General features: G+C 33.0%; 8 protein-coding genes across 18 annotated transcripts; 5 read left to right on the top strand and 3 right to left on the bottom strand.

The window, feature by feature from the left end:
- Positions 1-3,983: 3,983 nt before the first annotated feature.
- LOC137834320 (uncharacterized) lies at positions 3,984-4,367 on the top strand. The gene has a single exon (XM_068642379.1). The coding sequence runs from the start codon at positions 3,984-3,986 to the stop codon at positions 4,365-4,367; it is 384 nt and encodes a 127-aa protein (XP_068498480.1).
- Positions 4,368-14,076: 9,709 nt separating this feature from the next.
- On the top strand, positions 14,077-15,539 carry LOC137835441 (uncharacterized protein At4g28440). Its single transcript, XM_068643955.1, has 2 exons — positions 14,077-14,435; positions 15,193-15,539. The coding sequence occupies exons 1-2, from the start codon at positions 14,189-14,191 to the stop codon at positions 15,381-15,383; spliced, it is 438 nt and encodes a 145-aa protein (XP_068500056.1). The 5' UTR covers positions 14,077-14,188; the 3' UTR covers positions 15,384-15,539.
- Positions 15,540-17,953: 2,414 nt separating this feature from the next.
- On the bottom strand, positions 17,954-20,812 carry LOC137835443 (protein NUCLEAR FUSION DEFECTIVE 6, mitochondrial). Of its 10 annotated transcripts, none has more exons than XR_011085087.2 (5): positions 20,554-20,784; positions 20,099-20,220; positions 19,666-19,718; positions 19,363-19,397; positions 17,954-18,814 (listed from the first exon to the last, which is right to left on the bottom strand). XR_011085087.2 is itself a non-coding variant. In XM_068643958.1 (4 exons), exons 1-3 carry the CDS (start codon positions 20,799-20,801, stop codon positions 19,378-19,380), a joined length of 390 nt encoding a protein of 129 aa, XP_068500059.1. In that variant the 5' UTR covers positions 20,802-20,812; the 3' UTR covers positions 17,954-18,230; positions 19,363-19,377. The 10 variants fall into 10 exon arrangements, 8 of the variants coding, with proteins under 8 accessions (XP_068500059.1, XP_090158122.1, XP_090158120.1 ...); XR_011085086.1 differs by having other exon boundaries at positions 17,954-18,230; XM_068643958.1 differs by lacking the exon at positions 19,666-19,718 and having other exon boundaries at positions 17,954-18,230; positions 20,554-20,812.
- Positions 20,813-23,678: 2,866 nt separating this feature from the next.
- CBP20 (CAP-binding protein 20) lies at positions 23,679-27,337 on the top strand. Its single transcript, XM_068643962.1, has 8 exons — positions 23,679-23,839; positions 23,939-24,162; positions 24,255-24,393; positions 24,483-24,516; positions 25,120-25,230; positions 26,594-26,659; positions 26,801-26,907; positions 27,026-27,337. Exons 1-8 carry the CDS (start codon positions 23,822-23,824, stop codon positions 27,098-27,100), a joined length of 774 nt encoding a protein of 257 aa, XP_068500063.1. The 5' UTR covers positions 23,679-23,821; the 3' UTR covers positions 27,101-27,337.
- Positions 27,338-35,541: 8,204 nt separating this feature from the next.
- Positions 35,542-37,070, bottom strand: LOC137835440 (uncharacterized). Its single transcript, XM_068643954.2, has one exon. It carries the CDS (start codon positions 36,944-36,946, stop codon positions 35,867-35,869), a length of 1,080 nt encoding a protein of 359 aa, XP_068500055.1. The 5' UTR covers positions 36,947-37,070; the 3' UTR covers positions 35,542-35,866.
- A 5,754-nt stretch (positions 37,071-42,824) lies between these two features.
- Positions 42,825-43,444, top strand: LOC137834319 (uncharacterized). Its single transcript, XM_068642378.1, has 2 exons — positions 42,825-42,950; positions 43,088-43,444. Exons 1-2 carry the CDS (start codon positions 42,825-42,827, stop codon positions 43,442-43,444), a joined length of 483 nt encoding a protein of 160 aa, XP_068498479.1.
- Positions 43,445-44,681: 1,237 nt separating this feature from the next.
- Positions 44,682-48,612, bottom strand: GLK2 (GOLDEN2-like 2). 2 transcript variants are annotated; one of them, XM_068643952.1, is made up of 6 exons: positions 47,720-48,612; positions 47,300-47,440; positions 46,326-46,661; positions 46,022-46,078; positions 45,766-45,888; positions 44,682-45,091 (listed from the first exon to the last, which is right to left on the bottom strand). In XM_068643952.1, exons 1-6 carry the CDS (start codon positions 48,218-48,220, stop codon positions 44,942-44,944), a joined length of 1,308 nt encoding a protein of 435 aa, XP_068500053.1. In that variant the 5' UTR covers positions 48,221-48,612; the 3' UTR covers positions 44,682-44,941. The 2 variants fall into 2 exon arrangements, with proteins under 2 accessions (XP_068500053.1, XP_068500054.1); XM_068643953.1 differs by having other exon boundaries at positions 47,726-48,529.
- A 10,065-nt stretch (positions 48,613-58,677) lies between these two features.
- On the top strand, positions 58,678-59,315 carry LOC137835438 (taximin). The gene is made up of 2 exons (XM_068643951.2): positions 58,678-58,911; positions 59,074-59,315. The coding sequence occupies exons 1-2, from the start codon at positions 58,802-58,804 to the stop codon at positions 59,195-59,197; spliced, it is 234 nt and encodes a 77-aa protein (XP_068500052.1). The 5' UTR covers positions 58,678-58,801; the 3' UTR covers positions 59,198-59,315.
- The last annotated feature ends 12,137 nt before the right edge of the window (positions 59,316-71,452 follow it).

Below are 71,452 nucleotides of genomic sequence, written 5' to 3'. Positions count from 1 at the left end.
TAATGAAACCTTTTCAGACTCCGCCGCACAGTCCTTGCCTTCTTAGGGTTCAACGTTTTCGCGCTACCTCTCAAGCTTCTTCTCTTTTCTCACTGCACCTCTCAATAGGAATTTTTCAAAACAAAATCCCGTGCTATTTCATTTGACAAAAATGCCCCTTGCCATGTCAGCTTTACAGCCACCTCAGCAAGGTGTAATCTGGAGCAAAGAGGGAACGAGTGTTGAAAAATCATTTTCCTTCAAAAAGCGACCACAAAAAACCAAAAAAAAAATCAACCCTACATACCTTTTTGTCAAACGAAAACTGTGGGCACAACTTTTATAAACCCGCAACCTCTTCGCACTCCTGAGGAAACCTCTTCGGACTCCGCTACACTTCTCCTCACTCCTTCGCACTCCACCTACAATCCTCGCCTTCTTAGGGTTCAACGTCTTCGCGATTTTGCCAAACGAGAACTCCGGGCTCAAGTAAGCACCCGCAACCTCTTCGCACTCCTAATGAAACATTTTCGGACTTCACGGCACAATCCTCGCCTTCTTAGGGTTCAACGTTTTCGCTACCTCTCAAGCTTCTTCTCTCTTCTCACTCCACCTCTCAATAGGGATTTTTCAAAACAAAATCCCTTATTATTTCATTTGACAAAAGTGTCCCTTGTCATGTCAGCTTGAGAACCACTTCAGCCAAGTGTAATATGGAGTGAAGAGGGAACGGGTGTTGAAAAATCATTTTCCATCTTAAATATACACCATTACACCTTTTCTATAAATTTATAGGTAGAAACCAAATTAAATTTGATCCGGTCGGTCATCGGTTTAGGATAACGTCAGTGACTGATGGCCATGTGAGTCGGTCTTAGCGAAACATGTGGGCCAGGGAAGCTGATGTGGCTTGAAGAGGGTGATCAGGCGGAGATCGGTGGTCAGGCGGAGATCGGAGAGGTTGTGCGTTCTACGCTACCATGCATGAGAGTGGTCTAAGGGAGCTAGCAGTCGGGGGGGCACCAGCTCGCGGAGCTGGTGAAGAGTGGCTTTTTGAACTATTACTTGTGGGAGACGCAAGGTAATCGAACATCAGGGGCACCAGCGGAGGATCCGCAGCACGAAGTGCCGGTGCACGGGGAGGTGCACACGATCGCGGGAGGTTTCTCTGGAGGAGGATGTATGGCCTCTCAGAGAAAGAAGTACGCGCGATCGGTGATGGCAGTTGGCTCGATGGAGGAAGATCACTCCCCTGAAGTTGACATTGTTTTCACCAAGGCAGATCTCCAAGACGTTGTGCCCCACGACAACGATTCAATAGTGATCTCCCTCGTCACGGCAAGGAGGAGGGTGCACAGGGTCCTAGTGGACAAAGGAAGCTCAGCAGACGTAATGTTCTGGCCGACGTTCAGCAAGCTGCAGTTGTCTCCTGACCATCTGAAGCCGTACCCGGGGTGCTTGTATGGTTTCGCAGGGGACCAGGTGGAGGTGCGAGGCTACATAGAGCTGAGGACTACTTTCACGGATGGTGTCGTGGCCCGCACCGAAAAGATCAAGTACTTGGTGGTCAATGCTCCATCCGCTTACAACATACTGTTGGGAAGGCTGACGCTTAACAGGTTGGGGGCCGTACCATCGACGAGGCACATGAAGCTAAAGCTGCCATCGATGGAGGGGGTGGTGATCACCATTAAATCAGACCAAAAGGAAGCCCGACGCTGCTACGAGAACAGCCTCAAGCAGCGGAGAAATGTATGCCATGTTACCTCGACGCCGCCGTCGGGAGAGGACGAAAGACGAGCGGAGGTCGCAACGTGGGTAAGGGGCACGCAGGGCGACGTGGAGATGGAGGAAGCGGTGCTCGGGGGCTCGAGAGATGCCCAAGATAAAGCTGAGGTAGAAAGCGCGATCGCGCCTCACGAGTCTGGGATCGCGAGGGCGGTCATCGCCAGTGAAAAAAGACCCCACCCGACTGAGGGGTGGGTGGAGACGGAGATCGGGGGAAAAAAGTTCAAGCTGGGCGGACCACTCAGCGAGGACGCGCGACAGCAGATATCCGGGGTGATTGAGAAGAACATGGACGCTTTCGCTTGGTTAACCGCAGACATGCCAGGCATTGACCCGGACTTCCTCTGTCTTCGCCTGGCGATGGACCCTCAGGTCCGACCGGTGCGCCAAAGGAGGAGGAAGTTCAATGAGGAAAGGAGGCAGGTGATCCACGAGGAAACCCACAAGCTCTTGGATGCGGGACATATCAGAGAAATCCAGTACCCAGAATGGCTGGTCAATGTGGTGCTGGTGAAAAAGTCAAACGGCAAGTGGAGAGTGTGCGTGGATTTCACCGACCTCAACAAAGCATGCCCCAAGGACTCCTATCCCCTACCCAGCATTGACGCCCTGGAGGATAGCGCGTCAGGAGGTCAGCTTATGAGTTTCTTGGATGCATTTTCGCGTTACAACCAAATCAGGATGCACCCGTTGGACGAGTGCAAGACCGCGTTCATGACCGAGCGGTCTTGTTACTGTTATAAGGTAATACCGTTCGGATTGAAGAATGCGGGAGCCACCTATCAGAGGTTGATGGATAGGGTGCTCTCGCCGATGCTGGGGAGGAACGTCCAGGCTTACGTCGATGACATGGTGGTGACCTCACGGGGGAAGGAGCAACATGTCACTGATCTGGAGGAATTATTTACAACAATCGCCAAGTACGGGTTGAAACTCAACCCAGAGAAATGTATTTTTGGTGTGGAAGCGGGGAAGTTTCTAGGTTTCCTCTTAACAGAGCGGGGAATCGAGGCGAATCCCGAGAAATGTGCGGCGATCATGGCAATGAGGAGCCCAACGTCGGTGAAGGAGGTGCAACAACTCACCGGTCGGCTGACAGCATTGTCACGATTCATGTCCGCCGGAGGGGAGAAGGGCCATCCTTACTTCCAATGTCTCAAGTGGAATAGCAGGTTCGTTTGGACTGAAGAATGCGAGGAGGCATTCGTTAAGCTTAAGCAATATTTGGCAAGCCCGCCAGTGCTGTGCAAGCCACAGGTGGGCGCCCCTCTTCGTTTGTACTTTGCTGTAACGGAGAGGGCGGTCAATTCAGTTCTGGTCCAAGAGCAAGACCAGACACAGAGACCTATTTATTTTGTAAGTAAGGTGTTGCAAGGTCCTGAAGTAAGGTATCAGGCCCTGGAGAAGGCAGCCCTGGCGGTGGTGTTCTCGGCGAGGAAGCTACGCCACTACTTCCACAGCTTCACGGTCGTAGTGATGACTGATCTCCCCATCCAGAAGGTGCTGAAGAAGCCAGACGTAGCCGGGAGAATGGTGAAATGGGTCGTAGAGCTGTCCGAGTTCGATATCAGGTACGAGCCCCAAGGACCGATCAAGGGGCAGGTCTTTGCGGACTTCGTCGACGAGTTGTCGTCGAGCGCTGCGCCATCGGAGGGCTCGACTTTCCGATGGGTCTTGTCGGTGGATGGATCCTCCAACCAACAGGGGAGTGGCGCGGGGGTTATCTTGGAAGGCCCAAACGAAGTGTTGATCGAGCAGTCTCTGCGTTTCGCCTTCAAAGCCAGCAACAACCAGGCGGAGTACGAGGCCCTGATCGCCGGTATGTTATTGGCAAGAGAGATGGGAGCGAGAAGATTAATGGCCAAAACCGATTCCCTGTTGGTCACTGGGCAGGTAACGGGAGAGTTCCAGGCCAAAGACCCACAGATGGCGGCATACCTGGAGTATGTGCACACCTTGAAGGTGTCATTTGCAGAGTTTGAGTTGACCCACGTGCCGAGAGAACAAAATGCCAGAGCCGACTTGCTCGCCAAGCTAGCCAGCTCGAGCAAAGGGGGAAGGCAGAGGACCGTTATTCAGGAGACGTTGAAGGTGCCTCGAACGTTCACACGGACAACCAGGTGCTGCAGGTGTGCAAGTCGTATGAGCGTGTAGCGATTGGTCATCGGTCTCTCACTCAAGAAACCTTGAGAGCACCGAGAGTAAGAGCGCGATAGATGACATCCGACGAGGTGATGGAGGTTGACGCCGCTGGAAGGGCTGACACGTGGATAACGCCGTACCAGCGATATTTGGCAGATGGGGTGCTCCCGCTGGAGCCTACGGAGGCAAAGAGGATAAAGAAAAGCTCGAGCAAATTCACTCTCATCGATGGGGATCTCTTCAGGTTCGGGTTCACCCATCCGGTGTTAGTGTGCGTGCACGGGGAGCAGTGCACGAGGCTTATGTCAGAGCTCCACGAAGGAATATGTGGGAGCCACGTCGGTGGTCGCGCCTTGGTGGGTAGAGTTCTCCGTGCGGGGTACTACTGGCCAACGCTGAGGGAAGATTGTGCGGGCTATGCTCTGCGTTGCAAGCAGTGTCAGCAACACGCAGATTAGCACAAGGCGCCCCCTGAAGAGCTGAGGTCGATTCGTAGCCCCTGGCCGTTCCACACTTGGGGAATCGACATCTTGGGACCTTTTCCCCTGGCGATCAGGCAGATGAAGTTTCTGATCGTCGCCATTGAATATTTCACGAAGTGGGTGGAGGCAGCGCCGGTCGCGCAGATCACCGCTCACAAGGTTCAACAGTTTGTGTGGAAAAATGTCGTGTGCCGTTTCGGAGTGCCCAAGCGTTTGGTTTCCGACAATGACACCCAGTTTACGAGTCACCAACTGAGGAACCTATGCGAGGAGGTGGGGATACAGCAGGTGTTCGCCTCGGTAGAACACCCTCAAAAGAACGAGCAGGTAGAGTCGGCCAACCGAGTACTGCTCAGAGGGCTGAAGAGAAGGTTAGAAAAGGCCAAGGGAACGTGGGCGGAAGAAGTTCCCAGGATCGTGTGGGCCTATCACACCACCCCGCAATCTAGCACCCATGAGACACCTTTCAGCTTGGTCTATGGGTCAGACGCTATGATCCCTGTGGAGATACAAGAAAATTCACCAAGATTTCTGAATTTCGCGGTCGAGGAGTCCAACGAGGAGAGAAAGGTGAACTTAGATCTTTTTGGACGAGGTACGAGAAGAAGCCAGAGTCAGTGTTGAAGCTGTGAGGAGAAGGGTGGAACGAAGGCACAACTCCAAGGTGAGGCTAAGGCAGTTCTAGGAGGGAAATCTGGTGATGAGAAAGGCGCATCAGCACGAGATAGAAAACAAGTTATCCCCAAAGTGGACCGGCCCGTTCAGAATAGTGGAGACGTTGGAGAACGACGTTTATCGGCTGGAGACCTTGGATGGAGGGGCGATCCCCAGAACGTGGAACGCCACACACTTAAAACTCTATTTTAGTTAAAAAATTGTAGAGTGGCCGCGCTTTCGCGCCAATACAAACAATTTGAACAAGCTCAAGGGGGCACTCTTTCCCCAGAAATAAAAAGAGGTTATCAGTATAAAGTTTGCAAAGTTTTAAATTTAAAATCCTCCTCGCCCCAGGCGCGAGTGTAGGCAACCGGTTCAAAATCCTCCTCACCCCAGGTGTGAGTGCAGGCAACTAAGGTTCGAAATGCCAGGGGCGCTAGTAAGCCCAAGAAGGGAAAGGAAGGATTCGAGAAACGCCTTTACCCAAGTGGCATAGCGTCAATATTGGCCCAGTAGAACTCTTAGTCAAACCCCTTCTCACCCCAGGAGTGAGAAGGTGGGAACACCACCCGAGGTTCTAAAGATCGATGGTCTTGGGGTAGGCAAGAGGGGTTGTCGAGAAACACTCTTCCTCCAGATAGGGCATCATCCTGAACCGATCGGCGTGAAAGTCCTCTATGCACTTAGTGCTGGAGCGACAAGAAATCTAGAAAGGTATGAGGAGAAAAGCAGAGGCGCGATGACTGATGAGTGGTTGGTTTTGGTACCCTGGTCGGTCATCGACGGATAGAGCGTCGTTTAAAAGGTTTTAGACAAGTTCTTACGCGATAGACTGAAGCAGGCAAAGCCACGCCAAGAACGGTCGTCGAGCGTTGTTAGAAGCGATCAAACGGCAGAAATAGAAAGTGCGAGGGAGGTTCGCGCTAAGTCCAAATAGGTAAGCAGCTATAAACATACATAGCGAGAGATGAAAGAGATACACGACAGTAAGAAGAAAGAAGGCACTAAATATATGCAGTAAAAAGTTCTTATGTTCAAAAATTTATACAAAGGAAAGAAAAAGCGAAAGTTGTAGACGATCAAGGACGAACGACCTTGCCGTCCACCACCTCAAACTCTATAGATAGCTGGGAGCGGTTGACCTCTGGGAAAGCGCACTTGAGTTGCTCGAGGGCAAAGTCAAAACCCTCAGCAAAAGTATCAGCCGCCTCTTCCCAGAGCTTAGCCTTCTCCGCCTCGAACCCAGCTTTATCGGTCTCAAGCACGACCTTCTCGGTGGTCAGGGTGGCGATGGCCAACTCGGCTTCTTTAAGCTTCTGATCGCTCGCAACAAGAGCCTCCGCCAAGTTTGCATTTTGTTGGCGCATGTAGGCGTTCTCAGCCTCAAGTTGGAGGGCCTTACCAGTGGTCTCCAACAGTTCGAAATCAAGGGCAGCAACAGCATCCCCCATCAGCATTTCAGTTTTGATAGTCTCTTGGACTTGTTGGGCGCGCGCCAGTTTGGTTTCCTCCAACATGTCCTTCAACATGTCGTTGGTGTCTTGCAAGGCCTCATAGTCATTTTGAAGCGACTCCTGTTGGCTGAGCAGCTCCTTCACCTTACCCTCCAGCTTCTCAAGGCGGCGATGTTGCGTGGAGAATTCCAGAGAGAGCACCATCTGACGAGCTAACTGGAGGTCCACCTTGCTGGCACTCCACTGGACTAACTCGCGATTCTGGATCAGTTGTTTAGTCAGTCGGAGAACCCTGATAAGACCCTCAGAAGTGGAACCCGCTGCTTGGAAAGAACTCTTGCCACCACCCTTGGTTGTGGTGGCAGAGTCTTGAAGGCACGGTGATGGTAGGGGGCGAGGAGTTCCCTCCGATCGAGCAACCCCGCTCCCCGCTGCTTGAGTCGGTGGGGGTGACTTTGCTGGGGGCGGGGAGGGAAGGGGGGCTGGTGAAGGAGGGCGCTCAGGGGAGGCCTGCGCTTGAGGGATCGGATTATCATCTCCCTCAAGGCTTTCAACTCCCCTCTTCCTTCGTTGGACCAGGGGGGGACCCAGAGCTTTCCTCCTCGATAGATATAACGGTGGTGGGAGCCTTCACCAACCGTTTTCTCTTCTTGTCACCCCTGGTCTCACGCCCTTCAGCTGGCGCGACCGAGATGGGGGAAGCGGGAATGGGCTCGGCGATCGCCTCCACTTCAGAAGACGCCTCGGCGGCTCATCGACTCCTGGCTAGAGCGAGCAGCCTCTGTCGTCTTTCCTTATCAGAAGTCATCTCTGCATCAGTCCAACATGGCAAAGGGTTAGCATGCAAAGGCTCAAGAAAGCAGAAAGACAGTTAGCAAATGCATGTATAAGGGGTATGTTGGACAAGCGCAAGGTCGCGTGCCCATAGAAGTGGCAGGTAAAAGGGAGGAAGAGGAGACAAACCAATATATTTTTCGAGCTTTTCAGCATCGAACTCATGCTTGATAAGGGTGGAAGAGCCAAATTTGGCGCCCAAGCTCGAGAGGAGGCCGCACAGCTCGCGCTCGTATGGGGCCATGACCTCTAAGCCTCGGGGTTTCCTAAACTCCACTTTAGGGACCCAGTAGAGGGGAAAGCCCTCGAGAAGGGCGGGGCTGTGCTCGTTAGAGGTGATCATGTAGAATCTGCCTTTCCAATCCTTGAAGGACTGCTGGTACAAACCCAAGATCACCCTCCCTGTCACGCCATTTAAGCTGACCCACGACCTATCGCCCGGGTTCTTGGCCTCAAAGAAGTAGAGGAAGACGTCGGTCGATGGAGGGTGCTCAAAGTGGTTGCATAAGAATTTGAACGCCCGGATGAAGCCCCAAGCGTTCGGATGGAGTTGGCAAGGGGCGACGTTTAGCTCAGTGAGGAGTTCCTTCTCGAAGAAGGTAAAGGGAAGGCGGAGGCGCAGCCTCTTGAAGATGGCTGAGTAGATAAAGGTGAAGGGCACCCCATTGGTGGCCCTATCATCTACGCATATGGGCATGCCTCGGGGGGGAATGCGCACGCCCAAGTTTCGGTCGTCCTCCCTGTCGATAGCACATGAAGGCTCATCCGCAACGCCCTTCAGCAAAGTAGCGAGATGATCGGCGGGAAGCTGGTTAGAGGTTTCGGCAAGCAAATGGAGGGGTGCCCACTCGTACGCCTGCACGTAGCCTTGGGGAGGAAGCGTCGCCCTGGGTTGCGTACTCGCCGAGGGTGATGAAGGTGCACTGGCGGAAGGCTGTGCACCAGAAGATGAGGCAAGGCGCGTGGTGGTTTTTGTGCGAGCCATTGTCAGTAGCTACAATGGAGAAAGAAAGAAAAAGGGTGAGGAATCAATGAAAAACAAGAAAAAGACGAAGGGAGCGAATGCTATGGTTCGAAGGGATAGAGGAATGAAAACGACGAAGAGGAAGAAGAAACGGAACACAGCAAAACCATAAGAGGTCTTGGTACAGTGCAAAAAGGGGAAAAACGACCCATGATGTATGCCCAATACAGTTTTAAGCAATGCAATCGGTAGAAGGTTTCCAAATATGCTGTAGATGAAGAAAGGGAGTACCTTTTTGTGATCGCGAACGGTTCCTGGTAGCCTGGGAATGGAGAAGATGAATCGCAGAAGGAAGGTTCGAGAGTCGCAGAGAAACGTGTTGGGGAAGATAATGGAACAGTATAGGCGCGTAAGTTTTTTAATAAGGGAACTGCAAACGACGTTTCACGCTAGCCATTGATGTGCACACGTGTCGCTAGATTAGGGAAGGAAAGGCGTAACGTCACTTAAGGCACAGCATGTGAGGTGGCACGTGACGTGGCGTCACTTGCCACGTGGCCACCGAGAACGAGCACTTAGTCTCTTCGCTGAGAACAAGTACGCAGCTCGAGACTGGGGGGCTTGTGATCCGGTCGGTCATCAGTTTAGGATAACGTCAGCGACTGATGGCCACGTGGGCCGGTCTTAGCGAAACATGTGGGCCAGGGAAGCTGATGTGGCTTGAAGAGGGTGATCAGGCGGAGATCGGAGATCGGAGAGGTTGTGCGTTCTACGCTACCATGCATGAGAATGGTCTAAGGGAGCTAGCAGTCGGTCGGTGATTGAACCTCTCTTGGCCCATAACATGCATGGGGCAGAACAAAGGTGATCGTTCATGCGTTAGGTAATGCCTAGTATGCGCGCTTGTCCAAGTCGCACCTGGTACTTACGCAGAGGTTGCACGAGACATCCAATGAAAGAAACACGCTAAGTTACCTCGTACGCGAATAACTTGGGCGCGCGGCAGGGTATATAAAGGCATTTCACGCTCATTGCGAAGGTACGTTTTTCATACTGACAAGTGACTAGTTTTGCATAGAGAGAGGGGGGGGGGGGGGGGGGGGGGGAATCACAGAGTGCACGAGTCTCACCAAGATTCTGAGTACACGATTCTTTGGTGGTCTTGTTTACTGACTTGAGCGTCAGAGTGCAATCGGCCGCTAGAGGCGCCGTTTGTGGTGTTTTCGCAGGTTCGCTTGGAGCTAGTTGGAACGTACTTGCGGGAGACGAGGTTTGACGTGGCGAGACCTTCAACGATCAAGTCATCTGCAAGATCAAAATTTATAGGTAGAACGAATTTAGGTACATTATTTTTCCTTTTAATAATAAATAATATAATAATATTTAAATAATTGATTTTCAATTTTATTGATGTTGGACTGGTTTTAAAGTTGTTAATAATAGAAAAATTAAAAACATTCAATTTCGATCGATTATCAGTTTTTAGATAAATTTTATTTACCCGCTCGAATTTAAACCCCGTTGATCATTAAAAATATGTTGAACGAAGAAAGTTAAAAATAAGAAAAAAAATAACTGGAACCAAAAATAGGCTCAATTCCCTATCTAGCACCATTTACATCTTTATTTCCCTATCTAGCACCCTTTTGTTTTTATTTCCCTATCTAGCACTCTTTTATTTTTTATTTCCCTATCTAGCACCATTTTAAAAATAAATAAATAAATAATAAATTATTATTTTTTTAATAATTTTAATTTTGAATGCATTAAAAAATAAATATTTTTAATGTTTAAAATAATTAGAAATATAATTAATGAATAAATAAATGAGTTTTTACAAAATAAAAATAAAAAAGTAATAAATTAAAAATGTTTAGGTTAAAATTATTTTTTTTTAAAATGAAGAAAATAAAAAATTAAACTAAGTTGAATCTATAAACATAAATTAGTATTTATTTTTATTATTATTGATGATGTAATCATGTTAATTTCAAGTAAAAAATACAGGACATATTTATAAAAAAAACCAAAGTCAATTAGTATTAATTAATAGTGGACACATAAATAATATTGAAGTGTTTACCTAAATGCAAAATTCTAAAAAAAACTAATACAAATGTTACACTTAATGCTTAAAAATGAGACAAAAAAATAAGTATAGAAAATAAAAATAGCAACAATAAAATAAAAACAAAAAATAGATATAAATAAAGAATGACAGAAAAAAAAAATAACAACTAAAAACATAAAATATATAAAATAAAGGCAAAACAAAATAAGATAAAGATAAAATATATAAAAAAAATTCAAACAAAATAAAGATAAGAAATATAAGGCGATATTGAATAAGTATATGTTGATCATAAAAAGGAAAATAAATAAAAGATGATCATTCATTTGATATTTTCTTCAGTGGTACATTAAATAGCTTGTGCAAAATGAAACATAATTAATGACGAGAATTGTACAATCCAGTAATTTTTTTTATAATTTTAATTTTGAATGCATTAAAAAAAATATTTTTAGTATTTAAAATTGTTAGAAATATAATTAATGAATAAAAACATAAATAGAAATAAATAAAGAATGGCAGAAAAAATAATAATAACTAGAAACATATTAAATGAATGATCATCTCTCATTTATTTTCCTTTTTATGATCAACATATACTTATTTAGTATCGTCTTATATCTCTTATATTTATCTTGTTTTGATTTATTTGATTTTTTTATATCTTTTATCTTTATCTTATTTTGTTTTTCCTTTATTTTATACCTTTTATGTTTTTAGATATTATTATTTTTTCTGCAATCTTTATTTATTTATTTATGGTTTTTGTTTTTATTTTATTGTTGTTGTTTTTATTTTCTAGACTTATTTATTTTTGCATTTTTTTCTTCTCATTTTTAAGCATTAAGTGTAACATTTGTATTAGTTTTTTTTAGAATTTTGCATTTAGGTACACACTTCAATATTATTTATGTGTCCACTATTAATTAATACTAATTGACTTTGGTTTTTTTTATAAATATGTCCTGTATTTTTTACTTGAAATTAACATGATTACATTATCAATAATAATAAAAATAAATACTAATTTATGTTTATAGATTCAACTTTTATGTTGTTGTAGAGTTTAATTTTTTATTTTCTTCATTTTAAAAAAAAAATTTAAACTAAACATTTTTAATTTATTACTTTTTTATTTTTATTTTGTAAAAACTTATTTATTTATTCATTAATTATATTTCTAATTATTTTAAACATTAAAAATATTTATTTTTTAATGCATTCAGTGTAGCATTAAGTGTAGCATTTGCATTAGCTTTTTTTTTAGAATTTTGCATTTAGGGTAGACACTTCAATATTATTTATGTGTTCACTATTAATTAATACTAATTGACTTTGGTTTTTTAATAATTATGTCCTGTATTTTTTACTTGAAATTAACATGATTATATCATCCATAATAATAAAAATAAATACTAATTTATGTTTATAGATTCAACTTTTATGTTGTTGTATAGTTTAATTTTTTATTTTCTTCATTTTAAAAAAAAATAATTTTAAAGTAAACATTTTTAATTTATTACTTTTTTATTTTTATTTTGTAAAAATTCATTTATTTATTCATTAATTATATTTCTAATTATTTTAAACATTAAACATATTTATTTTTTAATGCATTCAAAATTAAAATTATTAAAAAAATAATAATTTATTATTTATTTATTTATTTTTAAAATAGTGCTAGATAGGGAAATAAAAAATAAAAGAGTGCTAGATAGGGAAATAAAAACAAAAAGGTGCTAGATAGGAAAATAAAAACAAAATGGTGCAAGATAGGGAAATAAAGATGTAAATGGTACTAGATAGGGAATTGAGCCCAAAAATACCTTATATTATGTTATATGCACTAAATTTTTTAATTAAGCTAACATAATAACCAAAACCTAATTTGTTATAAGTAAAAATATATATACTTTAATTATACTAAATATTTATTCGCATAATAATTACCAGTGAATATAAAGAAAATGATTAAAAATTATTTCTTCAAATTTTGATAAAAAAAAGTTAAAATTAAAAGTAGTAGAGAATAAGTAAGAAGGTCCGTCCTTCAAACTTTTCTTTTAATATCTTTACGAGATTTGAAAAACAGTATTATAAAAGGAAATTGTTGGTAAATAAAAATTAATTAATATCACGCACCAAATTACACTTTAGCCAAATAAACATTCCACTCACCAAAAATTTAACAGCACCATTCATCTTCCAATGTTTAAATAAATATAATAAGATATATTTAAAAGAGTCATGATATTTTCATTACACTGAATTTTTTCAGATTACAACGATTAAAAACATTATAAACCAATGCGTAGATGCCATAATAACACGTATATTTTTACAATTATATCTCTATCCTCATCTTAAATGAATTTTTAAGAGTGATACCAAAAAATGATAGGACAAAGTGGGAATTTTCCTTTAACAGCACTGATGTAACCATTGTGCTGATTAAGTCATTAGAGTTCACTGATTTTATATTGTGAGTGATTTCTTAATAATTAAAAAATATTTTTTTTATATTATATACTATCTCATAAACTAATGTAAATTATAATAAAAGTAAGAAAAAAATCAACATAAAAAGATTATATTATTGTATGTTATATAAGAAAAATAGTAATTATAAAAAGTTAAATAATAGCAAATCACATTTAATCTTTATATATGAGTTTTATAGTATAACACCCCTTTCATCATACCAAGCCCAATGATAAAGTTAAACACCATTTATTCAAGTGATTTAAATCTGTGGAGAGTTCACAAGAAATGTTTTGGTGGTGCAAGGAATAACCCCAGAAATATAATAGACAAAAACAATGGATTGATTAAATATAAAAAAAATAAAGAAAAAGATATTGTACTTTAAAGAAAATTAAAAAATTTAATTAACTGAGAATGTTAGTGTTTTACTTTTTCCACTGTATCTCTCCTTATTACAAGATATTTTGTTTAGCAACTCAGCATTATATAATATTGAGTCAAGAGAACTTTAACCAAATATTTTACTTTTTTATTTTTCGGTTGAAATTAAAAAGCATTCTTTGGGCCAACACACGGGCTATCCCACCCAGCCCGTAACCAAGGGCTTCATTCTTCTGGAAGGCAATTTGTTTTTGCACTTGCATTTTTCTTCCTGCATCTCCACAATTTTATAAATCTGAAAACTGACCTTCACCTTTTATTTGAAATTGGGATCTGGGAGTATGCTACAGATTTATCAATCCGGAAGTGAATGTTGCTTTCCGGATGAAGGGGGTGTTCCAGAAGCAAAGTTTGTATAAATTGTTAATTTTCAAATTGTTGAATCTGGAAATCCAATTTCTATTACAGATTGGTAGGTTTGGAATGATTTTTTTCAATTATAGATTTCTGAATCCAGAACGCATATTTTGAATTATGGATTGACGGATCTGAAATGGTTTATTTAATTATGGATGTTCTGCATTTTTTTTCTTTTGGATTGACACTGTCATTCATGTACAACCGGAGCCACCAATCTAGGAGTTTACCGGACGTGCCAATCCAAAATTTTACTGGAAGGGTCAATCAAAAAGTTTACCGGATTATCTGGAATGGAAAAAAAACAAATGTACAGTTTGTTTTTTATAGGGATAATTTTGTCTCTGCACAACACTGTGGGGGCGCAGGAAGAAAAATGTATGGGTGCAGGAGGAATAAAGTGTCATTCTGGAATTAGGCCCAAGGCTTATTGAATCCCCAAATCCGAAATCAAAACCAGAGAGAAACTAGAGTTAGGGTTTAACTTGGAATTGCTTTGGATTGGTTCTCTTCTCTCTCACGCAAAAGAAGAAAAATGAACTCAGAATCCATGGCCACAACGACGACGAAACGAAAACCTGTGTTTGTGAAGGTCGATCAACTAAAACCTGGCACCAATGGCCACACACTGACGGTCAAGGTGGTGAGCTCTAAGCCGGTGAAGACGGTGAGCAACCGAGGCGGTCGATCATCGGTGCTCACGGCGCGACCGTCGCGCATCGCCGAGTGCGTCGTTGGTGACGAAACTGGAACCATAATCTTCACCGCTCGCAACGAACAGGGTACGGTTATGTATGCATTTGTAAGATGATGTTTCTTTTTGTGGGTTGCGTGGTGATGGGTGTTTGAATTTCAATCTTTTTGGTTTGTTGAATTTATAGTGTCGAAGGCTATGCTTTAAAGTTGTTGAGCTCCTTATAGTACTTTGTGTGCTTAGAATACCAAGCACTTGAGACGTGAAGATTTAAGGTTTTAATAATGCTTTTCTCCGTTATACGTGTGAGTAGTGACAAGCCCGTGTTTAATAGTGTTTTTGTCGGGGGTGAAAATAAAATTGTTTCTACAGTGTAAAAGTTTTCTTGTTCAATGACGTTAGAATTAGATTAATTTAAATATTGTTGATTTGGTCTGGTTTGAGGGTATTTCAGGTTGAAACATGGAAGCCCATTTCCCTGTCTATGTAGGTTATTCATTTAAAGATATCTATTGTATTAATGCATCCATGTATTGTGGAACAATGCACCCAATCTTGGTTGCATACCACTGAGTTTGTTGTCGTTGGCCATTTTTTAATACCTTTTGCTAGGTTTTTTTGTTTGTCTTTGATCTTGTTTTAAGTGAAATCCAAGCACATCGATAATGTTTTTTTTTGTGGTAGTACTCATTATCTTTTTTCTCCCAAGCAAATGTTTTTGCATGTATATTTTGTTAGCACATCTTTATAGTCTTTGCTACATGTCTAAGTGTTGCTATTCTTGTTTGTTTGGGAGTAAGGTTTGCTTGTATTATATGGTCACTAATTCATTTACTTTTGTGCAGTGGACCTCATGAATGCTGGTGCTAGTTTAACTCTGCGTAATGCAAAGATTGACATGTTCAAGGGATCTATGAGGCTTGCAGTTGATAGATGGGGGCGTATTGAGGCGACGGAACCTGCAAATTTTGAAGTTAAAGAGGATAACAATCTTTCATTAGTTGAATATGAATTAGTTAATGTTGTTGAAGAGTGATTTTATCTTCAGGGTGAATCTTTGGGTTTACCAAAGATTTTAGTTTTTATTTTGACCATTGAACAGTTGACTGCGTTGCAGTTTTCTTATGGTACAGTCTTGCTTATTTAGTCTTAAGATTGCTGTGGTGAATGCAAGGAATTATATTTCAGGTCAGTTTTGAAACGTGATAATGCTTACGCCTTTAGTGCAGAAGTAAATATTATTTGTTTCTCCAATTTAATAATGTATCCCAACTTCTTTGAACAAATAAGTTTGCCCAGGCATTATCATACAAATGTATTTTTAAGCCCTTAGTAACCTCTACACTCCTGTTAAACCTCTTTTAAGCTAAGCAGCAGATGAACTATGTGGATTCAAATGACATTTTGTTGTTGGCGTTAAGGGTGGCCAAAAAAATCTAATTAAAACAAACTGCTCTATTTTTAAACTGTTCCAATTCATTTCAAAATTTATTTGTTTAAGGTTGTGTTTGGATTGGGGAGAGAATTTGAAGGAGTGGATTTGGAGTGATTTAAGAGAAAAATTTAAAAAAACTGATATTTTTTGGATTATAATATATTATAGAATAATTTATTGAAATTTGTGATTGATATAATGATTTTTTTTTAATGGAATAAAATTTCAGTTTATAAATTTATTTTTTACTTAAAAATATTTAAATAATAAAATATGAGATATTTTTGTATAAATATAAAAAAAATATCTTTATAAAATCAAATCAAATAAAAATTAATTTTAATTATTATTAAGTATATAATTTATATTTATATTTATTTTTATTATTATTATTATTATTTTAGTTATTATTATTTATTATTTTATTATTTTTAATATATAATATTTTTATTTTAAATTTTAAATATATTATTATTATTTTATAATATTTACATGTATATAAAAATTAATAGTTAAGGATAGTTTTGATTTTTCATAAATTTTTTAATTGAGAATTTTTTTTGTTTTTCAATGCAAGTGAACATGGTCACCCGGAAATAAATCGAGCCTAAATCGGATTTTGATCATAATTTAAAATTTTTTCAAATGAGAGTTACATTTTATTTATACAAATTTTGGAAAATGGATAATTCAAATATCCAATTGAGATTCATTACATGATCACCATGTGAAATGTACAATAAGATTTCACTTCCTTACGCTACAAATTATTTTAAACCATAGTTAGTTATTGGAAATGCTGCCACATAAATTATTTCAAACCATGTGAGCCACGAATAAATTTTAACAATTTTTTTTTATTTTACAAAAATATAGAGAGAAAAAAATACATGAAATAAAAATATTAAATTTTTGTTTTTCATCAAAAAGAGGGTATTCATTTTAGAATTTTGAAAAATAAACTTTTTCTACATGAAATAATTCCTTTTATACAATTTATTTTAATATTTTAAAAATTAAATAATTTTTATGAAAAAAAATAAAAAAATAGAGAATGTTTTACCTTAATAAAAAATAACGGAGTAGTTTTTTATTAAGTTTTTTTATTCAAAATTAAAATATGCATAATACAAAAATTTTAAATTAAACATATTAAAAATTATTTAATTTATATTTTATCTGAATAGATATAATTGAAAATGAAATCAGGATAAAATATTTCTCCTAAAATCAAACTTACTTATTTAAATATATATTAAATAAATAATAAATGCGTAAATATAAAAATGTTAATCTACTATAAAATATTGAAATTAATGACTAATTAAAAACATAAGCTTAACATTAAAAAAATTAATAATTAATCTTTATCATAAAAAAAATTAAATTACATTATACTAATAATTTTTTGATATTATATAAATTTATAAAAAATATGGATTTAAATTTAAGATCCAATCTAAATATTTAGATTTGAATTTATAAAAATCCAAATTGTTTTTAAAAAATATGGATTTGGATTTTAAATGTGATGGAAATATTTAGATTTGAATTGGAAGTGGATTGAAACTTGTGCCTTGGTGATGGGTTGATAATAAACATGCTTAAGTATTCATTTCATACCTTCGCAAAATACAGAACATTTAGGTTTCAGGATATGCTATTTTACATTAAATTTGATATCTTGATTGTCAAAGCCGTTGTATAAGATTTAGTTCAATAAATTCAATGCCTAAAATTGACCTGCCAGATTGGACGGGATCACACTGAGCTTCACTTTAACACCTATTTTCCTGCCTAATTGCTGTATGGTTCAGCTTCAAAACCGACTTAGTTTGATGGCCTAACAATTAACTTATCAGCTTAATTAGACTTATTTCCAAAACTAAATTGGTAAAATAATCTAAGAATTGAGTACTTTTTAGTTCTAGTTCAGTTTCGAAGCTGATATACAGGGAAACCTTCCGGTTCACCCAATTGACCTAACTAATCGTAAAATTATGTAAATAACTTTTGTTGCTTTATCAAAAACCAAATTAATGTGTCCCAATCGGTTAATTTTAATTTAGATACTTTATTGTTTAATTTTATATTCAATTTAAGATCATAATATTCATCTCGTGACCTTTACAAACTCAACGTGGGTAAATTGGTAGATTTTGCACGCTAAATTGAAACAAAACGCGTGAATTTTTCAGTACGGACACAACTTTTGGAAAATTGCGAGCCCAAAGACGAAGTTGATTGAGGTCACAGACCAAGGTATGCAACACAAAATCAGAACTTAAAAAGAATAAGAAAGAAGCTACTTATAGAAGTTCAAATATCTCCAGGGCACAAATTCTAGTAGTGACTACAAAAACAGTCCAACTTTGACACGTTCACATGTAAATTTTGAGCATAATCTGTATTGCATTCTGTTGTTATCACATCATGACCCCTCTCCTTCTGAAAGTTAAAAAATATGAAGTAAATGAGAAAACAAAACATCAACGACCACTTCTATATGCATAAAGATATAACAATATAGAGGACGACAAAAAAAGTGAACCACCTTTAATATAAGTCCAAAAATATAAGTATGTGTATGGGATAAACGATGTACGCCATCCAGGAGCACATTATATTTTTAGGCATGATAAGTAACTGATAGACAGAAAGCATGGATTTAAACTAGTCACAAACAGACATATAGAACTTTCACTAAATAAAGCAATTCGGTATTAGTTGATTCAATAAGAAATTTTCAAATAACGAGGACAAACAGGATAAAACTTAATCCAACATGTACCATTACAATTTCAACTTATTTGCCTTTAGACTCAACATCCCGGGAATAAAATGGCAGCCTTAAAGGCATGTGAACCAGAAAGAACAGAAGTGCAGGCGATCTAGGTTTTTAAAGTTCCTTTCAGCCTTTGGGACTCAAATTGTCCCTCCAATGGCTCAGTCAAAACAGTCTCACGAACCAGATTTGTACATAAAAGATTGCTTCAACCTTCAGAACATTTATCACACATCATCATTGCAATCTGATTAAACAGAAGAGATCAGTAAACGCCTCCACTATCAATTGACCCTTTAGAGTATGATGCGAAATAAAATTGCACCAATTAAGGTTTTTAATGACAAAATTTTAGCAGCAGACTCCCACAAAAGAAAAGTATATAATATTTCATATTTCAAACAATTAAACATAAAAGGTACCTAGAACAATCTATATTCTAGAGAAATCCTCACAAAATGTTGTATGGTATTGATCTTTTTCTGTTTAGGTATGAAAAAGCCAATACAGTTTTATATAAACTTGGAACCCACCAAAAATTATGCCAGCAAGGCAATTCTACTCATTATGCATGAACTTTGAACAATATGATTCACAAATAGGTGACAGATATTATTATCTAGAATAGAACACAAAGTAAACTAAAAAAATCCAGGTTAATGACAGTCATCCTGTCAACTTAAAAGAATTCAAGGGCAACAAGCTTTTTTTGTGACAGAAATCTAGCAGTTCTTCCTAATAAGAATGATTTTTTGTTTAAAGCCCAACATCAAAAGAGGTCCATGTCATCCCAACCTTGCTTCTTGATCTTCAAATAGTCTTCTCTTGGCCTACAAACAAAATGAGTACGTACGGCTTCACTAAAAGATTTAGTTGCAGTGGGGAAAGCAGAAGATTCAGGGAATAACTTTTCCATCAATCTTAGGTACAGGACTAATATTTACACAATGATAAGATCAAAGATCATGTAGATGGACTGCCTTTTTTTTATTAATATGAAGAATGATATGCCATACATTTTTCCAAAGCATTACACATCAAATCTAACAAGACTCTATCATGTTTTAACCCAAAAACTGAAAAGAAACACTAACTTACCCGAAAATTAAATTGAAGAAAGAACACAAGGGATCCTACAGATGTTTAGCTACCTAATTCAAAAGTAAAATCCAACTGTCAGGCAATTAAAATGATCACAGACTAGGCCACCCAAAGTGTGGGACCACATCACATAATACTCTAAGAGGCTCCAATTTTATTTTTTTTCTCAGCATGAGCTGTAAAATATCTCCAACGTCCCCCCTCTCCTTTAACAACAACACTAGGTAAACTCCCATGTCAAAGCCAACATACGGGAGAAAAAGAAGATAGTTTTGAACATTAAGAATGCTAGACAAATCATATAATGCTGCAGGCAGAAATCTTCAAAAACATTTTCACTTACCAATACTATTAAGTAAACACATGCAAATAAACCAAATCTTTCATTCCAAAATGATACATTAAAATGCAGTAGAAGCAGAGACTATACCTTCAGGAAGCCAGCCGTAGCTACGGCGAGACACCGAGAGCATTGAAGTCAACAAAGCAGAAGCAGTTGCCGTGTGATACGGTAGCATGGATTCCACACAAAAACTCAATTCAACGGGACGCCTTCTCACACAAAATCACATCAATCCATTATTTCATTTCCAGCATTAACGTATCAATCCAAATAACAATAAATTCATCACTGATACACAAAAAATAAATCGAGATAACACTACAATCCAGTTAGTTCAAACTTACACATAGTCTCTGAAAATCATCTAAAATGTGGCGTATTACAAACTTTAATTCCTAAATAAATTTAACATAACTTGTTAACATATTTCCATAGAGATTTGAAGCGAAAAAATAAATTAGGAAAAATCCTGTAAAAACTAAATTCACAACAGTTAAACGAGTAACTCAACTGAAGTACCTAATAATAAGCACATAAATTACCTCAGTGTTGATTGGGAGAGAGGTTTATTGGAAGCAACGCGGAACGGAGAGCCACCCGCTTTAGCTTCCGAGCCGAGACGGAACGCAGCGCGACGACCAGAACATGATCGGAGTATCGATCTCGCGGCGGCGCCGGCGGTCGATGCCATTTCGTTGTCGGAAAATTTTAGGGTTAGCGTTCGATCCACACACTCTCCACTGGTGTAGGGTTCTACAACACTAAAACCCCGCTTAGCTCTTCTGCTCATGAAACCCCAAAAACTCAACGGGCTTTTTAAAATTTGGGCTTTATTAAGTCCAGATATCGAAAGTTGTTATTTCCACCCCTTGTTTCTACAAATTCAATTTTTTGAGTTAATAAATATAAACGTATATAATATAAAGATACAAAATGTCTATTCTTTTACAATATATGACATTATTTACAAATAATTATACCGTGTTTGTGAATATACGTATATTTTTATATACTGATATAAATAAGAGATAGCCACTAAAATTAATATATATCAAATTTTAGTTTTTTGTTTTCTATATATTTTCTCTAACTTGTTTGTACTAAATTTTAGTAATAAATCGTTAAAATTTAGCCTTTTGATTGTTATTAACAATTTTTTCAAAATTATTTGAAAGGTAAGTGAAAACTTAAAAAATGCTTTTTTAAAAGGACATAATCCAACGCGAGATACCCACTTTATTAATCTGTTACTTGCCAGATTTAGAAATTCATAAAGATAAGAAATTTAGAAAATTAATTGAGTCACAACATATTATTATTTTTGGTGGATTCCCTTTTTTTTCCTTTTTTTTGTTATATATAAAAGAAAACACACATAGGTAACATCTATTCAAAACAATAAAACATATTTTAATTTCAAATAGTTGCCACAAAATCTCATATTTGCTTTGTAGTATAATATTACATTACATAAGAAACAATTGGGAATCTATAAAAAGTGAAAATATGATTACAGGGGATATTTTACTGTTAAAATAGGAAAAAGATAACACTGTGATTGGATAACAATTATTTTTTAGTATAAAAAATTGAAATATTTAATGATAAAATGTTATTTGGATATAATATTTTGTAAAAGAAATAAACTTTATAAATTTATGAAAGTAATCTTAAAATTAAAGAATTTTTAATCTTATTTTTAAAAATAAAAATTTAAAATTTTTCATCCTTTATCCTCTTTCAAATTTATACATCTTATTTTTTTATTTTTTTTTTAAGTTAGATTTAGATTAAACATTTTTTTTATTTAACTACCACTAAATGTGTATAAGTTAGTTGAGATTGGAGTGTTTTTTAATAATTAGTATCAAAACATAATTTCGTTTAAATTTTTAGTTGATTTTATTTGAAATTATTTTTTAACTAATATCAATAGAATAAATTAAATGATTATTTTTCAACTAAAATTAATAAGAATATTTTGAAATAAATATTAAAAATATTTTTTTTCGATGTTAATCATATTTTATGTTTAACTTTCTTGTTATTTTAAGTTAAAGTATGTAATGATTAATTTTTAAAATTGGAATATGAGGCACTTATACACGTTAGATTTGGCCCATCAGATATATGGCCCATAACAACCATAACAATGTTATAAATATGCAATAAGGTTTATCAGTTTTCTGTGTACACTCTCAACAGTGGGTAGAAATTAAGAAGAAAGAATCTTTGAAGTTTGAAGGAGAGAAATCTTGAAATTTGAAGTAGTGAACTGCCGACGAAGGTACTATCAATGTTAACTTTATCTATAAAAGTACAGAATAATTTATTCAAAGAGAAATAAAGTTTAATAAATTTAATTTATATTATCGAAAATAAAATATTTGAAGAATTTATACTATTTGAATTAGTGCTCTGTTTGGATTGAGGAGAGGATTTGTGGGGAGGGGAGAAAGTAGATTTGTGAGGATTAGAGAGGATGTAAGATACGTTAGATTGTTTGGATTGAGAGATGATAGAGTAGATTTGTGAGTATGGTTTATTGTAAATTTACGAATTTATCCTTGTTATTAAAAAATATTTGAATAATGAATTATGAATTTTTGTGTGTGTAGGTTTGAATTAATTAATTTTTTTTAATATATAATATTTATAATTACTTATATTTTTTAATAAAAATTAAAAATATAATAGAAAATATTTTTGTGTTAAATTGAAATAAAATTATTAAATATATTAAAATTTATAAAAGTAATATTTATTATCATATTCATTTATTATTTTATATACTATATATATTTTGTTAATATTATACTTTTTATTTTATTTTATTATTTTCATTATTTATAATTGTATGTTGTCATTAATAATACAATTAAATATTTTTTAAATTATAAATAAATTTATGTGATATTTAATTTTGTACATTGTCATAAAATATATGCATAAGGGTATTTTAGTAAAATACAACCATTCTACATAAATCCCCACAAATCTCTTCATTTTGTGAAGAATGAAAAAACTCTTCAACCTCTCCCCCACTCTTAAAACCATAGAAATAAACACAAAAAACACCCGCTCCCTCCTTATACTGGGAAGCAAACACATCCTAGGGGAAACACAGGTGGAGTAGAGTCTCCATTCACATTTTTTAATTTTAATTTTTATTACTATATATATTTAAATATAAATTCATGTGTATTTTTATGTATGAGATATATGTTATTGGATTTCAAGAGATTTGAGTAAGGAGAGAGACAAAATAAGAGAAAAAAAATTAAAAAGTTATTTTGCATTCAAAACTATTTCTGATTAACTGTTTTAAATGGGAAAATCAATTTCTCCATTCTATTGAGAGCTAAGTAACCACAAGTAAAATAAAATTAAACAAATCTCTCTACTGTCACTTAATTGAGAACAAATAAAATAAAATTTTAAAATTAAAAAACTACTTATTTAATAAAGAAGAATATCAATTTAAAACAAAATATTGCTTTATTAACTTTTAAAACTATAAAATTTCTAAATAATTAAAATAAATAAATAAAATAAAATATTAAATAAAAATAATAATAATAATTTATAACAGTTAAAGTAGAGAATCCTAAAAATATAGATTTGAAGAAAAGAAAATTATATATTTCTAAATCCAAGTGACAATAATAACGAACCCAAACTGTAAAAGCAAACCGGATCCAACATATCGGGTCAAACCGATTCGGATAAATCTTGGTTGTTTGGGCTTTTCTTCTCTGCCCTAACACTGTCTGGTTTTTTTGCTTCAGAAATTTCTTGCAGGATAATCGCATGGCGTTGTTATTCAAGGTATGTCTTATGCTACACCGACAATTGCGTAATCTGATTAAAGAATTTTGTGTTTTTTTTTTTCTATTCGCTAATTTTCTACACTGGTGAGTGTTGTAGGATCCGTCGAAGCTTTCGGCGTATCGAGATAGAAGATTCCCCGGAACGCAAGAGGATTTTGAGCATGCGCTTCTGACTTCAACCACCGTTTACGTTGGGAACATGTCGTTTTACACGACGGAGGAGCAAGTCTACGAGCTCTTTACTCGCGCTGGGGAAATCAAAAAGATAATTATGGGTTTGGACAAGAACACGAAAACGCCCTGTGGCTTCTGTTTCGTATTGTGAGTATCCATTGCACTTTCAATTGCAGCTATTCTGTATTAGTTGATGGTTCTGTCTGTGAGTGTGTTTGCATGAATGTATTATTTGACAGATATTATTCTCGTGAAGATACCGAGGATGCTTGCAAATACATAAGTGGGACGATACTGGATGATCGTCTCATTCGTGTTGATTTTGATTGGGGGTTCCAGGATGGAAGACAATGGGGTCGAGGGAGGAGTGGTGGCCAGGTGAACATCTCGTGTGTTGTGTCTGTGTTTCTGGGGCTGCCTTTTTTTGTTTCTTGGCTAATTGTAAATGCTTCTGTTGATTTGTGCAGGTCCGGGACGAGTATCGTACTGATTATGATCCTGATATCCTTTTAGTTGTTTAGTATTGATTTATTTGCAGTTTGCTTTCTTGTGTGATTTGTTGTTTGGTTGATTTTCTGTACTACATAAATGTGGTAATTCTTGATGGTCAAAATGCTGTAATAATACCAACATGGGTGTGGAAATATAAAAAGTAACTGTCTTGAAGCATGTGATAAAGGGTGCGTATAGAAGAGTATCTGTTGGGAGATTTTAGTCCCTTAGATGAATTTTAGCATCTTGAAAGATTAGTCTTTGGCTGTCATCCATTATACATCCCCAGTTCAACATAAAAAAAGATCTAATAGTTTGCGTAGTTCATGATTAATATGCAGAATAGGTGTATATAATCTAGTTTGCCTTAGCTATTATAATCTTCTCTAGTTTTTCATGCTCACATAATAGAGAATGCATTAATTCTGCTATGTTTTCAGTGGATTCTAATACTCTCGTACCTTCAGTTGCTCTTGAACTTGAAATTTTAGTTCAAAATTATTCCTGAAGAATGTGATATAGTAGTTTTTATACTGTCTTTCATCGTTTTGATTGGTGGAGTTAGAGATAAGTTAATAGTAGTCTGCTTTTAGTTTCCTTAATTCTACATACGTAGAGGAGGTTATGGGAAGCTGGTCCAGAAAGAGTTAGAAGTACAAAGGCAGCTTGTAGATTATGGCACTGGTTCTTTGGGTTCTTTTCCACCAGTTATTCCTAGTTCTTGTAAGTGACTCCAAACTATACTTTGCACAGGTCCTCATCCATTAGGACTATGTCTGCTTCAACATTTCACTTGTTTTGAGATCACTAAAAATTTAATTCAAATATATATTTTTCATTTAGTTGGTTTTCGGATTGCTAAATTGTACAGGACTTTAAACCTAATTGTTTTCAAAGATATAACTAGAATGCTACTATGCACTCTGCTTGGAAAATGAAAATCATTCAAAATTGCCCCTCGTTTGCATATGATAACCAAAATACCATTGATTAGGAGGGTAAAAAACTTAATCAGTAGTGGACACATGGCAGACATATTGGGCAGTTTGTATGTGTGTATAGACATAGTTGTCAATAGCACCAAATGGCAGCACTTTGCACAATCACGCTGCAGAGTGGCTGGAGCATGCTACAAGAGTTGAATAGTGTCACACTTTGATGTAGCTGCCATGCGGCTGCAATAACTGACAAACTAGTGGAAAAACTAGCTGGAGTGGGTCACAGAAACCTATTTAAACTATGAAACAACATTATTTACAACATTTCCAGCATGTCCAAGAATTTTTTGGCCAGCTGTGACAGTCGACCATCCCCACTCCCCAGCCTCTGCTGTACATTGTTTCTGACCCCTTAAACCTCTGGCCATTTCCTAGCAAAATTAATTGTTTTCACCTCAATAACTTGTTTTTGAGGGTTGGTTCTTCAAGTGTTTTGGCACTTATCAATACATAGATAAGGAATAAGTAATTCTAACTGGAATGCGTGTCCTTTTATGGTTTAATGTTTTTACTCATTGGCCATGCTTCTTTTTTCATTGCTATTTGGGCCTAACATTGTAAAGATCTGTTAATATTCAATATGAAGAAATTACAAAAATTGATACTTCAATAGCCAATATCATCCGCATTCTATTTCTCTTCTGATGATTAATGTCCAGTTCAGTTTATATAATTCAGAAATTCAAATTCATTGTGGAGAACTAAGTTGGGTAGTAACATAATGGCTTGCCTGTTGAGTATGCTATGAATTAAAGAGATATCAATGATTTTTTTGCCAAGTTTTGGTGCTTTTTTATTGGAATATACTTCTTTTTTATCTTAGTGGTCCTTGGCGTATTTTCGTTCAACATGCAATTAGATATTTTCTTCAATTTATTAGATATATACTTTAAATCTGAAGAAAATACTTCCATTCAGGTGGGGTTACCAGCTGTGTTAGTCACATTGGAACCAGCCTTCCCTAGTTCTGTTGATTGCCTTTTTTCCGTTACCTGATTTCCTTGTTCATTTTATAATTTCTGGTGATCACCATTTGCAATGACTTTGTATTCATGTGAATTAAACCTTCAACAATTTTACTCTTGCAGATGGTAGACACGGTGGAGGTCATGGTCACGGTCATGGTCATGGTGGTTCTCATCGGCATGGTAGAGGTAGTTTCATAGTTTCATCTAAATGCAATCTCATGTCCAGTGATTTTTCTAGAAACACTTAGAAGTTTTGATGATAAAAAAACTGTTTTACCAATGAATTTACTGTTAATATAAATTTCGTTTGCCTCTTTGACATGATAGATTACTATAGAAAGAGACACCGAGATGATGATCGCCACACACACGAGTCCTCAAAAAGAACTTCTGATCACGACTCTCGGAGGAACACTGACCATGAATCCAGACCGGTATTGATTTGATTCTCTACAAATCTGAATGATACTTACGATGCTTGTATTATCACTTATTCTCGTAGTTTTTGTCATTTAATTTGTTTCTTATCGATTACTTGATTCGATGTGGCAGGAAAAAAATCCACGGTTTCGTGAGAGTGGTGATTCTGACGATGACGAGGAAGATGATAGAAAAAGACGGGCTTAACCAGAATTTCATTCTTGGTCATGCTTATTTATATTAGAACCTTTCTGCTGACATGATTATAAAGGTGTATGTTGTCGTGTATTATTTGTTGCAAATTGCAAAGGTGTTGCAGTTAGTTTAACCCTGCTTGAAATTCTAAGCTTGACATGACAATGCTATTTTGTGTTTTCTATCAATTATTGTCTCAATGCTTTTGGCTACCAACATATTAATCAGATTTTGTTAACCTTTTTCTAATCTTGTGCTTCTGTGAATTGGTACTTGCATGAAAAACATTTAGTATTTTAGCCAATGAATTGTTGAGAAAAATATTTGGCTTAAATTCATTTTGATCATTTAGTTGTTCAACGTAATCTTGCTTTGTATAACAATTATTTAATCCTTCTATTTTTAAACTAAGTAATTTTGATCCAACATAATATGTAATCAATTTACTAATTTTAATGATAAAATTTGTTTAAATGTATTAGTACGCATTATTGTTATTAACATATTGAGTGAATAAATAACTAGTACTTGCATGAAGGCACTCATGTGGCCTTCTAAAAATAATTTTACCTCTGCAATTTGTGCACCTCTTTAAGCGCCTAAGATTAGTGTGAATAGTGTTCTTGAAACCACCCTTCAAATGCAAAGCAAAGAACCTTGAGAAAAATTACATAAGAGGATGTGCTTTTCTAATTTAGCCTCGATTTTGTCTTTGCGACACTATTTCTTTTTTCATTATATAATTAATATATAGAACATAATATTAATATAATACAAATAAAATAATATTAAATCATCTAAATATAAATATAAACTATTACATAAATTTAATTAACAAATATCTAATGATATTATTAATAAAAGAAAATAATAATAATTAATAAAACTAATAATAAATTTTTTTTTATATAACCAAGCATATATAATTATTTATAATAAAAATTTATGCAATAATAATAATAATAATAATACTATTTACAATTAATATAATTTTTTTTCTAATTATAATTTTTAAATTTATGAATATTTAAATTATTTATTTTTATAGAAAAATTTATTATTTTTATATATATATTGATAAATTTACATCTGAATATTTTTTCTTTTTTATCTGAAAATAATTATTTAATAGTATCGAAAATAATTTACAAAAAATATATCATATTTCATTATTCAAATACTTTTAAAAACAAGGATAATTTTGTAATCTTACATTTTACTCATTTAAAAAAAAATCAAAATTGTTCACAAAGCTATGTTGCATAGACACTGACACAAATACTAATACGACACGGATACAAATACGAAGATACGTATAATCTTAAAAATGTAGGACACGGAAACACGAATTTATATATTATATAAATTGACAATAAAGATTTATGTGTATAAGTATGTTTTAATTTTTTTTTTCTTAGCAAAAATATGTTTTCATGGCTGGTTCAAAAGCATTTCTCCTTTATTTTTATAATCATATTAAAAATTTATACAATAAGTTTGAGTTTTAAGAAAATTAATGTATTTCCCTTTATTAAAATTGTGTTAGAATCATGCTAGAATTGTCAAAAGTTCGATAAATATTTTTGGAATTAGACACTTCATCGATACGTATCCTACGAGTGTCGTACGAGTGTTGGTGTCCAATACGTATGTTCGACATGAACACACCATTTTTTTTTGTCGACAAAGAATAAAAATGAACAAAAAGGGGACACTTTAAGGGTGTCACAACCCTTATACAAATACCATGTTGCTAACCAAAGCAGGGAATATCCAAAAACAAATTACATCAGTACCCATACCAGAAACATAGGCAAAACTCCCTGCAGAGGCGCCTAACAAGGCTTAACCTGCTCAAAGATTAAAACATGACAATTACAGCATAGCACAAATCAAATTTGGGCTCCAACCATCCTACGAGAACCTGGTTGGGAGAATTCTTTACCCTAAAGAAAGTTTAGATCAACAACAATTCTTGCAAAACTAACCACAATGTTGATGTTCTAAAGTGCCACATGAATAGGTCAACTGTCGCACCTAAAAGTTGCATACATGTGGAAGACACTTGCTTCCAACAAATCCATCCCAACCCCACACTCCAACTTCCAATTGTCGCCATCACAACACCAGATCAATTAACTATGAACATGTCTCTTTCTCATACATCTCCCACCCTCCAATTACGTTGTTGCATTACTCATTTGGGTTGTGAACTAGCGCTAACATCTTCCCTTGATCTCTTCTTTCCCATAAGGTTCACCTAAACCTATGCTCCCCCTTAGTCCCGCACATTGACAATTGCTAAACAACACCTAAGCCACAAAAAGCAACAAAAAGACATGAATAGCGCAACAACAAAACTGGATGGAAGAGAAAAAAGCTTCCAAAAATTCCCAAAGAACAAATGCTCCAAAAGCCTCCAAAAAAACTTTATGCAGCTCACACCAGTTGGCCCTTCAATTAATATAGTTCCCAGTCTGCATAAAAGTATTGTTGTTATGACAACCTGCAGTGTCCACTGTTACACCCTGCAACATCCATTCTAATACAACTAGAGAACCTCTTATATAACCAACCACTTAAAAAACCTTCCAAAAACAACAACATCCTACAACAACTTCCAAAAGAATCCACAATAGCTTTGTTCCAATGTTTCAAGCAAGACTTGACAACTAATCTTGACACACTGCAACCTGCAAAAACTTGGCATATTTAGCTGATGTAGGTAATGGAAAATCACAACATCACATATCCTTCACTCCTTGACCCTTGCTAATTCTGCAACATCCGAATTAACCATAAGCCTACTCATTATTGCTGCAACGTCCCTAGCCCAACACAACCCTAGATAGAATACCCTGTTACAGGTTTTGGTCCGCCCAAAGAGTGGGTCTACTTCCCCCACCTACAACACCCACTTGCCACGCCATACCTTAGACCAAAGATGATCCATATAAACCATTGTAAAGGCGTAATTGGTTGGCTCCCTTCTTGATCAAAGGGTTAAAATATGCTTCGTCAGAGTTACCTTTCCCAATTACGTGCAACTTTTAATGCAGAGGACAGGATTCAAGTGCCAATCTGAAAACATGAAATTAAAGACGTGGGCCCTGTGTTTCAACCATAGCCACGTTCTAAGTTGAGCCAACTGGAAAACTTCTTCCTCATCAGGTACTCCTTGTTTAAAAATGATCTTGTTTCTCTGATATCAAATACCCCTTACTATTGCCGCCCACATATCCTTCCACCAGGTTTTGCTTGGAGTTCATATGAACCAGGTGAAAGTTCTCAAAATGAACCTTTAACTCCTTATGTTGAACACCCAGGGTACCTATCCGTCTAAAACAAAGTGACCAAACTCGCTATGCGCTAACACATTCTAAGAGTTGGTGTTGAGATGTCTCCTTTGTAGCCATGCACATCTCACAAACAAATGGACTCACTAACACTCCTCTCTTAATCATGCTGCTTGGTGTTGGCATTTTATCTAAAAGAATCTTCCGAGCAGTGGTTAAAACATTGGGAAAAGCTTTCACTTGCCACAACTGATTGAAAATACTAAAATCTTGACCTATGCCATGGTTGTGTGGCCATTCATAAGTTGATTTGACTGAGAACTCCCCTGTGGTATCACCTTTCCATATCTGCTTGTCCTCTTCCTCCCTCTTAATAGAACTCGTATAGATAAACTTATGCATTTATTCCTCTTGTATAAATTCCTAATCAAACCTCTCCCTTTTCCACCTTAGCCGCCAATACCATACCGACCATTCCCATACTCCAACCTCTCCCATTGTCCTCCCCTGGTCCAGAGATAGAGAAAACAACCTAGGGTAAAGATTGATGAGCTTATTGCTCCCAAGCCAGGCGTCCTCCCAGAATTTGACCTTATCACCAAAACCTGCTTTCCATTGCACCGCTGATTGAAACCACCCTTCTTCTACACCCTCCCCGCATATCTTGGACAAGTCTCTCCACCACCAAGATTGAGGTTTTTCCTGTGACGGTCTTCGACCTGATTCCATACTATATTTTGATACTAAGATATCTTTCCACTTCCCTTGTTCATTACTCAGTAACCGCCATTTCCACTTAGCCAAAATAGCACTATTAAACATTCTGATATCTTTGATCCCCAGTCCTCCTTCCTCCATCGGTTTGCAAACAGTCTCCCAACTTAACCAAGCAATGGACCTCTTGTCTCTTCCCCACGCCCAAAAAAAGCTTCTTTGGATACTAATGATTCTGTTATACACCGAAGTCGGTGCTTTAAACAATGATAAGTAGAAAATGGTTAAGGTCGTTAAAATCGATTTTATGTAGCATATCCTTCCCGCCAGCGACAAGAATCTTCCTTTCCACGCACTCAACCTATCACTTAATTTATTCAGGATAGGCTCCCAAAATGACTTCTTTCTTGGATTACCTCCAACTATTACTCCTAAGTATTTAAAAGGTACCATCAAAAGAGTACAATTTAAAGAATTTGCATATAAATATTGAGCACTCCTTCAACATTTATGCCAACCAACTTGGATTTGTTGAAGTTGATTTTTAACCCGAAAACAATCTCGTAGCACCTTAGAATTGCTTTTATAGAAAAAAAACATTATAATAGGAATCTTCGCACATGAACAAGGTGTCATCAGCAAATTGAAGCACACAAACTTCAACCTCATTCCTCCCTACCTTTACACCATTCAAGAGATTTGCTTTAAGAGCTTGTCTTACTAGCCTAACCCAGCCTTCTACAACAATAAGAAAAAAAAATAGTTCTATATGGTCTCCCTGCCTCAACCCTCTTGTTGGTCTAAATTCCTCTGTAGGACTTCCATTGACCTCCGTAAAAACAAGGAAGTCCCACCTAACTGAGTCGTACGCCTTTTCATAATCCACCTTTAAGCAGAAGCCTCTCCTCTCATGTCCCTTTAACTCCTCAACGACCTCGTTGGCCACAAGAACACTGTCTAACATGCCTCTACCCTTAATAAAAAGTCGACCAACTATCATCAATCACCAACGATAGCACCTCCTTGATCCTACACAACAACACCTTAGTGATAATCTTATAGATAACTCCCACAAGAGTGATAGGCCTGTATTGGGCTAAATTTGTGGGATTTCTCACTTTAGGTACTAAGGCTATAAATGATGCATTGCAACCCTTCAGAATGCACCCGATTCCTGAAAGGAATGCACAACTTCCACAATATCCTGCTTAAAAGAATCTCAATTATCCTTGATGAAGTTGAACCCATTGGGTCCGGGGCTTTTTGAGCCTTCACATTGCCGTACTGCTTTCTTTATTTCTTCCTCTGTGAAGTTAACAATCAAGCTTGCACTAGCCTCCAAAAACAAAGTCTAAAACTCAACATTCCTAATTCTAACCCCATAATCATGTGTCGCCTGAAATCTATCTTCAAACAACTTTTTGGCTTCCCTACGGACGAAATCTGGTTCCTCACTCCATAGACTGTCTACCTCCACTCCTTTAACTTCATTTCTAAGTCGTCTCCACCTAAGCATTGAGTGATAATATCTTGAATTTGTGTCACCAAACTTGAGCCACTTTTCTCTCACTTTTTGTCTACACAGGGATTCCGTCTTGTTATCAACTACCCTTAATTGGCTTAACAACTCCATTCTTTTCAACTTATCATCTTCACCGAGAGAGTTGCTATCATCTTGATTGTCAATTTCCTCCACAATCCTCTTCTTACTTGTGTCCATGTAACCAAACACATCTCGATTCCACACCTTTAAGTCTGCCTTCAGGATTTTCAGTTTATCTTTGAACCTGGTTATACTATTTCCCTCAACACAGTAGGACCTCCATTTATCCCCCACCATTTCCTTGAACCCAGGCTCTAACAACCAAACACCAATAGTTCTGAAGGGTTTTGGCCCCCAATCTCTAACCAGAGATTCACCACTATGGCACATTGGTCTGACACCACTCTCGATTGGACGCATTGCTAACACACGGGCCACTTTTGGATCCACTCCTCCGAAACGAGCACCCTATCTAATCTACTATTCGTTGAACCATTTGCTTTGAACCAAGTGTATTTCTTTCCTATAACTGGTAATTCCACTATAAAGTTCCTCTCAATAAAACTGTTAAAACCCTTGATTTCATTCTTTTTGTTACCCTTTACACTGGTCCCTCTCCTTTCACTTTCATTTCTGACAACACTAAAGTCACCACAGAAACATTAGGTTAGGTTCTGATGTGCACTCTTGATATTCGACAACTCCTCCCACAAGGCCTCCTTTTTATTCAAGTTGCATGTAGCGTATATATTGATGACGACACAATTACTCTTAGACATGATATGTTGCCCAAATAGAGCCATGTAACCCTTTCCCACCGTATGCCTATCATAGCAGAACGTATCTTTATGCCACATAGTTAAAGTGCTCCCCGCACCACTAACACCTTCATTATGAATCCACCCAACCTTACTATCTCCCCATAGAGAAAAGCATCTAAAATCCACCCAATCATAAAGACTCAAGTTGGTTGCCCTCCTCTAACTTCTTCATAATCTCCTTATTTGTATCTTCCATCCATCCAAATTCCTCTATTATCTCTTCCTCATTCTCGCGACATGACATCCCTAATTGTTTACCCACTTTCCACAATTTATTTGGTTCATCCAAACTTCCATCCTTCCATAATCTACTGTTATACAAAATAATATCACCTTCAGAAAAATCGTTTGAGTTGGTACTTAACCTAGAAGACGAACTAATCTCATAGTGTAGGGACCCTACTTCTCCTTTAGATCTCCACCGTTTCTAAATTGGTATCTAATTAGCTACCAATATTTTAACTACCAATTATTTAGATTCTAAATTTGGTAGCAAAAACATTGGTAGCTAATTAGATACCAATTTAGAAACCATTTAACAATAATAGAAACTAATTTAAAAACCATTTTATTTTTTAGTTTTTAAAATGATCTCTAATTTAGTCATTATAGCAACTAATTTTTTTTTTTTTTTAAATTTAGTTTATATTTCATGATTTTCTTGTAGTGTTTCTTTTTCACGTGAAAGTGATCTTAAAGAGCAAATATAGGATTATGCTTGTGTCTCAATATTTTAGTAAAAATATATTACATTTTTCCTCTTTTATATACGGTAATAATTTTTATATACGGTAATAATTTTAAGGGCATTTTGAAATTTTTATCATGTTAAGGATTTTTTTAATAATTTGTGCTATTTTTCCTTTTATTTTTATAAAACTCCATTGTCACTGAGACTTTTATTATATTAGACCCTGTTTGGGTGATTTTTTAAGTTTAAAACATAAACCAGTTTGCAGCTCTTAATTTTGGTTTCCCTTTTTCTTAGTTTAAAAAAAAATCTTGAGTCATTGGCTGATATTTGGAAATGCGTGCTAGAAGATGAGTACTATCAATCAGCCTTATACAAATTGTTTGAAAAATAAAATATTAATAATATCTTTCAAAAATATAAAAGTTATTTATTTGTTGTTAAAATAAATTATTTGATTCAAAGATGTCATTTTTCTCTAACATGGTTAATTACCGTAGAAAGGTAAATACAATTGAATTGTCTTTTTGGATGAGGTAGGGAGAGAAAAACCATTTTCAAATTAAAGATGAAAGTAGAATTCTTCAAAACTCACTTTAATAAATTATTTTATTTGGGGTTTATGTGGTAAAATTTGGTGGGGGAAGAGATATATGTAGTTTGACTTGACATGTATTATTGAACGATTTAATTAGTCTAATAAATTCTAGTCATACAATACTAAACTCTGTCTTATCTTAAAAGTTATTAAATGACCTACTTACTCCAATAAATTTTAGTTTGTGTAATAATAAACTCTATGATATGTATTTTAAAGATATTAATATTACATTAAAAAGTAAATTTCAATTCAATTTTATAAAATGAGTTTATAAATAAGATAGAGATTTAAACACATTTATATATTATTAAATATTTTTATTTTATTTTTAATTCACTTTTAGATCTTCAACCCATTGTATATAATATATAATATATATATATATATATATATATATTAATTACTTATGTCATTGAACCATACCTTTTCCATTGGAGTTTCCTTATGATACCTTCATACCCACCATAACACAAGAGTAATTGCAAAAAGAAAAAGAAGCAAATTTGAGTGGTAAAAGAGAAGAAAAAGAAAAGTGAATGTTGTATTTGGACAACTGGCATATGTGGTCTGTGGCTCAACTAACATAAGTGAAGAAACATCAAGAGAGAACTGCAAGTAAAAGGTTTTTAATCTGAAATAGCTTCTCCAACTTAGAATAATATAAGACTGAGGTTCCAAAGGTTGAACCCCTTTCAAACATCCTCATGTTTATGTATCCTCTTTGATACAAATTTCAAATAAGTTATGGTTATTGATAATAAGGATAAAGAAGGAATGAAAGAAGGAATGAGAGGCATAGATTTTGTGATATAATATAGGAAGGCATTAAGTTTTGTGCCTTGAAATTGTTACATGAAAACAGAAAGTTATACAGTTTCCAATTGGAAGTACTTAAAAAAATATAACCTCACACTGCACAAATGATAACACTGAATACTTTCCATCACTTTGATCCGCAAAACATGAAACTGTGCAAGATCAAGGATGAAACGAGAAAGTAAAGCTTAACAATTATCTCACAACTTAGTATTTTCCTTTCAATGTGTAGGCCTTGTGTTTCTCCCTCTCTCACTCTTTTACCAAACAAAAATACAAACAAAAGCTAAAAACACTCAAGGCGTGTAACCTTGTTCTTCCTGCTGCTTCTCGTACTCTTCCATGGTGTCAAACTCATTTGGATACTGACTTTTCTCATAGTAACCTTCATTTTCAGCAGTACTCCCTCTCCCTGATTCGTACCCATTAAGGTTATAATTCTCATTAACAGTGTTCACATTATAATAGTACTTACCCTTCTCCAGGAACCTTGTGTCACTCATTCCTTCTCTCTTCCCCTCATAGTTGTTGTTGTTGTGGTAATTTCCCTTGTCATTGTAGTTGTTGTTAGAGAACCGGTCGTTGGAGTTGCTTGCGTAGCCACCGCTGTATGTGCTCCTGTACTCTTCATTATTGTTGTCATTGATGCTTAACTCTTCGTTGTTGTTGACATTGTTTCTGAACTCTTCATACTTGTTGGCATTGTTTCTGAACTCTTCATTATTGTTGTCATTGTTTCTGAACTCTTCATTGTTGTTGGCATTGTTTCTGAATTCTTCATTGTAGTTGACATTATGTCTGAACTCTTCATTGTTGTTGTTGCTGCTGCTGCTATAGAATTTGGTTTTGGGGTAGCCTGTTTTGTAGCTCTCATCATTGAAGTCTTCATTGAGAAGCTCAAAGTTTGTGGTGGTGGTGGTAGGAGTCTCCTTGGTGGGAGAGTATTGGTTATAAGAGGCCCTGCCATACAGACCATAACCCTCTCCGCTTTCTGAAAATTCAGGCTCCGGTGCTGGCCCGGATGGTATTGTTGACCCAATTGCTTGTTCAACCGAAGGTGCTGGTGCTGATACTGGTTCGAGTGCTGGTTCTGGCGCTGGTGCTGATACTGGTTCAAGTGCTGGTCCTGGTGCTGATGCTGGTTCAAATGTTACTGGTCCTGGTGCTAACGCTGGAGATTCAACTTTAGTTTTGTGGAGAGGGTCTTTGACATTGTAGATGGTTCTGAAATGGGAGAACAAGCTGAAAAACTTGGGTTCTCTGGCTTGAATTTGGGGTGAGACAAGAAGCAGGAAGAGCAAAAAGAAAGATAACAGGTTCCCAAAAGAAGCCATGTGTGGAATGAAAGTGAAAGGTAGTGAACTTGTTGGGGTCATTTTATAGAGAGATTCAGCTGCTATAAATGAAAGGGCGGGTAGTTATGCGGGGATTGTGGAAGGGAAAAAAAGGAGTGTGGGGCATGATAATGACTTCTATGCCATGCTGCATGTGCAAGGTTTGAGAATGGCACCATTAGCATGGGAAACACAAATGTGTAGTGCTGCTGAGACAGAATTAAGGTCCAAGTCAAAAGTGTCATTTTATTTTCTTCCTCTTGTGTTCCTGAGATCACTCCTTTTTCAGGCAATTATGATGAAAATGGTAGTTGAAAAAAAGAAGGTTGTGAGTGGGAGTGTGAAACTTTGAAAAAGGGAAGCCACATCACTTATTTTCCTCATCAAACATTCAAATATGAAATTCCTTAAATTTTCTCATACTTCCAAGTTTAAAGATTCAAACTTTAGCCACATATTTAAAAAAAGAGCCACATTTCTTAATAGAATCCACAACAGATCAGTTTAGTTGGTCTCAGAAATAAGACTTAGTAGAAATCAGTGTTAAAATAAGGTAACTATGATGAAAAGAGGTTAATGTTTCAATATTATCTGATGATTATACATACCTAGCCCTAGTTCAAGAACAAGTAAACCTTAAAAATGCATTCACTTATCAATGCCGGCTGCAGTTTTAAAACAAAAAGTAAACAGTGGAGTTGTAATTAAACATGATTCGAAAAGGCATAAAAAAGAATGATGGAAGATAGGGTATGGCGTTTGCTTGAAGAAGAATCAAATTGTTGGATTTTGGAAGCAAAAATGGTAAAGTTAGGTGAATGACTAAGATGATTAGTGAGAAGCAGGTGTGTTTTTTTGATGTTTGATTCCTCTTGGAGTGATGTTGAAGGGACAGTTTCTTTAAGCGTGGCGTGATGAACGGAGAGAAATTGCAAAAGAAAAGGTGGGATGTGGACATGTACATGTCTTTTGGGATGCATAGGTGAAAACACTTTGACTTCCTATTTCATGTTTGACCCCACAAAAGTGGCAAATTTTAAGGGGGAAGCAGACACAACATGGGCTTAATGTCATTCGGGCATTAAAAACCCATGTTTTCCTAGTATTGGGCTAAATATATACTTTTTTGGATGTTTCTTCCTGCACCCCATTATTCTTCTTTCTGCACCTATAAAAAATGTGAAATGACGAAAATGACCCAACAATCCTATTTTGGAAAATAACTTTGCATTATGGAGCACCAATTTCAGAGCTGATTCTCAAAACCCGATTTCTAGAAACACCCACGTCATATCTACATTGGTAGGATCCACACGATCGAGACTCTGACTCGGCACCCGGTCTAGACTGACCGACATGACCAATAACGAAACTAATCAATGACTCAACATTAGTTAATATGTTTTTATTAGGCCTAATAACAACAAAGGGTTCACGTTGATCATATAAATAAACACAGATCTGAAAAGATCAGGTACGCAATTATCTATTATTAAATATTGAGTGTCGAGTACCAAAGTTTAACTTAAGCGTAGGAGTGTCTTTTGCAGGTATCATTCAAATCCGGAGTTCAAGGAGAGGAGGAGTGGAAGAGCGAGAGTAGCAGGAGTTCATCTGAGAGGAAAGAGTGAGGCAGAGACTGACTGACCAAGGAGTGGTGCAATCGTTCTCTTGGTTCCAACACCGTTTGAAAACAATTCCAAAATTTTATTTCTAGAACAATAATTTATTCTGGATTTGCTTTTCCAAACTATATTTTTTTTTTCATAATGAAGGGAAATTTTGAAATTTTAAAAATGTACAAAATAAAGGACAGTTTTAGAAATTTAAAAATGTATAGAATGCAGGTTAAAAAAATCAAGTTAGTAAGAATTTGCCAAGATATTAAATGAATATTCAAATGTAATAGGTCATGAATAATTGATATGAATATTTTAATTATTTATTTTCGAACAAGTAGGAGTATTATAGTATTCAATCTGAATATTCCGGTATATTATTAGTGAATTATTTAAATATTTAAAAAAAAATATGATTGAAATAAATATTTTGGTGAGAAAAAATTAGTTATTGAAGAATTGTCTATAATTTACTTTATATATGTATGTTTTTTTTTTAGACCTATGAATCTGAAGTTATTTTTAAAAGATTAATTTTTTAAAATTTATATATCATGTTCCAACTTATATAATTTTTTAAGAAATGTCAAAATTATTTTTATTAATATTTAATTGTGAAATTTTATTTGAATTATACTTTAAAATTCATTTGTTATCCAAGTTTATATATTAAAGAATTGATTTAAAACAATTTTATTTAAAATTGAAACAAAATAATTGTGGATATCAGTGAATACTCGCGAATGTAAAAAAAAAAACTGTAAGTATTTTTTTTACATATACCTAATAGGTAATGAGACAAGTAATGTGATAATTTTTTAGATGAGATCCGTCTTATTATCATCACTAGATAAATTTTATTTTTAACCGTTTTACTTTTGTGTAATTCTTGATTTTGGATTAATCGGGAAATATTCTTGAGTGTTATTATAATTTTCATATTTTTTTTAGTTCAAATATACATTCCAATTAATCTAAAAGTTTAAATAATAGGTTTTATATTTTAAATAAAACAATTCAGATGAAAGCTTTTACAAATTATGTGATGAAGTAGTTCCAATTGAAAAAGAGGTCCTACCAACTGTCTTTTGTCAATAAGCATCACACCAAAGACAAAATCTCATTATTATTATAAAAGAGAAAGAGACAAAATGACCATTTTAAAGAATTAGAGATACAATATGAAAACTATGGGATGCAGAAAACAAAAAAAAAAAACATTTTTTCTATTATTCAAGTCCAAATATTTCAAAGGTGTACTTCAACCACCACCAAAGTATATAAAGTATAAAATTTAGCAGGCTTAGAGAGAAATTAACTTTTAAAATAAGCATAACAACATTATACCATTAGTGAAGTTTTTGTTGTATATTTCAAAAGTATTACAGCTCTAGGTTGCATTTAATAGGTAACTTAGAAAGTATGATGGCACATAAGGTATATTCCATCTGTTTTTTTTATTCTCCTAAGATCATTGATTAATTTTTTAAGGTATTCAGATTTATTTAAGAATCTAACATTCTTAATTCATATGTTTTATTCATGGAAAGAAGTTGTTGAAATTAAAAAATGAAAGAGGATTGAGAATTTGTTTGTAGTTTGAGTTTTTTATGAGATTTTTTTGGTTTTATTTGAAATGCAGAGTAAAATTTTGAATTTCATGTAATGTTCTTATGGAATATTATAGATTTACACGTTGTGTTTGAGAAATTATTTATTTATAATATTTTATTAAATTAAATATGTAAAAATAGATAATATTATCAGGATATTTTGTATAAAGATTGAATATCCCTCCAATAATTTTTATTATTTTATTACTTTTTCACTGATAAAAAACAAATTTTATTCATGGAAACTTGAAAAATAAACTTATAATCTTTCTATTAAGGCTTCTTTTTCCCTTCGTTTTCTAATCTTTCTTGTTTTGTCGGTCCGAGTGGAGAAGAAAATGAATATGTTAGAATGATTTTTGTTTTTTTTAGAATAATGTGTCATTTTTACAGTTTTTATGTTTTTGTGCATGCTAATGTTATATAACTTTTATATTAAACATTTTTATTTATTTTATTATACTTTTTTTTATAAAAAAGTAATATTCATATAAAATTGTTTTTCTTTGCTAAAAAGAAAAATCCTTTTAAAATTTGCTAGTTCTTTCTTCTTGAGATGTTAAATAGAGTTTTTTTTAATTAGTGTTACCACTCTAGAGTTGAATTGTGCATTGTCTTTAGCTTTTTTTTTTTCCTTTTCTTTATTAATTCACATTTTTTTATCAGCAAAAAAATACTACTTTTGAAAGTTTTGTTTAATCCATGGCTTAAGCATCAAATTAGAATAATCTATTTTAAAAATCACATTAAGATATTAATTGAAAGTTAGTTAGTTAGTTTGACTCTAAATTAGTTGCAAATTGGTTATTTATTGGATTGTTAATTAATAAGTTCTATAAAACAGAGCTAAATTCTTTCTGATTTTGTATCTTTTATCATTCTAATCAGTACAATGAATTTGTTTTATTCGTTGAGCTCTTCTATGTGTGGCCACATCAAATAAGTGTAGCATGCATCTCCTATCATATTTCTGATAGCATCCATTTTAAAATTAGAATAAGAGCTTTTCTCATTCAACTTTTCAACAACTAATTGCATGTTATAATTATTAACCCTTAATTGCACCACCTCACTGTTCAAATTTAAAACTAATAACGGGCAAAGCAAAGTAGCGAACTATGTTTTATCTTTCCAAAATATGAATTTGGAAAACTACCAATATTATTAGAATTGTTTGAATATTCACCATTTGCTTATACAAGTTTTTAATTAGCAAAGTCACTTCTTAGTTGGAGATCCCACAATAAGTAGAGATGAGTACAAACCTTACCTTATAAGCCACTTTGATAAGGTTGAATTAGACTTAAATTTCACCTCTTAAGGTGGTATCAAAGTCATCTTAACCTATCCCAACAAGAGTTTGTTGACATTAGGTTATCCGCTATTGAACCACCCGTAATATATAGTCTCACACACAAGTTAACAAGTCTCGGCGTAAGGAAGGTGTGTTGGAGATCTTACATCGACTAGAGATAATGACTTTTTATATAATATATAAGTGAGTGCAAACCTCACCTTATAAGTTGGTTTTATAAGATTGAGTTAGGCTTACCTCTTAATACTCTTGGAACATTTTTATTTATGCAAACATCAATACAATGATAATGATCATTTGATAGTGAATCCTACCTTAATCATATATTCTTTTTAAGTATCATTAATTACACCAACACAATATCCAAAGGATTCCAAGAGCTAAAAAAAATCCTACTAGGACTTTATAAAATTTCAATAAAACATAGTAATTACCGAGATAAAATTAATCTTCACTTTCAATTATCACCTAGTTAAAAATTTGGAGGTAAACAAAAAAAAAAAACTCTTGAGATCTTTCAGAGAAAATATGATTTTTTTTTAATTCATTCAATGTCCAAAAATCAAAATGAAACAACTGAGATAGTTTTGACTCAATTTTTTGAGTTGAGATTCTTTCTTTGTATAGAGTTGAAACATTCCTCAAATACTTTTTATTTATTTATTTATTACTAATAAAAAAAAACTTCAGTTGCTAGATGAATATCTATTTATTTTTATATATAACTAATAACTTGTTTAGAATTTCAGTTGCTCTTTCATGAGCAAGTAAAGAATAAATAAATTGAAGTATTTGAGGGATACTTCAATCCTTTTACAAAAGTTACTTCTAATAGCAAGCCTACATGTCATTAGAAAAAAGCACCCACATAAACCTACAATACCTAACTTATGCTTACATAGGGTTCTTACTCATCATAATAAAGCTTTATAAAAAAAACGTAGAGTACAAAAACTCAAACATATGTGCAAGGATAAAAGCCTATGTACTATAACAATATTGTAATTATCGGTTGACATTTCCATGTTTTCCTCCATTCATTCATTTATAACAATGTATCTACACAATGCTTTTACCTTTCATAAACTGCTTAATATATGATCAAATTGCATTCTCCATGAGGTTTCATATTGATGTGTACATTCTTGTATTTTTTCATCCACCTTCCAACAACTGTCTGACCACTTATTCTCTGCATAAGCTCCTTTTGCTCCTACTTAGATCAATATCAGGTTGTTTAATCTGATTTTGCTGGGGAAATGGATTTGGTGTCTGTGTCAGATTAAGGGAGGACTTTGGAAGGATATTATAGAGTCTAAATATGGTGGGTGGAGAAGCCTTAGAGAGCAACGAGTACTCAACTTAGATTCGCTATGGTGGAGAGATTTGAAGGAGGTTGGGAACATGAAGTCTGGGTTCGTCCTTTGAAGATCGTTTCAGGTGGGAACTCGGTAATGGAAAGAAGTTACTTTTCTGGGAAGATAATTGGTTGGGTTCTGGTAGTTTGAAATACATATTTCTAAGGTTGTTTTCATTGTCAGTATCGAAAGATGCTAAGATCTCTTTGTGTGGGAATTGGGTTAATAATGTTTGGGTGTGGATTTGTCTTGGAGAATGAGACTTTTTTTTTTATCAGGAATCTAAACTGGTTTCTCAACTTCTTGGGGTTGTTCACCTTTCGAGCCCCTCTTTGGATTACGAGGATAAATGGGTCTGGAAGGATGGTGTTTGCGCTGCATATTCTGTTAACTCAACTTATGGTTTTTTAAAGGGCGTGTTAGAAGAGGAGTCTTCGAGTTTGTATAACTTTTGTTGGAAAATTTTGGCTTTGCCTTCAATTCACATTACTGCTTTGAGGGTCTTGGAGAACAAGATTGCTACCAAGGTCAATCTGGCAAGACGTGAGATTACGGTGGATAGCACAGTTTGTTGCTTTTGTAAGGAGAAAGAGGAAACTACAAGTCGTTTGTTCTTTGAATGTAGAGTTGCTTGACTAGTATGGAATTTGTGATATGATTGGGTAGGGGTGAAGTCGGTTGATCTTCTTAAGCCTGCTTCACATTTCTTGCATTTTAACTTGATTGAGGCTCCTGCTGCTGTCAACTTAGCTTTTAGAAATATTTGGATTACTTTGATTAGTGAAATTTGGTGTCTTAGGAATAAGCATATTTTCAAGGGAGGAGTGATTGATCATTATGAAATCTTCTCATTGGCTCAACTAAAGGTAGGTATGGTCTTGTGTTACATCCAAAGTTCATTCTGCTTGTTTTTTCTTTTCTGATTGGTGTCTTGATCTTCTGATTTGTAAGTTTTCGATTAAAAACAAGTGATTATTGGTTGGTTGGGTTGGTGTTTTTTCTAGAGTTTGTAAGGGGCTATTGTTGTTGTTTGAACTGTTATGGACTTTCAGTCAAAGATGTATAAGAGTTGGATCACTACCGAAGTGGTTCACATTTATTTATTTTTTCTTGTTGATAAAAAAAAACTTAGATCATACCATTTCTCCTCTGTTGACATTAAAATTGAGAAGTTGTTTTGCACCTACAAACATCACACCAGATACCTTTCTCAACTAGATTACTATGAATAACATAATAGATTCATGAATAAAGTAGAAATCTAACATACTAACAAAGTGTTACCAAAAGAGATGAGAAGGAGTTAGGCTCTTCCCTTTACTTCCGTAACAACTACAAATTTGAGTGTGAAAACTTCCTCATCTACCTGCAAGTTAAGCTAACTGCCTCTATCCTGATATCTCAACTAACAATCCAATTATTTTTATCAATAAAAAATAAATAAATTAAAATCATTTTAGGAATGATCCAATCCATGTACAAAATCGCACAGAAATGAATAATACTCCTAAAGACTTGTCATTAAAATTATAAAATAGTCTTTAATTTAATGAATATAATAACTAATTATTTTGGTATCTAAAATTAGTTTATATTTAATGAGTTTATGGTAATGTTTATAATAATTGAAAAAATCAATAACATTAATTAGTTTTTCTTAGAGATAATTAATTGACAATTGATTCTTAATATTTTAGGATATTCAGTGTTACAGTTCATTCTTCCTCGGGTTAATTATATGAGGAAGTAAAACAAGATGTAACCAATCCATTTATGGAATTTGCTTTTTTAATCATCATTGATCTCACTTCAACAATTGCAAGGGTCCTTTCCAACAAAGAATGGGGTTTTAAGAAGAAGTATTTCACAGCATTTTCACAAATTCCTCATCATTTATATTAGTCTAGTAAGATCAACTAAGACTAATACAAGATCACAGCCTTTATAAGCTCACATTGATACTACTTGCAGGTGAACAAAGAAAGTTCCAAAAGTTATATATATTTAGTATTCTCTCCCCTATTGGAGTAAGAACGTGTGCACATTCTGACATACAAATAGATGGAAGAGAACTGAGAAGTCGTCGAATTAGGGTTTTGTGGCCTTCACACTGAGAGGATAAAAGAGCATGTTCAAGCACAAGAGGGAGGGATTTTGGGAATCCCTTGTCTTTGTAGTTCACCCATTACACCATCAAGTGCTGGAGCTTTAAGGCCAAGGGGTAGTGGCAACCATGGTTTTGATAAAACATCACTAATAGCAGCATCTATGCTCTCCTTTGACTGTCAAAACAACATGCACACATAAGTTAAATTAACCATGCAACATTATTTTTATAACTCTCTCTTTAGCTGTGTCTGTACTGTTTCAATTTCAGTTTCTTACTTTTTCATAGAAAAAATAATTAGTTCCTTCTTTTTTAAAAATGAAAAATGGATTAACTTGCATAAAGGTGTGAATCCAACTCATAGACTTTGGATTTATAGACACGGACCAACTATTAGAACGAGAGGACAGAAAAGAGAAGTAAAGTAAGAAAATGACAGAAGAAATTAATAGAGACAAAAAAAAGAGAAGAAAATTCCGTGATTTAATTTGTATGCATGCAAACATTTTCACACCCAAATAACTTAGGTTTAGTTAAATCATTGTAGTAATAGTGAGTTTGATCTTTCAAATAATAAAAAATAATTTTTATTAAAATTACGATCAAAATTTAGTTTTTTTAAAACCAATCTCCTTAAAAAAACTATTGATTGGTAAATTAAGAAATAAATTCTTAATATCATTGCTGAGCAAACAAAACAGTTTATCTATATACTGGAGATTCCATATTTGACTTCTACTACTACTGTGTAGAAGTCTATTAAATTAAATATCTATCAGATTAGTTTTTAGTTGATTAAAGGCATAAGAAAAGAATTGACATTTTCTGCATTGGATGAGTTGGAATTACCGGATGAAAGTCGAGGAGGGGTCGAGGTGGTGGTTGGGTGGCTGGGAGGCCAATGCCTGGATCTACCATTTGGAACATTGCATGGTGTGGTGGGATGCCCGGAACAGTTTGAGAACCAAATCTCTGCCAGTTATCATTCTATAGTGAGTGAACCAAACATTGCGATATTGGAACAGTAAGGTTGTTTTCAGAAGGATCCAAATTTAGAAGGAGAAGACAACATAAGTGGTTCCAAAAAAGTAAGGTCAATAGTTACCGTGGTTGTCAGAGGCTGTGGAAAACACGGTGTTCCAGGGGTTGGTGCGTTTGGAGCCTGCAGTATCAAACAAGAATATACCTGTTACTTTAGATAGACAAACACAAGAAATAGGCGCATATATGTGTATATAATTGGTTGTTTTGGAGAAAGTTTAAGTGATAATTAACTACTGTTTTTCTTGTCCTCTATGTTCAAATACAATGAATCAAGCATACAGTTTGCTATGCTAGTTGAATGTGATTGTGTTTTGAGTCAATAGTTGAATGAGTTTGAAAGAATTTTCATAGTCAAAAGAGTTAACCCGCTGATGTTGGTGCCAATAAAGAGGGTCCGGAGGCGGCGGAGATGGAGCTGTTCGCGGTGGCCAAGCCGGCCGGGACGGTGAATATGGGAGATGTTTAGGCCACATGTGGATGAAGGACTGGTCCATGGTGTGATGCCCCCATACATGTAAAGGTCTAAAATGGTGCATTGGTGTCATGGGAGGGAAACCCATGGTAGGTGCAAGCCAAGGGTTCACGTCTCTCTTACCTCCTCCTCTACCTACACTTGCTGCACCCATGAATTGTTTCCTTTGACTCCACCTTGCTGCTTCAGCTTCACGTGCTATCAAATGCTTCCTATGAGATCGATATTTCTGACACCAAAAAACTGCATATTTAGAACCCTCTTTCATAAAACTAAACTATTCTTTCATTCATAGGGTTCATGTTTATGATATAAGATCCTAGTTTAATTATAACTTTTTCTGCTGCAACACATGCACAGTAATCATGCATATGTCAATTAAAAAAAGAAAAACTCATGTATTATTAAAAAAAAGGAAGACTTATGCTTAAGATTTGTCAAAGTTCTAAGTAGATTTAATATCTATTGGGATATGTGCCAAATTCTAATAACAGTACAGTATCTCACTAAAACTTACAAACCCCTCTATGCACAAATTTAAATATGTGATTTGCAAAAAGTTTCCATATCCAAAGAAAATAACAAGTAGATTTTGTTTGTTTTAAGATTAAAGGTTAATAGTTACTCTTTCTGCAAACTTAGTCTGCTTGCTGAATTTTCACTTTGAGTATTACTGTTGTACTCATTATTTTCAATGATAATAAGCTTGTTTGTCAAAGAAAAAGCAACCATATTATAATAATAATAATAATAATCTATTTTTCATTTTTTTGGGTTGACTCTTGTTGAGTTCCTGAACTTGAAATTTGTGGAAGAGATGGAATATGATTGAAGGTAGCTAGGGGGAGAAAGTTGAAGAATATGTACTTGAAGGTGGCTGGCAATGTTATGACGGGTGAGACAGTCAATTCCCATAATCTCCAAAATCCTTGAAGGCACAGCCTTATCCACTCCTAGCTGCTCCACTGCTTGCACGAATCGCCTGTGCAATTCTGGGGTCCAATCCACCTTCACACAATCCAAGAAAACACACAGCACAACCCATTACTACAATACAATACAATACAACAAGCCATTCCAAAATTCTAACACTAAGTGCATTTCTCTTTTCCTATCTCTTTAACTTAAACGCCACCCCGTGAATACTTGGACTCACTCTGCAACTATAGAAAGACCCATAATAGAGATAGAGAAAGGTCCTTGACTGAGGTTGAACTTTTCTGAAATTAGCCCAAATAAAATACCCTATGCAAGAAAATAAGAATGACAACAATAATAACAACTTACCTTTACCTTTCTCTTCCCTTGTTGATTATTCCTTGAATGGCTTGATGATTTTCTTCCTTTCTCACTTTCCTTAGGGGATGGATTCACTCCCACTGAATGAGTTGATTCATCACTTTTGTTTCCTGTCTCTTCCCCTCTACTAGACCCCGAATTGGAACCAGAATCTGAACAAAAATTGGCTGCTATAACCTCATCTTGTGTCTCTGTAATAACTATATTATTCTCATTCCTGTCATCAGATTTGTTATTTGCCACTGAAACTGATGAGACTATCTCCGATTCCTCACTGAGGGAGAACTCAGCAAGCAATTCAGGGTCCATCTCCAGATCTGGCAAGACATCTTCGTCATCGTTGATTCCCATGAATAGATCATCAAAGTTGATGCTTTCAAGCAAGTTCCCTTCTGAAAGGTCAGCAAAGTCATCAGTTCCAATGGAGAAACTTTCCATCTCCCCTTGCTCTTCATCACTTCTACTCCTCAAAGGTGACACCGCCAGCATGAATATTAATCTTGATTTCAACCTTGGAGTGAATAATAACAGAAAACAAAAAAATAAAAACCCACTTGTATGTATATAAAGCAGTGTTCACATATGCCTGTGCATGAAAATCTTGAAAGCTGAGGGATGTAAAAGAAGATGAATTAATTAGTTTGAAAATGTATGAGTTGCCTTTTATGGAAGGAAAGGGAGTGTGTGAAGAAGGACCTAGCTGAGATCTCTCTCCACCACAACTTTAGGTCTGAGTATCAGAAGAGAAATATTTTCATGGTTTTTTCGGGGCGTGTGCTACTTGCAAGGTTGGTCTGCATCTATATATTATATAGTATATTTTTTATTTGTGGACACCCTTTTTTTGACCTGAAGGAAATTTTATGAAACAAAAATATACCAAGTATGCTAATATGCATTAGAGAAATAAATGCAGATGATAGGTATTATGACATGCCAAAAAAAATGTGTCAAATATTTACACATAGATGTGCATATATGTTAGTATTTTTTAGAAAATTCAGAGATGTAATCATGGACATTGGTAATTTTAGTTAGAATAACACTATTTTCATTTAACTTTTTCACAACAGTTTTTTATCGTGTTAGTTAATTTTTTCTTTCCATGACATTATGCATCTTGTATTGTGAAAAAAAGTAGTGTAAAAATAATGTTACTCAGAGTCCAATTGTAATGGATATGTATGAAGAGAGTCAATAGAAGTTATATCTGTCACTGTGTACTGTAAGATGAAACAGTAGACAGTGGAAATGAAAGGGATGTAAGGAATGGTGATGTTGGTGGACAAATTGACCTGTTGTACATTTTTGTGCTCTAAACCGATAAGGTTTATCTAGTTTTCATAATAATCAAATATTTGAAAAGCTGTAGAGTTGGATAAGCTCCTCATTATATGACTTCTCTAACCTGTTAACTAGCTAGGTAGACCCCATATTGCACTTCCACTGTCACTTGCTGATCTGCAAAGAAAATTATGTACACCAATCTGAATTCCTAAATTGACTGTGTCAATCTTTCCAATATATACACAAGACCTCAATAGTTCCTTTGTTGAAATTTTCAAAAAAATTAAATTTACATTTGAATATGTAATTTTCTTCATTGAATTAATTGATTTTATGACTGAAACCTATTTTAAGTAAATCTTCATTCTAATGCTAATAAAATTATATATAAATACAATAGGTCACTAATGCTAAGGTAAGAAGCATGGATAAATTTATTCTACTAATTAGCTTTTAACATTGATTTATGTTGTAATCCAAATTTTAGATAAAACATCAAAGACTTTGACCATTGAATTAAAAAAATTAATTGTTATATTGACTAAATTATATATTATTTTAAAGATTAAAAATATTATTAGTATTTAAAATAATTTTTATTATTAATAAATGATTTTTAAATTAGTATTTAATTAGCTACTAGTTTTATAGTCTAATTAATAATTAATATATAATTATATAATTTGATTTTAATAATTTATAAAATCATTTGAACCAATAATAATAATAATTTGCATACTAAACTACAATAATACTGTAGAAATTTTTAAAATTATATTTATATTCTTTATTTTTTTTTCTTTTTTACTTTCACACTTGTCTTTCTTATGACTATACATAAATGTAATAGTTTGGAAAACTTAAAAGATTCTATGAAATGTAAAATAGGTTGATAATGAAATGATTTAAAACTAAGTAGAAGTTTGTGTTGGATTTAGAAAAGTATATATTAGTGTAATCTGAGTATGAGAAACAAAATGAGTTCATATTTAAAAAAAAAAACTAGAAAATTGTAAAGACACCAGCTATAATGGCTAATGTCTTAAAATGATAATGTGGATTTATGTTGACTCCTAATTCACATAAACTATATAAATTAAATCTCTTACCATATATTTAACACACAATCATCTAGTAATCATATTGCACTATATTGATTGATCTAATTTACTATTAGACATGGGAGTTAAATAAAAATACAGTAGACAGATAAATTATTTAAAAAAATACTCAATTTGGGAGTCACAGTTTGGAAAATTTAGAAAAGGTGGAGGTGTGACAAAAAAATTGGTTTCAAGGAGAAGTCTTCCCCAATTAGCACAATAAGAAAAACATGAAATAGAAACCAATTTTAAAAACTAAAAAAAATAATTGTTATAGAAACTAAATTAGAGACTATTTTAGAAACTAAAAAAAAATTGGTTTCTAAATTAATTTGTATTATTGTTAAATGGTTTGTAAATTGGTATCTAATTAGCAACCAAAGTTTTAATTATCAATTATTTAGTTTCTAAATTTGGTAGCAAAAACCTTGGTTGCTAAGTAGATACTAATTTAGAAACCTTTTAACAATAATAGAAACTAATTTAGAAATCAATAAATTTTTAGTCTCTAAAATGGTCTCTAATTTAGTCACTATAACAACTAATTAATTTCTATTTCATGATTTTCTTGCTAGTGGAGTAGAGAATGGGGTAACACTATTTTTTATCAATATATTTAACATCATTCATTACAATCTAAAAAAGATATGTTTAGATTTGCTCAATATCCTAGAAAAATAAATGGAAACAAATTTTTATGCATATATATTATTGGAAATGTTATATATGCCTTGATTTATACTTGGCAAGACATAAGTTTTTAGTTGAATTGTTAAGAAAATATATCAAAGTAACTTAGGAATAATATTGAAAAGCTGAAAAGAAAAGTTCAAAGATATTTATAGGAGAAGAATGATAACATATTTAGGAAGACTAATTTTATAGGCAATTTTTTTTTTTAATAAATGAGAGTAGCATGTAAAAAAAAAACTCAATCAATTGAGCTATAACCCAAAACATTATCCAATCATTTTAGTTTCACAGGTTAATAATACTAAGATCACTTATGAATGCCCATTAAAAATACCAAATGATATCATATCACTACAAGAAAAACATGAAATAAAAACCAATTTTTGATATAAAAAGTAATTAGTTGTTATAGTAACTAAATTAGAGACCATTTTAGAAACTAAAAAAAATGGTTTCTAAATTAGTTTCTATTATTATTAAATGGTTTCTAAATTGGTATCTAATTAGCCACAAAAGCTTTAACTACAAATAATTTAGTTTCTAAATTTGGTATAAAAAAACATTGGTTGCTAATTAGATAACAACAATTTAGAAACCATTTAACAATAATAGAAACTAATTTAGAAATCAATTTTTTTTAATCTCTAAAATGATATCTAATTTAGTTACTATAGATTCAAAATTCTTTTTGATTATTTTATATAAAGATTAAAATATTTCTTAAATATTTTCATTTATTTATTCATTTTATTGATAAAAAAATATAACCAAAATTCTTAGCGACTGAAAAAGCCATAATACTTCTTGTAGCAACAAAACTACATGCAAGAATGTTATGACTAAGCACAAAAACCTATAAACCCAAAACAGAGCAAGATCTCCAACAACAAAAAATAATTTGAGATTAAACTGCTCTTGCAGCTCTCAGTCCTTGTCACAACCTACAAAACCAGAAGAAAGACTAATCACATTTAGATATTTGATTTCGCAAAAATCATTCTTATATCTAAATATTTCTTTTAGCTAATTAAGAGGAATAAATGCCGGAAAAGTTACATCACAATTAATTTAATAAATTGTGTGGTTGATTAAAAATCTGTTAAAGGAGGTTTTATTAATTTATAAACACAAAATAAGTTTGATAACTTTTTTGTGTGTAAAACTGAACTGGTGATATAGTTTAAATATCCATTTTGTGCCTGATATCTGAATGGCATGGGGATTTAATTAGGAGATGGGTTTATGGCATGAAAGTGAAAGCATGTGTGCGTGGATGAAGGGACCATTGGGGGGAACACTTATTAATTGACATAGTTTTGATAGTACTATGCAAAAGAAGACACAACTGTCTTTACTCATGGTCCTGAATTCTGATCTCTCCTCGGTGAAGGTGGACACAAAAACTGTGTCAAAGTAGAAAAAAAATTATTGCTTCTGCTCAGTCATTACATGTCATTACCAGGAATGTGAAATGCTGTCCTTCTCACTCAGGTCCCCACATATGTTCATGTTCTCTCTCTCACACACTCCCAGACAATCCAAAACCATGCAACTCACTCAGACCCACCTCAATAATTCAACTCCCACTTCTATCATATCCTCACACAAACATTAATATATATTTCCCTCCATTTAACACATTTATTAGGGCATTATTTATAGCCCTCCACTTTCCCTTTTCAACTTTCGATCATTCAATAATGATATTTCTGCACATGGGATCGATACAAATGTTTTATTATGTGCATATGCATGGCGAAAATGTACTTCTGCATAATAGTCTTCAAAAGTTCAGTGTTTCATATTTTTTACAGAAGTGGTAAAATTAATAAGAAGTTATTGTACTGTCTGAACCGGCACAAACTGCAAATGCTTTCATCCAATTATAGTTACTTTAACGTCAGACAATCTCTCTAAGGAGGGAAAGTTATGTCAGAAAATTTGAACCAGCACTTGGTAAACAAGATAAAGGTAATATCGAATTCTTAACTACTTGTGTGTGAGTTTGAATTGATATATATAATATGTATCATATAGTAATTATCATGTTATACTTTTATTTGCATTATGTTGTTTTTGAAGTGTTATCTTTGCCGTCAGATGTTTGGTAGAACAGCTTGGCCTCACGCAAACTGACAGATAAATTAATTTATATAACTACAATGAAAATCATAAATAAGAATGCAGAAATACTGAGTTTTTTTTAATTAAAGTGTGCAGTTTAATGCCTTTATTATAAGTAACTTCATTTTTCTTTCCAAAACCAATCAGAATTTTGAATTGAATTTCTTTTAATTTCTCAAACAAAATCTTCTCCACTTTTATCTTTTGAATTAAAAGGATTTAAGAAAGATTTTGGTTTCAATGAGCTTTGAAACATAATGATTAAATCGTATATCTTTGGTAGATAATACCTCAACACCATTCCATCTAGTGTCTTCTTCCAAATCAAAATCACTATTTTCAAGTAAATTTGAAAATTTATAAAGAAGTTCTAATTTAGACAGAATTCATTCACTTTTTTTTTCTAAAAGCAACCAATGGAGTTTTTTTAGGAATTTTATCTCATAACTGTTTAACTTTGGTTAGAATATTCACAAATATTTATTTAATCTATTTATGGGCTAATTTTGGTTGTTTTTTATGGTTGTAAGAGTGTGAAGTTTAAGAAAATATTTTTTTATAAGAATTGAGAAAACTTTTTTTATAAGGATTCAGACATCCTTCAAATGTCTTATTTTTATTTATTTTAGTTTTTTAAGAAAAAAAAACTCACAAATATTTAATCCCATACTTTAAATGTTCAATCCTTGAAATGTGTTAGAAATTTTAAATCAATTAGAAATCATAATATATAACTTGGCACATACAAACTTCATCTAAAAAACTATGAGATGAAAAATTGTCCAATCAAACAATAGAATTTTCTTATATCTAAAATTGTTTACTTATATATTCGATTTCTATATACTATGCAAAAAAAATGGTGTAAATCAAAATTAAATACAAATATATTAAATTAAAATTAAAAACCATAGATAAATTTTTATTTTTCAAAATAAGTATTTCTAAGTAAAAAAACAAGTTCATTTAAAAACCCAAACAAAGTTTTAGAAACAAAAAATGAAATAAAATTCCACTGAAGTCGTCATTGACTACAGGAAACCATTTTCATAACTTTTGTTTTTTCAAAAATAAAAAAAATCAATTAAAAAAAATTTAAATGTGTTTGCATGATTTTAAAATAAAAAACATTAATCAAATAGAAATTATGATTCTAATCGCGTTTCTTAAAAAAAAGTGCTTCTAAGCACAAATTTAATGTTAAAAATTTGTTTTCACTCATTTCTTTATTCAAAATCATACATCTTTTAAAAAAAAATTACCAACTTACGTAATAACAAAATAAAACTACAGCACTTTTGTAAAAGAAATCGAAATAATTAGCATAAAATTAAGAAGAGACAGTAGTTCAGAAATAATTGAAGAAGTTGAGAGAGAGAGTTACACAGAGTGATAGAGTAACAACAATGGTTCTGAAAATAGATAGAAAACGATTTACAGAGGAGGCACAGCCACGCAGCACATTGAATCTGTATGTTTTGTTGATTTGGAAATGATATTTAAAGATCTGGCCCTAACCCTTTTGCGGGTATTGTGGAGATGAACATTTTGTCTTTCATGCATGGAAGTATTCATGCATCTTTTGTGGTGATGGGTATTTTGTTTGCATATCGAATCCGTATATATGTAGAGCTGTTTGTATACGTCTACACATACGTATAAATCTGTACATACAAGAAGAACCACGTAGTGGCACCATCACCTTTTATGTAGACAAAGTTCCTAGTTAATTTGTGGGGCAAGGAATGAGACATGGAATAATAATAAGGTTCCACGATTACACCCTCAGTAGTAAAAAACTGCTTGTTTTTCTGTCAGTTATAAGGTTTTTTTCTTACTGTAATTTAAATTCACCATGGCAACCGTAGCAAACTGAAACTGAGACTCGTTCTAAGGAATTATAGCCTGGTGGTTTTGAGTTGATGTTCACAATCTCATAAATAAATTTAAATGTGTATCTTGATCTATGAAGATTATATTGAAGTTGATATCAGATGATCACAAAACTGATTTTCTTCTTCTTGACCATTTTCTTACTTTTACACTATAAAAAATTATTTATTTACATACCGATTATTATATACGGATCCAAATTCGTATGTAAAGTAAACATTATATACAAATATTTATATACGAATTTAATTCAGTATGTAAATAGACATTACATACAGATAAATTAAAAGTGATTACAAACGGATTTAATTCATATGTAATTTTGGCATCATGAAGTGAGAATATTACATATGAATTTTATCTGAATTTTATCTGTATATAAAATATTACAGATTTAAAAAAAGCAGGAATAATTATTAAAGCGTTTTCCATATTTCAATTCCTTCCTTAACACCCTTTTTTCCCAAAAATTATTTTCCCCCTTCCATCCACAACATACTCTTTTTCCAAATTTTCCCTCGAAAATTGTATTATTCAAAACTTTAGTTACTCATTTTGAAACCCTTGAATCCACTCATTTCTTTGAACCCTTTGATTTCTTTGAGCTCTCTTTAATTCTATTCTTCAAAACTTTCGTTCCTCAAACATTGTACTAAAAAAACCCTTGAATCCTTTCATTTCTTTGAGCTTTTTGGAATCCACAATTATGTTTATTTATTCTCTTTCGAAAACCCTCTCATTCTTTTCTTTTGAACCCTCACCCAGACCTTTACCCTTCTATACCCTTCACCATATCATTTAAAACATGTACTCAACACAAAATTTAAAACTCATCATTGCCTTTCACTTCATTTTTGTTTATGAATGCAAAAATCTAGAAGTGATTGTTATATACTCTGGATTTTGATATCCAGAAGGTCATTTTTGTACTTCATTTAAATTTTCGGATGACGATACTGAAAGTGAGTTATAAGTTCTGGATTTCTATATCCAGAATGGTGTGCTGTAAATGGCGCTAAGGATCGATATCCAGAAGTCATCTATTTTGCTTACAGATCTTGACATCTAGAAGGTCATTTATGTTGTCCAAATAAACTTCTGGATGGCGAAATCTGAAAGTGACATATTACTTCTGCTTACATATCTGGAACTTTGTGATTTGACTTACAAATAAAAATATTTAGAAGGCAGATTTTTTTAAATCATTAAAGGCAGAACTAAGATTTCAAATTCATGTAATGAGTGCGAATTTGAATTGATATAGTGCAAGGAGAATCAACATCTGAGTCAAATAAGCTTTTTATTACATAAAAGTAGAAAAAGTATAATTAAGTATTTTATTTACTTAAAAAAGGAAAATCTGAAGATAAAAACTACGAAGACTTGGATGAGGTTCTATATATGAAAATTTTCATTAATATTGTATACGTCTCCCATTTATTTTTTATTTTTTTTCCATAATATATCCATCTTAAAAATATTTTCCTAAAATTATTGTAATTTTTTTTTCTCAAAACTATCTTATTGCATTAAACATGACGAATAATTTAACATTAAGTATTTTTTTCAGTTACTAATAAATGACATTAATGTTGTTCATTAATATGGAATCAAATTCTTGTGATCAACTTTCTAAGAAAAATATATTGATGACATATATGACATCAATTGAAACCATTTTGTTTTTCTAAATTTAACCATATTCTTACAATTATCCTTCTCTATAATAAGTATATGAATAATATGTAATTACACAATTACTTAATTTTAATTTATTTATTTATCAATTAAAAGGATAATTGCTGTTTAATTTTTACATTCTCAAATCAACTAACACATTTTTTTTCCCTCTACTTCATCTCTCTTTCATATTTCTTTCCTCAGACTCTCTTTTATTATTTTTCTTCTTTTCAACGCAACGTAGGTTAGAGTATATTTTTTTATGTTGATAATTGAACGTGTAGATGAATCATTTTTATAGCCCAGATGAAAAAGCTTGTAGGATATAGAGAAGTGATCTTAGTGGAGACATGAGTTTTTATCTTATTGAATACAAAAAATTATATTCTAAACAATAAAATCTAGAATATAAAATTGACATTTTGAAACTTGTTTGTATACTAAATTCTACAATCTCATATATAAATTTTAATTTATATTTTAGATTATAAATTATTAATATACTATATTTTAGATTTTATATAAATTTTGTCTTTCATTTTGTAGAATTCATAAATTTTTTATTGTTAATTTCGAAATCCATTAAATTTATTTTACTATATTTTAAATTGTATAATTTAGAAGTTTTCTAATTACATAATTCAAAACTAAAAAAATCATTAAACTATTTACAGAAAGATATTTTTGAAATTAAAATAATTATGAGAATGCAAAAAGAAAATATGGATGTGTAAGGGTACAAGAATAATTTCTCTATTCGGCTTACCCCAGGCCCAACTAATCCATGACTCCTAAAATATCATAATTAGTTATTATTGAATTAAATGTTATTACAAAACAAACGTTTGCCCATGTTTTTAAGTAATAATTAAATTTAAATTTGTTAAATACAAATGATCTAAATATTTTTTTACTTCAATAATATGTAAATAATTAAAGGAAGTATGTAATAATAAAGAACAAAATGGACATTTTAAAAAATTTGGGGGTATAGTAGGAAAATTTGGGGGTTTTAGGAAGAAGGAGCTGATTCTTGTAATTTGCATAAGATAGACACCGCTCAGCTAAATACTTGGTCTACTGGGCTTTAGGCCCAACCCAACCCCCTCCTATATGTTTTTCTCTTTTGCACCTCTATGCTTTTCTTCTAGCACTCCGACTTTTTAGATTATAAAATTCGAAAGTTAAAATGTATGATTTTTTTTTTAATTTTAGATTGTACAATGCATAATATAAATTTTGCATTGCACAATTTTGTATTTCAGAATATGTAATCTGAAATAGAAAATTTATATTTTGAATTATACAATTTAAAATATGTATTTTTAGATTGTACAATTTGAATTGCAAAGTTTGAATTTCATATTATACCATCCGAACTACAAAATTTGAATTTCAAATTATATAAATTAGAATACAAATTTTATATTTTAAATTAAAAAATCCTGAATACAAATTTGTATTTTGGATTCTACATTTTAAAATAAAAATTTTGTATTTTTACAATCTATATTACAAATTTTGTGTATTTTATATTACACAATTCAAAATATAAAATTTACATTCAAAATTGTAAAATTCATGGATACTTTCAAAATTTTTGAAACTATGGGAAAATCATGGAGGTGTAGGAAAAATTGCCTGTTTGCCATGAATGGTGGGCACCTTGGCCTATTTAAATCTTTGTTTAAGAGTAAAGTTGTAGTTTCCAACATAAACTTGGTTTATTTAAATTATTTAAATAAGAAATTTAATATATATATATATATATATATATAATATTTAAACATGACTTCAACTTTAACAAAAGAAATATAAAATGATGTTTAAAAAATGAGATGGAGAATATGAATGGAAGAAATAAGAAAATAATAGGATAACATAGAAAGGTGAAGTTGGTTGTAAGGCAGAAGGAAGTAAGAAGACGGCCAACAACCAACGATGTGAATGCAGTCCATGAACCACACAAGGAAACTTCCAGAGACTGAAATACCAAAACTAACCCAACAACCCTAATGGGTGACGCATAAATTGGCAAAAGTTCGCGGAGGGTATTTGTGTCCACAAGTGAATGTTCGAAGACGCTACTCGTTATTATCATCGTGCGTAGAAATGGTCGTACGCGTGACGGTGTCTCTCTTCAAAATCTAATTTGAAAAATCAACACAACACGATACCACACGCTTATTCGGTTATATAGCCAAAATATCACTTCTCCTTATTTTTTCTTCACATTCACAGAAGCAAGTCAATTTCAGAAAGAAACTGCAGAGAGAAGTACAGAGACATCATGGGAGAAGAAGGTTGCGAATGTAGGCCACTTGGTTTCTTGATCGGATTGCCCTTTGCTCTCTTGGCCTTGATTTTATCTCTTGTTGGTGCTGTTATCTGGGTTTTTGGGTATGACTTTTCTCTCTCTCAAATTTCCTATCTTTTTTCTGGTTGGTTTTCTAAGAGTAAACAGTATCTGGGTTATCGTCATTGTTTTGTTGTGTTTTATGAATTTTCTTAGTTTTGCCCCAATTTGTGTGAATTTTGATTGTGGTGATGGGAACTGTGCAGATCTATATTGAGTTGTTTGTGTCCATGTTGCATTTGCTGCGCGGGATTGGCGAATTTGGCTGTGAGTCTGGTAAAGCTTCCAGTGAAAGTTCTGAGATGGTTCACTCGACAAATTCCTTGCTAGACACTTTTTCATTCATTTGTAGCAATTGTTGGGCTCTTTGCCCTTTTTTAATTTCTTGGGATTTTCCTATTCTTGTGATTCATTGGATTAGTTACTATTATTGACCGTTTATATTTCATTCTTTCTCTTCCTCTAAATTATGCCTCTCTCTCTAGAAAATCAAAATAATTCGATGTTGGCATTTCATTCAGCATCGGTAAGATGAAGTGGAACGCCGATTTAGAACAATAATGGTTTGAGTGTTACAGTTTCCCAAAGAAACATGATTTTGGCAACTTTTGATTATTCTCAGAATTTCTTATATCTTGTTTTAAATCAAGTTTTTATAAAATATAAATCAAAGTTTATCTTACCGATTCAATTTATAAAATAAATATTGTTTCCTGTCCGTGACAACTAAGTCGAAAAAAGGGTTTGCCTTTTTCCCTTAAGTTTGGGCGCTCACGTTTAGGTTATTGATTGTATTCTTTTGAAATTTATAATAGTAATGATTATTTAAGTTATTAGTGAATATAATTTGGTGTAAAAAAATTGAGAGGTTGACTTCTTGAATATTTTTTTAATTTTTTTTTTGTTATAATGTATTATGTCCTTCCATTAATTTTCATGGTGATATTTAGAAAAAAATAATTCTTTTGAGGTTGTCAAATCGGAAACATGGCCTAAAAAAATACTCTAAAGAAAAGAAGATTTATATTTTGTAGAAGAGAGAAAAAAATAAGAATGAAAAAAATCTTTGAATTTTTTTAGAGCAATTTGTTTTAGTTTGTTGATTTGAGTGTAAATTTTTTTTTTAGTAAATATCTAGTTACGGATATAATGTGATGGGTGGTAATGGTAATATTATTAAATAAAAACTAAATTTAGAGATAAATAATTAATTATTGATTAAATTAAATATTATTTTACTGGCTAAAAAATTATTGGTATTTAAAAAAGATTTTGTTATTAATACACTACAAGAAAAACATGAAATAAATTAGTTGTAATAGTAACTAAATAAGAGACCATTTTATAAACTAAAAAAAATTGGTTTCTAAATTAGTTTACATTATTGTTAAATGGTTTTTAAATTGGTATCTAATTAGCTATTAAGGTTTTAACTACCAATTATTTAGTTTTTAAATTTGGTAGCAAAAACCTTGGTTGCTAATTAGATACCAATTTAGAAACCATTTAACAATAATAGAAACTAATTTAGAAACCAAATTTGTTTAGTCTCTAAAATGGTTTCTAATTTAGTCATTATAGTAACAAATTATTTTTGGTCTCTAAAATTGGTTTTTATTTTATGATTTTCTTGTAGTGATATATTTATAAAATAATTTTTAAATTAATATCTAATTAGCTGTCACTTTATAATTTAAGCTAAGTGGTAGCTAATTAGATACCAATTTAGAAATTAGTTTATAAAATTTTATTAATAATATAAACTACTTTAGATACCACTAACCACTACAAGAAAAATGATTTTTAATGGAGTTACATCTAGCATTTACGGAGGCTTTAACCCATGCTAAGTGAGTTACCAATGTTTTGCTTTTCTTCTAGAAGATTCAACGTCGTTGATGGATAACTGACGATTTTTACTAACCCCTGAAATAACAATTACTTTCTAACGGTTTTTTGAACACCATTACTTCTAGCGATCTTGAAATACAAACACCAGGAAATTACAAAATTAAGTTACCTTTTGAAATACACTTTTGCATTCCTATCTGCGACTTTTGAAATACACTTTTGCATTCCTATCTGCGAATGTAGGATGTAGGCAAGAAAAACATGCCAATTGCATATTTTCTAAGTGGTGGATATCCATAACCTGCAAACAACAAACCTCTTAGAATCATTAGCCTCAAGAGACAACAAGTTAAAAGAAAGTAATAACCTACTATATCGTAACTATATTAATAATCTACTTCCATAAAAACCTCATTCATTCTGATTAACATCAACCAATTCCATCTATGTTGTAATAAATATTGTGTACAATAAAAAAAATACAAGAAAAATAACAAAAAATACAAGAAAAATAACAAAATATCCTTAAACAAGAGAGGAACCAAAGAGACCCGAGGCACCAAACCGCTGAGCATATACTCTTCCTCCTCCCTAGGATCAAAGTCCTTGGTGACGCGAAACGAGAATTCCGAGATGCGGAGAAGGATCTTCTTGTCGGCCTTAGAAAATGTGGAGGGAGAGCTAGTAGCGGAGGCATCCTGGGGGAAGAGGTTCTTAACGAGGTCGTTGTAATCGATGGAGGGGTAGAGTATGGTTTGCAAAGAGGATGAATGATTGAAATTGAGGAGAGGTGAGGGAGCATTGAGGTTAGAATCATTTGCTAGAGGGAATTTCTTTTATTAGGATTTTGAGAATTCATGGGAGAAGAGTGAACATGTTGCAGTAATAAAGTGTTGAGTTTTGTAGAGTGTGAAAGGGAGGGATGAGCTTAATTAAGAATAGTAAAATTAAAATAATAAAAAAACTTTACTTAGATTTATTAGAAAACCCGTTGATATTTACCACGATTTTAAAAACCTTTACTATTTGGTTGTCTTACTAGAGGTTAAATTCCTTTTAAAATTATTTTTTTATAATAAATTTTTTAGTTTATAAAATAATTTATAATTTATTTAATATAGTAATTAATTAATTATTTTTTAAATTAATTTTCATTTAATAATTTTCTTGGAAATATTTAAAAGTTAAAGTTTGAAATCATTTGAACTTGTGTTGGTAGTGGTTGTAGAGTAATAATACTTGATGGTGATTTTGTGACTATGTATTGGGATGTGTTCAGATATAAGATTATTAACTAGGTTGGTGAAGAGAAAATATATGGATTTTGGTTTCATTTGGTGGATATATTGTTAATTCATCTACTATGCATAATCTTTGCTAGGATAGAAGCTTTGTATGGAATGAAATTATTCCTTATGTGGATGATTTAGATTTCTTTGAGTTTTTACTTGTTGCTTCTTTGATTTTTGCTAACATAGAAGGATTGAATAATGAACTATATTTTGCGTGCACTAGAAAGACTTAGATGCAATCGATATGGTCTTTAACTGCTAACATGAATTTCTGTTAAGAATCTTACTAACGAAAAAACTTATAAGCTTGATAAAAAAAATTTAAGAACTCATTTACATGAAACAATTGTTCAAGAATTAATCAAGACTTCAATCTTTTAAGGACCATTTAGATATTTACTTTACGAAATTTATAAGAGTAATGGTTATATATAACTATAGCTTTTTTTAGTAAAATATAAGGTTTAGTAGTTCAAGGTGGAAGTAAGTGGCTCATTGTTACCATATTATTTGAAATCCTTGGATTAATATAAATAGTATAGTATTATTACACATAATTTGCATCAAAACCTTTTCCACTTTTTTTTCTAGGCAATACATTCATTACTTTCATCAACGTCTTCATACCTTTAATGTCATCTCCATTATTTTTACACTAGATTTGCTCATTATTGTTGTGGATGGAAAGGTGTAGATGGTAAAAGACTTACCTAGTTTATTTCCACTAATTAGAAAGGAAATGGAAGGATGAGATAATATTGTACTCTTCTCTCAATCAAGACATTAAACTAGAAAGGAAATACATGTGGTGTGTGGTCACGAGAGAGAAAGAAGAAGAAAAAGCAAAAGTGAATAAGATGAAATTAGGGGTGATTATGGATTTAATTGAATTTAGATCCAGTTTAATCATACAATTGATTTAGATTTTTTCAATTAATTAAAAGTAGATTGAATATAGACTCGAACATGAGATCTAACGATATAATAAATTTTCTTCAGCTTCTCAACACTAGATGTTTTAATCTATGTAACTTAGACCATCAATAAAGTTAAGAAATCTTTGTTACATCACATCTCATACACAAGTATGTCATTTCATGTATGTGTATGCATGTCATATACTTTAACTAAAACAATAATCACTCAAGCACACAATTTAATAATTTTTATATATAACATACATATGCACAAAACACATACATTCAGAAAGACCATAAAAAGATTACTTAAATAAGGAGAAATCAAACGATATTTTCACTTGTTAAGCGAATTATGAGAAGAAATAATCATTAGAGTGACTCAAATGATACCTTCACTTAGTGAATTGGACGAAACCTTTTGTACTAACACGTGGATACTTACACATAAATATATCTCCCTATATTTTTGAAATATGCACCAATCTCAAATCACAAGACTCTTCCTTCCAAAATTGGGAATTCATCATACATACATCTTAAGACTTAATAGAGGCTAAAATTTAGATAAACAAGGGGAAAACCCTAGTATTACAAATAAAAATGGAGGTTATGGACTTCACATGATCATGGAAAACGTTAGACGCACAAACAACTAACTTTATTCAGATTTTGCATGCTACTAAGGAATATCAGATGCACATGCAAAAAATATTTTTTAGTTTTGCATGCAACTAGAGTACATTAGACACAAATGTAACCGAAATATTTCAATCTCAACATGCAACTAAAAAATATTATACGCAACGATAACCAATATTATTTAGATTCCTCAAATTGCTGGAGAACATCATATGATGTAAATACAACTAGTGTTTTTTTTTTCTTTAAAGAGTTTTACTCTTACATGAATCCTCATAACTTTAGACCCAATATGTAACTCAAGACCTTTAAACCTAACATGCAAAGAAAGGTAATGTTGCATGAATTTAGAAAGGAAAAACTATATCTTTAAATTTGCAAACTCAAGATTATCTAAGGTAGATTTTCTTACTTAAACTTTTTTTCTCTTCTAAGAAGATTTCCGTCCACACAATAAGTTATTAGGAACTTCAAAGCCTCTCTGAAGGTTGTTTTGCTGATAAAAATGTTTGGCTTTACAAATATGATAAGATAGAATTAATGAGGTTAAAGAGAACATAGAGAAAATTAAAAAAAAAAAGAGAAGAGTTTTATATGCAAGTAGAGAAATGATAGGGGAGGAAAAAAAAGGTCATACAATACCTACTAAGAAAAATAGTATGTGTTAAATTAGTTTTGTTTCTAAAAAGTTACACATTTTTCTTTCTTTTATCCATCTTTAATTTAGAAAAATAGTTAGATTTATTTTATCTAACTTTTTAGAATTTTAATAACACCAGTTTATTATTTTATTTTATTTTGTTATAATCAAGGAAATTTATTATATTTCTTAGTTTCTGTAAAATAGTATTAAAAAATTATGTATTTCAAATTGTGTGTCTCTATAGATTGTGTTTTAAATTATTTTATTTGACTTTATACGAATAATAATTAAATTTATTTATTTATATTATTATTTTATCTATTCCAAATTAAGCAAAAGAGCCATTCAAAATTCAAAGACCTAGATGAAGGAGTCCAAACATCACCAAATTTTAGTATGAGTTTAATAAATTTTAGGGATCAATTTTTTCAATTGATCCCACTAAGATTGATGATAGAATTATAAGAAAATGAAGAAAATAGAGAATTTTTAGAATAAATAGAAACTTATTATATTTGAAAATCGAATAAGTAGAAATGGTTTTTGACTTATGAACTACCGCAGAATATGATCAGATTCTGAAAGAGATGAGTTATGTGGAAACAACATAAAGAAGACAGAGAGAAAAAAAATGAGAAAGATGGAAAAGAAAAAAAATGTAGAGAGAGAATGGGATCAGGGGGTTACACTTTGGATATAATTTCTTAAAAGTTTGTTACTGGACTTGATTTTAATTCATAGGATTATACAAATGTTAACGCTTATTCCTAAGAATATAAGAACATGAATATATACATGGCAATAAAAGATGAACAAAATTGGAACAAGGAAACAACAATTCAATTCAAAAATTGAAAGGAACAAAAGAGAAAATATAACGAGGAAGAACTTATGATTCAATGAAGGAACCACACAACTTGAAGATTCTTTAAGATAAGTGTTAAATTGAGTTCTTACTTGATATTATGATTCAAGATAAGACCCAAGAAAAAGATAATTATATCTCTTTTGAAGACATTCTAGAAACACTCTAGAAATAATTCTCTCATTCAATATATTCCAAAAAAATATTTACAAATAAAATGAGTGGTTATTTATAGTCAAGGGTGTCACCCAAACTAAACCTAGATGAAATTCAAATATTTTAAAAATAAAATGAAATATAACCTAGTAGCCTTGTATAATTGGATGAAAAGTACAAAGTTTAAAGAGGAAGAGTTTAAATTTCAAATTTCAAATAAAAAAATAAATGAAAATCTCCAATTGGTCTAAAATGAAAAGTATGCTTCTCGTGCTTAGTCATGTTTTTCTTACTCATTTGCATGTGTTGTACCCTCTTTTGACTTTTTTTTATCTTATATATTAAAAACTCCCAAATGGACTTGATGGTCTTCATGTTCGCATTTCTTTCTTTATGTTTTACTATTTCTACTCCCTATATTATTTGGGCTTAATAGATCCAAATGCAAAATTTCTAAATGTAACTATTTTTACAATGAAATAAAAAATGAAAATAAATTTCTAATTTCTAAATTTTACAATCAAAATAATATTCTATTTACAAACATTTATTTATTTAGTACTATTTAAGAGTTTCACTATTAATACTCATCATGTGTTGAATGCTTGAGTGAGGTGTATGGCGATGTGCATGGATTGTAGATCTTTGGAGAATCTAACCACATTGAGGGCATTCAAGTAGAACCTTTCCAGTCAAGAACACTAGTGAAAGCCTGAGAAAACTTTGGAATATGCTGGAAGGATTACAACACATGTATATTGATCATGCCTTATATTAGGGAGTGGGTGCTCAAGGAACAAGTTGAGTGTTGGAGAAAACAAAGTACATAATTGAATTAAACTGTCAAATTGCATCTTGCTTAAGCAATGGGTGATCACTGAAGTAAGATTGTCTATTCTTATGTATGGGATGTGAGGTTGCTCAAGTGAGGGACACTCACTTAAGGGATATAGTGCTATAAGAATGTATATATATATATTGTTATGCATGTTACATTGATAATTAATGTTAAATATGTTGTATATACATTTATGGGTTAATTATGTATATTTAAAATATACAATTATTATATGTTATAATGTTGATATGTATATGATGATAATCATAAGGTGAGAACATTATGGGGTATGTATATATGAGGTTATGTGTGTGTGTATAAATTGGTATCTTTGTGATATGTTGTGGGGGGTGGTATCAACCTATGTGGTGAGGAGCCTATATGGAAAAAGGCATATGTGGTGGAGTGTTAAGTATATAATCTCATTAAGTAAATACGGTTCAATTGGTTATTTGATCACATAGATTAATACATCACATTGTGAGAAGCTAAAGAAGGTTAACATACTTGGATAAGTAGGTGTATAAATTATCATGCCAGGGGTAAATGTTAGTTTCGGTGGAGCATTCTTAGAAGTAATGTGTCTTATGGAAATTATTAGGAAGGTGACTAAGGATTCCACACCTTGTTGATGGTGTTTCAACTTAATATATTCATTGAAATTGTTGTTAAGGGATACTTTCACCTTGTTGACAATACAAAAGTGTAATTTGGGAGTTTTGTGATGTATATATTGTGTGTGAAAATGTATGATGATATGTACATTTATTGTGTTTATTGTGTGTTGATATATGTCATGTATAAGAAGTTTAAATTAAATTAGTTCATCTTGTTAGAACTGGAGGCATAAACAAGAGGGGGTGAATAGTTTTTGAATGATTTTCGCAAAGATTGAAAAGCTCTAAAAATCAACCAATTGATTTTCTGTTCAACTCAATAATTTTTTTGTTTTAAGTTTATTTCCATAAAATCAACCAATTGTTTTCACGAAACAACCGATTGTTTATACCAACAGAAATTAAAACAATGTTAAAACAATGTATGAGTGTAGGGATAGAGAGAATCACACAAGATGTTTATACTGGTTCACTCTTAACCAAGAGCTACATCCAGTCCCCAGCTAACCGCTGAGAATTCACTATGTAATCAACCCTAGATTACAAAACACACACCAAGAGTGATGATCTTGAGCCTCTAAAGAACACATACCACTCTTTGGCAAAACAACAATTTCCAGAAACACCTTTCTGAAACTTTCCTACACAAAAACACACAAAACTACAATATTCAAGAAGAAGAGAATAGAATACACCAAGGTATTCAAAGCTTTAAGTTCAGAAGAATACAAAACACAATCCTATTCTACGCATTTGAGATGATCCAAAGCTTTTGAAGTCTTGAAAGACGTTTTCAATAATCTCTCTTTCTTAGTTAATACAAAAGAGTATTAAACAACCTTTATATAACCTCAATCAAGTGGTCAAAACAGTTAAATCAAAAACCAAAATCAGTTGGAATAATTTAAAACATTTTAAAACACTTAACATAATTCTTTTATGAAAACAACAAGTTGTTTTCCAAATCAACTAGTTGAAATAATTTTTTTTGTTAAGGTTTTCATAGAAACAATCAATTGATTTATCGAAACAACCGCTTGATTCTGTTTGACAACAAAGACAAAACAAAGCTAGGCTTTTCCAAACATTTTAAAAACCACTAAGTGTCAAACAACCGGTTGATTTGACATTTCAACAGGTTGAAACTTCACACCCTTTTAGAAAACCCATCTTTTCAAAAATGTAAAGATTCAATTGAACTTAGATCATCTTATGGAGTGAATTAACAAGTTTCAAACTACTAAACAACACACACACACATCAACAGGGTCTTCAAGCTTTCCACTTGGATTTGGAGACATCAAAGCATCTTGTTCAACACATCTTTGTTTGTTGACTATTATAATCATAAGTGGTACAAAACCATATAATGTTGTAGACGGTAACAATGAAATTAACAATGAATATTTATATCTATATATAATAATGTTATAAATATTTTAATATCATATATATATATATATTACATATACAATAATTATTATATGTTATATTAATTATTGACTTGTATACATAAAAGTTTGTAACGTTAAAGAAAATGATTGAAAATTAAATTTTGCTTACTAATTAAAAAAAAAAGTGTGAAACTCATAGTTTCTATAAAAGATACTAAAAAATTAGATGATAAAGAAAGTAGAATCTCCTTTTCAAAAGATATTTTCTATACTTTAGGATTATATATATTTTTTCTTTTAAAATGATAACTTAAAAAACTAATTTTATTATGTGTAAGAATCAAACTATTTTGTCTAATAGTAGAAGTAGTTAACATGAGATGAGATGAAGACTAAAAAGTTTATTGTTCAAGTTAAAAAGTTTATAAATAGAAAAATTAACTATTTAAACTTCATTTTATGAAAACCATTATGTCTCTAAAACAATTTTCATATGTCTTCTTTCTGTTGAAGATGGATGTTGTCCCTTCAAGACAAAGTGTTTGATGAAGCCAAATGTGTAATTTTCCTTAGTGTTTGTATTTGCTTTAAGAATGTCCTAGGTATAGATTAGAGGTTGTTTAAAGTGGGCTTTTTGCTGGGTAACCCACCTCTTAACCCCTGACCATGTGATAAGAGCAAGCACAAGTTTTATGAAAATGTTTTTCACATGTTTTGCAAAAATATTCTTTACTGCATAGAAAATGAATTTGTTCTTCTCTAAATGAATAGATTCTTTTCTTAAACTAATGCCTTGATTAAGTGTTTTTTAAAATCATGTTTTATGCAACAAGTATCTTGACTAAGTCTTCATTAAATCAAAACAATTGTGTTTCACTTGTTAAAAAGTTCTTGTTATCGTTTTAAAAATGAATCTGTTCTTCTGTAAATGAATAGATTCTTTTTAGTCTGGTGCCATGTTTCTCTTAAATGGTTTTTTCACAGCTTTATCTTTGCACCAGGGAGTTTGACTAAGTCTCCTACATATAACAAAATCTCTCACTGCTCTCGAAAATAAATCTATTTTTTTTTTCAATCTGTTCTTTTTATAACTGTTTTAATTGTTTTTTGAAAATCTGTTATAAAATGTTTTTATAAAAGGAGAGTTGTTTCAGACTTGAAGTTAACGTTGAGAAAACAAGTTTTAAAACAGAGATTGAGTGTTTTGCATTGAATAAGTACGTGTTCTCGAAGGATTTTCAAAACCAGAAACTGTGCTTGTTCTTGCTTGGTTCTAAGGCTTGGTTGGAGGTGCTGTCACATTGTGTGCAATCTGTTCTACTGGTTTAAGTCAGTTTTCTAAACTCTCATACCATGTGTATTTGTTTCATCTTTCAATTCCTTGTAAAGTGTGATTGTAAGACTCTTCTTGATAGGGTTTATTGAAGAGTTGTTTGTGTTGGAATAGGGTTTTTCAGCAAGGTGTGCCAAGTTCTTGTAGGGTTCAAGAACAGTGGTTGTGTAAGTGTTTTTTAATTGTGTTTTAGTGGATTTCACCTTAAATTTGTGTTGGAATAGGGTTTTTCAGCAAGGTGTGCCAAGTTTTTGTAGGGTTCAAGAACAGTGGTTGTGTAAGTGTTTTTTAATTGTGTTTTAATGGATTTCACCTTGGATTAGGTGAGACTAGATGTAACTCAGTTGAGTGAATCAGTATAATCTCGCTGTGTTCAATTTTCTCTTAATCTATGCACTCATTTATTGGTTTATCTGTTAAACTGTCAGAAATTGAATTTGTTAAATTAAAAATAAACCTGTTCTTTTTGTGCTTGTTCATTCTGTTCTTGATTTCTGGAAAATCTGTTTGATTTCTTTAAATGTGTATGAATTGTTGAACATAATTGGAACTCACTGATTTGTGGAAGTCTTACCAATTAATTGTCAAGCCTTAAGTTGAAAGTTCATTACTTGCTTTAAAAGTTCAGGTTTACAAATTCTGTTTTTATTGATTCTCTTTGAAAATTCATGTGATTGTAACTTGTCACTCGATTTGCTTAAAACCAAAAATCCTTAACGGATATAACTGTCTTACCTAATCAAGCAGTATAAAAATAATTTTGTTCATTGCCAAATAAATCGATTTATTTTTCTCTGCCCTTTGATAAATTCAAATATGTGCGAAAGTTTTAAAAACTCAATTCAAATCTGTGCGAAAGTTTTAAAAACTCAATTCAACCCCCCCCCCCCCTCTTGAACTTTGACATTATTGAACCCAACACTTTCTAGATTTTCAAGTTAATTGTTCATCATTTTCAAGATATAAACCCACCATAGTGAAACTAACAACGAATAAAATACTTAGGTTGTAATGGATCTCTACTAGTTTAGAGTTGTAATGGTATAGTTAATTTGATTATTAGAGTTTTCTATATGTAGGTTTAAACTTTGTATTTGAATCAAGGATTATTAGAGTGGCTAAATTTTCAGGTAAGTTATCATTATTAACTTTCCTAAATGAGTCAAAGGTAAATGCTTAGGTTGGTGAATGATTATTAAAAATGTATCGTTTAGCTTAGATTGAACTTGGAAGTTATGTGAAATATTAGAGTTTGGAAGAAATTTTGATGAGATACATTGAATCAACTTTTTGTACCCTTGTTAAATTATTGAGCATTATGTTTGTGTATCGAAAATTGTTATTGTTGAATATGAGAGTTATGACTTAATAATAATATTAGATTATGATAAATGTTATATTGTAGAATAACAATTGAATTTGGGTGTGATATGTTCATCTTAAAATATCATTGTTTTGTTTAGGATTGTATGATATGTTTGGTATGGTTAACTTTGGTTACGATAATATAAATTTGGAAGTCATGTTTTAGGTAGTTGATGTTGTCCAATTTGAGCAAGGAAGTGCACAAATTTTTTTTTAGTAATTGTCTAGAGAATTTTTGAAAGTTGAGAAAACTAAAAATGTGTAATATTGGATGATAAACTTTAAATTTCCTTCTTCTCTTATATTTTCTTAGAATTAAACAATTGATTTTGTATAGTCAAAATTGGTTGGGTTGATGTGAAGGTGGAAATAATGTTGTTAGTAGTTAAAGTAAAGCATTTGAAACTTGTTATAAATGTGTTCGGATTAAAGAAATAATTCGTTAAAGTTTCAAAATGGTTTTCAAATTTCTACATAATGACAAACTCTACATAATTTCTCTCGGTGGATGGAAATTCCACTTAGTGCATTTCATCCATAGATTTAACACTACCCTCGACCTTAAATTTGCTCAGCAGATTCAGACTCGAGAGTAAGTGGAGAAAATCTTTTCTTGAATTTGCTGAGTAAATTTGTATGGACTAACTTGATCAATGCTTTTATAATTAGGCT

Source organism: Phaseolus vulgaris, chromosome 5 (genome assembly GCF_051622355.1).
Source record: "Phaseolus vulgaris cultivar YP4 chromosome 5, ASM5162235v1, whole genome shotgun sequence".
NCBI classification, from domain to species: Eukaryota; Viridiplantae; Streptophyta; class Magnoliopsida; order Fabales; family Fabaceae; genus Phaseolus; species Phaseolus vulgaris.
This window is presented reverse-complemented; position numbering and strand designations above follow the sequence as displayed.

Coding starts and splice junctions, on each gene's coding strand:
- LOC137834319 (XM_068642378.1), top strand. CDS start 42,825: ATGGTGGAGAGATTTGAAGGAGGTTGGGAACATGAAGTCTGGGTTCGT. Junction 42,951..43,087: donor AGATAATTGGTTGGGTTCTG/GTAGTTTGAAAT, acceptor TTTTTTTATCAG/GAATCTAAACTGGTTTCTCA.
- LOC137835441 (XM_068643955.1), top strand. CDS start 14,189: ATGAACTCAGAATCCATGGCCACAACGACGACGAAACGAAAACCTGTG. Junction 14,436..15,192: donor CACCGCTCGCAACGAACAGG/GTACGGTTATGT, acceptor ACTTTTGTGCAG/TGGACCTCATGAATGCTGGT.
- CBP20 (XM_068643962.1), top strand. Junction 24,394..24,482: donor GAGGGAGGAGTGGTGGCCAG/GTGAACATCTCG, acceptor TGATTTGTGCAG/GTCCGGGACGAGTATCGTAC. Junction 26,660..26,800: donor TTCTCATCGGCATGGTAGAG/GTAGTTTCATAG, acceptor TTGACATGATAG/ATTACTATAGAAAGAGACAC.
- LOC137835440 (XM_068643954.2), bottom strand. CDS start 36,946: ATGACCCCAACAAGTTCACTACCTTTCACTTTCATTCCACACATGGCT.
- GLK2 (XM_068643952.1), bottom strand. CDS start 48,220: ATGCTGGCGGTGTCACCTTTGAGGAGTAGAAGTGATGAAGAGCAAGGG. Junction 46,662..47,299: donor ACATTGCCAGCCACCTTCAA/GTACATATTCTT, acceptor TTTTGGTGTCAG/AAATATCGATCTCATAGGAA. Junction 45,092..45,765: donor CCCTCCTCGACTTTCATCCG/GTAATTCCAACT, acceptor TTGTTTTGACAG/TCAAAGGAGAGCATAGATGC.
- LOC137834320 (XM_068642379.1), top strand. CDS start 3,984: ATGACATCCGACGAGGTGATGGAGGTTGACGCCGCTGGAAGGGCTGAC.
- LOC137835443 (XM_068643958.1), bottom strand. CDS start 20,801: ATGAGCAGAAGAGCTAAGCGGGGTTTTAGTGTTGTAGAACCCTACACC. Junction 20,221..20,553: donor CTCTCCCAATCAACACTGAG/GTAATTTATGTG, acceptor TTGTGTGAGAAG/GCGTCCCGTTGAATTGAGTT. Junction 19,398..20,098: donor CTACGGCTGGCTTCCTGAAG/GTATAGTCTCTG, acceptor TTTTGTTTGTAG/GCCAAGAGAAGACTATTTGA.
- LOC137835438 (XM_068643951.2), top strand. CDS start 58,802: ATGGGAGAAGAAGGTTGCGAATGTAGGCCACTTGGTTTCTTGATCGGA. Junction 58,912..59,073: donor GCTGTTATCTGGGTTTTTGG/GTATGACTTTTC, acceptor GGAACTGTGCAG/ATCTATATTGAGTTGTTTGT.